At 41.6% G+C, this 72089-nt stretch overlaps 1 long non-coding RNA gene across 1 annotated transcript; it reads right to left on the bottom strand.

Annotated features, from left to right (window-relative positions):
* Positions 1 to 16941: 16941 nt before the first annotated feature.
* LOC143646114 (uncharacterized) lies at positions 16942 to 70081 on the bottom strand. Its single transcript, XR_013157294.1, has 4 exons — positions 70046 to 70081; positions 69315 to 69433; positions 64885 to 64989; positions 16942 to 17043 (listed from the first exon to the last, which is right to left on the bottom strand). It is a non-coding gene; the product is annotated as an uncharacterized LOC143646114 (long non-coding RNA).
* Between the last annotated feature and the right edge of the window lie 2008 nt (positions 70082 to 72089).

Here is a 72089-nt window from a genome sequence, read left to right as displayed (position 1 = left end):
AGAGATTTGAAAGTGGAGGGGAGCAAGGACCCTTATTTAGCTGGTTTGACTGGTGTGCTGGCAAGCAAGGACATGGACATGACTAGGTTTTGCCTCAGGAATGTTTCAGATGCTGCTGCTGGACTCATGGGTATGGTAGGGAGATTGTACAGTGTTGGCAGCTGACTGGGTATCCCACCATCACTCATTTTGAAGGTAAGTAGCTCAGCACTGCAGAGTGGAAGAACAATAATCCCTGCAAAGAGGTGTTCTAGGGGTGGGCTTTCAAGACCCCACATTTCTAACTGCAGTAGAGGCAGTGGCTTCCTTTGGGTCCCGGTTTGGCATCTTGTTCTGGAAGTTATTCCTAAAGGCCCAGTTCACTCTTTTAACACTTATGACCATTTGATAGGTATCAAATTCCCTGTTATAACTCTTGCTCTGCTTAAAATAGCTAGTGTGTTTTCTGTTTCCTGCAAATGGACTGCGATGCCTATGACAGCCTTTTAACTGTAGAAAATGTGATTGATCCATTGGTTGGCTCATTAGCAGATTTTCTACTTTTTGCTTCTACATGCAGCTGAAGTTTGTCATGGTCATTTGACATGTTCATTCAAGAGAACTAAGAAAGGGAGGAACTCATGAAGATAAATTTTATGTAAATGACTAAATTTGAAAGCAACCAAACTAGAGAGAATGACAAGCCTAATGCTGAGCCCATATTTGGAGTATTTCCTTGAGTCTCACGGTTGTTGATTCCTTTCATCTTGAAGGCTTCTCCATACTGTCCTTTTTATTCCCGAACATCCGCATCTTTTATTTTAAGCCTGTGAATTTGGAATTTTCTGTTGCATAAATGTTTCTACATAAACCCTTCATTGTTCAATCTGAACACAGGAAAATGCCCTTATGCCAAAGTCATGCCATTTAATTTCAGGGCAGCATACGTTTTATTTGACCAATTTTACTTGTGTCACTTGCCAATTTAAAAAGGAATGGAAAATAATTCCAGGACTAAGTAACAATGTTATGGGATATACTCAAAAGTATGAAATTTTAGATTTAGATGGGACCTTGGCCATCATCTGAAATTCATCTTTCTGCCCATTTTAAGCATAAGTAAACTGAGAACCAGCGAGATGAACAGAGAAATGCTCCCAAGCTTACATGGGAACTGTCAGTGGAGCTGAGCTCAGAACATGGAACTCCAATTTCAGATGCTTCATGGACTAAGAAAAGGCTTCAGGTTGATCTATCTGTTTATTGTATATGGAAGCATGTAAATATCTTAAGGGAAAGAAGCAATTTTTTTTTCCTATTTTTACTACCTGCACATCTATTAATTGAGATGATTTTCTAAACAGAATATAGCATTTTTTCTCATTAGGAAGTGACACTTTGGGATTCTTTTTAAGCAGGACTGCTACATTGCTGAAATCACATTTAATACATAAACACTTGCTAAATATTTAATATGAGTGATTAATTTTTAATCATAGATATTTTGACTAATATTAATTATATCATTATTAATTTAAAAGGCATTATAGACATCTAGGCTAGTTTAAGAGACGTCAAATGTCATTACAGAAAGTCAGGGGCAAATTGACTTCATTCCTTTGGACTGTGTTTCAAATGAACCAGAAGGCCCATGAAGCTGCGTTATCCAGGGAAAGTAGGCATTCCAAGGGAGTGACCACAGAAGCCAGAGCCATCATGGTTCAATTGGCTTGGTTGAATTTTTAGAAAATGAGAGTTTAATGAATTCCAGATGGGAAGATTATTAGTGCTGTGATGTTTTAAATCCTCTTTGCAGCACATGTATAAAAAGCAACACATACAATTAAGATTTCAGTAAAAGCTTTTTGATAATAATGTATTTCCAAATTTGGAATGTTCAGGGATAGTAGTGTCAGTAGGATAAACTTAGGAAGGAGAGTCTGAATCCCACCTGCCAGTAGGGCTGGCAATTTTGGATTCCCACTCTTTTCCATGAATGCACAATTCCATCTGTTATGTTCAGTCTTGGATAAGGTGCTATGGGATATTCTGAAGGATGGGGCCCTGTTTTCAAGGAGTTTACAGTCCTTTTGGGGGTGACTAGTCTAATGTGCTTGACTGAGGTAAAGGATAATTATGTAATAACATATGCAATGGTTATAAGATTTTATGAGTGATGATTTTATCAAAAGGAAGAAAGCACAGTATGGGCCAGTGGTTCTCATGTCTCAGTGTCTGGAAATATTTTTGGATGTCACAACTGGGAGGGGGGCCTGCTATTGTTACTTGTGGATACAGCTAAATATCCTACAATGTATGGGGAAGCCTCACATAACAAAGAATTATTCTGCCCCAGATACCCATAATGCTAAATTTGAGAAGCCCTGATATAAGCTGAAGCATGAAATTAGGCTTTACAGAGGAAGTGAGATTAAATCCAATTTTCATATTTCCTCAATGTTTACTTAGTGCCTACTATTCTCCAGTACCTGTTATGCTCTGGGGATACAGTAAGGAATGAATCATTGAAATTCTGTGGTCATGGGGCTTAAACAGATCAGTGGAGAACACATAACAGGGAGACTTAACTTAGACTAAAGGTCAAGAAGGTCTTCCCAAAGGGGAGTGTTCTTTAAAATGCAACTCGAAGGATATGTGGGAACTGATCATGTCAGTATGAGATGAATAGGTGTGTACTGGTATTGGGGTACAGGGAGGGGGCATTGCTTGAGGCAGAGGCAACAGCTTGTGCAGAGGCTGGTAGGTGAGAGAGAGGGTGGCAAGTAAGGGTTTCTGTGAGGCTGGAGATGCAGGATGCAGTGAAAAGAATGGAACAAGAGATGAGACCGTCTCTATCTGGGAGTGCCTTGATCCATATCAGGGATTTGGATTCATCCTAAAGATAATGGAACACATTTAAGATTTTCAAAGTTTTAAAGCAATGAAGTAAGAGGATTAGATTTAGGTTTTGGAAAGTTCACTGTGGCTGCAGTGTGGAGATGGGAGTGGGAGAGAGTGAGGAGTGTTAGTCAAGTGGCATGTGAGGGAGGATGGTGGATCACAGGATGATGTCATGGGTTGGATTGTGTTCCCCAAAAAGATGTGCTTAAGTTCTAACCTCAGGTCCCTGAATATGTCCTTATTTGGAAATAACATAGTTTTATGTTGCTGTTGTTTTGAACTTTTTGTTTTGAAATAATTTTAAATTTGCTGGACAGTTGCGAAAATAATATAAAACCAATGCAAAGAACTCCAATATACCCCCTACCTAGATACCCAGATTTACTAACTTTTAACATTTTACCAAATTATATCATGTTTTCTTTCTTTCTTTCTTTCTTTCCTTCCTTCCTTCTTTCTTTCTTTCTTTCTTTCTTTCTTTCTTTCTTTCTTTCTTTCTTTCTTTCTTTCTTTCTTTCTTTCTTTCTTTCTTTCTTTCTTTCTTTCTTTCTTTCTTTCTCTATCTATCTAATCTATCTATCTCTGTCATCTGTATCTATCTATCTTCATCATCATCATCACCATCATCTCTATATCTATCTCTCTGTCTACCTGACTGTATATCTGTCACAATCTATTTCCTAAATTGAGAGAATTGCATATATCATGCTCCTTTAACTTGTAATACTTCATATATATTTCCTAAGAACAAGTGTATTCACTTATGCAGCCACATTAAATACAGTTAACAAGTTCAAGAAATTTAACATTGATAGAAAGCTTGTAGTCTATTAGTCCACGTTCCATCTTTTCCAATTATTCTAATGATGTCCTTTTGGACATATACTCCTCCGTTGTTAGATACAGTCCAGGATCATGTGTTGCCTTTAGCTTTTCCCCCTTTATTAGAGAAGTTATGGATTTATGGAACAATCATGTATACAGTACAGGACTCTCATATACCACCCTCCACCAACACCTTGCATTAGTGTGGAGCATAAGCCACAGTCAATGACAGCACATTTTTATAATTGTACAATAATTTAAGTCCATAGTTTAACCTACAGTTCACTGTTGGTGCAGTGCAGTTCTATGGATTTTTATAAAAACTTTCATTTTGTTCTGATATATATAACCCAACACTTCCCCCTTTGAATTATGTTCAGACATATGTTTCAGTGGTATTAATGACATTCACAATGCTGGGCTACCATCACCACTGTTCATTACCAAAACATTTCCATCATTCCAAACAGATAGATGGAAAGATAGGTAGAAAGGAAGGAAGGAAGGAAGGAAGAAAAAAAAACAACATAACAGAAGTTAAGCTTAACTTTCCATTCTCTGTCACCATCCCATCCCCTGGTAACCTGTATTCTTTGTTCTGACTCTATGTGTGATGGTGAGGTTCTGGTATCAACTTGCCCAGTTGTCTGGTGACTCAAGCACTGACCTGACCATTGCTTCAAGGATATTTCATGGCTGGATGATAAATTGGAAGGCTGGCATATTAAATCATCAGCCAGTTGATTGCATTTGTGGATGATCACATCTGTGATAAGCTAAGGCATGTCTCCCAACAATGAGATAATCCAATCAGCTAAAGACTTTTCAAGGAAGAAGAGAGAGACTTTTTTTCCATCTGCCCAATTTATTTAATATTTGTTCCCCCTATTATTTGTTTATTTTTTCTTTTTCTGTCATTAGCTACTAGCCAAGGACTGGATCCCACAGAGGCCTGACACGAAGGTGAGGGATGGGTGCCAGTAGCTGCCGTGTGAGGAGAGCAATTTACAGTTCTTTACTGTAATTTATCAGCCTCTTCCTCTCGCTTTTCCCTGGATGCTATACAGTGTTCTTCTGGCCTCTGAAGTTTTAAAATAGCTGTTTTAGACTGTTCCTGACTGTTTAATTGTTGTTTTAGTGAAAAACTGAGTCCTGGAGCTCCCTACTCTGCCATCTTCTCTGGAAGTTTGTGGTCATTTGTTACAGCAGCCTTAGGAATCTATGACAGATGGTGACAATGGGAGTGTCAAAATTAGATAGATATGAGAGCAATTGAGGGTATAGAAAAAAAGGTGCTTGATGGAAGTAAGAGGGAGGAATTAAGGATGATATCCACATTTCTGAGTGGAAGAACTAGGTATGTAGGATGACATTTCTTGGGGCAGGGAACACTAAGATGGGGTGTACTCTCCTTTGGTAGTAGTTAGAATAATATTGAATTCAATTTTGGACACATAGACTTTGAACTTCCTGAGTTGCTCAACTAGATAAGCTGATGGGCCCAGAGAGAGCTGAGCTGGAAGTCATCATTCAAGACTCGTGGAATTGATGAGACTGTAGAGTGAGGACATTAGGAGGGGGACCTGAGAAACAGGAACATGTAAGGACAGGGGGCAGATGAGAGCTTACAAAGGATCTCCAAGGTGGGGTTGGGGCCAGAGCTGTGGGAGCAAAACCAGAAGAACATGGACCTAAGAAATTAAGACAGTAATCTGGAAGACGAGTAAGTAATGCACACTGCCACCCTGCCAACTGTAATTCAAGGTAATGATTCAAAACTGCCCATGGCTTTGGGGACCTGGCAGTCATTCGTGGCCTTGAAAGAGCAGTCCACATGGAACACTGCAGATGGAAGATAACTTGGAGGGACAAGAGACGAGGGCTGCATAGAGCCTCTACAGAAATGGGTGGCAAATTAACTGCAGTGAGGGTTATAGTCAAGCAATTGTCATAGTACAGACATCTCAGAATTGTTGCAAACTAGTATAGTTTGCAACTATATACAGACTAGTACAGTTCCGCAGAGCTCATCTGATAAGTATGTTTCCCAAATAAAAAGGAAGGATACTTTATTTGTTCATTTTGTCTTAAAAAAAAAACATAAAGGAATATATTTGGGATGTTTGGTGGCCAAAGAATGTCCCATCCTTAGAAGGATAGTGATTTATTTGGTACAGTGGGTAACCAAATGAGAGACTAAGAGAATGTCACAATCACTTGAGGCTGGCTTCAAGTGAGACTTCTTAATTGTCATTCCTATGAAATGTGGATACTTATACTGGTCACATAATACATAGCACTTCTGTGAAAAATTATTAACTGAAGGGAGTAAATGTACTGAAAAGATGAAGCTTTCTATATATTTTAGATGATGTGTAAGTTCTTACCTAGCAAGACACTTCCATTAGCACAAAAAATAATGGCCTTTTCAGCAAGATGGCTGTCACAAAGAAAAAATGTAGACAGTCAAATGATTTACTTCCCTATCCATATTTGAGTTTATTCATGGGCGATTCACCTTGTGAACTAATAATTTTCTGGGCTAAGAAAAACTGGCAGGCGGTTTCCTTTTAAGAAATGCATTTTTTCAACAGTGTGTTTCTTTTGACCTAAAAAAAAAAAAAATCATCTAAGTCTATGGCTTTGATCTCAAGGCAAAGGCTTCTCTGAATTGCTTTAACCTTTTACAAAAAGTGACCTGTTGGGATAAATGTTCTCATGCTGAGACTTGAGAAGGTCTCTAATATCTATGGCAACGCTGGTAGAGCAGGAAGCAGAACACGGTCTTGAAGTGGTTTAAGAAAAATTCAAGATTCCAGACTGAAGAAAGGAACATTTTTAGATGGGGTAGTTGTAAGAGCCATACACTAATGATTAAAAAAAAGAGAAAGTAATAAAAAGACAAAGTTGACTCTCATGGCAGGTGTGGATGACACTAGAATGGAGAACCAAATTGGGAACTCAGCTAAGAAGGATGGTTCTTGTGGACTGTCTTACTCTTTTGGACAACCAAGGGTCAGTATCACGGAGGCCATTTAGGGCAGGGAGATGTGTGCTGTGCAGGACTGAGAATAGGTGTTGGTGGGTAGGAGGCCTCTGGATTTTAGGTTGGAGGCATGAGTAGTCCTCCTACACCCACCCCTCTTTGGGTCCTAATGGTGATGCTCAGGGAGCCCTGCTCCCCTCAGCAGGCAACCCAGCCTTCTCTCCACCCCGGTCCCCATCTGCATTCCTCAGTTTCTTCTTCACTGCTCCTGTTCCTCATACTTCCTCTCCCCCTGTCTGTCTCCTGAGTGGATTTGGGTTTGGCAGCTCATTCTCTGGACCCCAACTTGGACTCACATTTGTGTTTCATTCTCATTTGGCCTCTTCTTGGCTGGGGAAATGTACCTGTACCTCCTGCAGTCCTGTGTCTGACCATGAAAGTGTTTTAGATTTCTCTGATTGCTTCTCACATGTCAGCACCCTGGTGCAGCATTCATTATAAAGCCATGTTTTATTCCTTACAGGTGGCGTGTATATTCTGGAAGGAATTGTCATCAATGCCAAAATGTCTGGAATCCTATTGAGAATGAAGTTCTGTGAGGATTCAGGTATGTGGGTGAGGATGGTGAGCAGGGAGAAGGCGTTTTGGGGGCTGGAGAAGTTCCAGAGCTGCTTGCTTCACATGATAGAGACTGTATCTGCTCCCCATCCCCCTGTGCTCATCCACACTTCACAGGTTGTCCTGCAGTCAGAGCGGCCGTGTGACTGGCCAGGGATATGTGCCTGGCCCTTAAAGCCATCCCCTGAGACCCTCAGGTCCTCTGATTCCTGCTCTGGCCACCTTGCTGGACACATGTTCCAGAAAGGTGTATGTAGCTATAAAACAGGGGCACTGCCAACCCACACTGGACTCTGTGAGTAACAAATAGCCTTTATGATGGTATGCCACTGAGAGTCTGGGTTTTCCTGTTGCGGCATCAAGCATTCCTTAGCTGTAACTAAGCTCATTTTTCTCAAGGTCTTTTTCAGAGCCATCTAAGTAGTGGAAGGGCATTTTCCATCTCATTGACTGATAGGCATAGTCAACTCTGTACTGTTGCTTAGGATTTGGGACCCGGAAACTTGCACACTTGACTAAGAGGTCTTCATCTGTGCCTTTCCAATTCATGGGCTTCTGAGCTGCTGAAGCATCGATGCTCTTGGGCCATGCTGGGTACTGCACAGAGGTTGAACAGGAAAGTGATCTCTCTCCCCAATGAGCTTTACATTATATTTTCGTGTGTGTGTGTGTGTGTGTGCGTGTGTGTGTGTGTGTGTGGTCTGGGAATTGAACCCGGGTCTCCTGCATGGAAGGTGAACATTATACCACTGAATCACCCATGCATCCCCCATGAGCTTTTGATCTCAGGGTTCCAGCAGGCAGTGACTGGCATTTCTCAGGCCAATGTTCTTTGGTGAAGCACATTGGCTGACTCTCTGGGGCCCTCATTTGGTTATGTGTGTCATTTGCCTATTTCATAAAAATGCTATTGTCTCAAGTTTTCCAGACAGCTATGACATATACCACACAATGGGTTTATTTAAACAATAGGAATTTATTGTCTCTTGGTGTGGTGGATTGAAATGTGTACCCACTATTTGGACATATTATCAGTCTTGGTCTGAATTCTAGTGGATGTGGACCTTGCTGGGAAAGTCACAGATGTTGTGCTCAGGGGCTGTCTCCCAGCCCTTGCCTACCCCCCCTCCTTTTCTAGTGTGCAGTGATGTTTCAATCTGAATATATTCCACAACCTGGGGAAACTGTTGGGTCTAATGAAAATACCTGACTGGACCTTAAACCTGGAAACTGGAAACAAGCATCCCTGGATGCTTATTAGGGCAGAAACTCTCAGTGGTAGGGCCCCTCCCCTTGGGGTGGATAAGTACCAACCCCTCACACAGCACAGTTTGGTCTTTCCTCTGCCACGTGAAGAGCAATGTGTGGAGCTGCCATCCACTGACCCTGATCTGATGATCGTTGGTCTTTCTGGGATCCCAACAACAATGAGATCCCTTCCTCTGTTCTTTTGGACCCTTTGTACTGTGTAAGTAATAAAGTAATCATTTCTGAAAGTTTGGTATGCCTATGGCACACCACATAGGGCCTCACTACACAGACCCATTACAAATAAGATCTCATGCATTGCATAGCCATCCCTTTTCAGTTTGTGGTGTATTGGGATGACTAAAGGAAAGTACCTGAAACAGTTGAACTGTGTTCCAGTAGCCTTGATTCTTGAAGGAAATTGTATAATGATATAACTTTTACAATGTGACTGTGTGATTGTGAAAACCTTATGGCTTGTGCTCCTTTTATCCAGGATATGAACGAATGAGTAAAAAAATAAACAAATAAATAATGGGGGGGGCAGGGGCATAAAAATTGGATAGATTGCAAAACTTGTGGTCAATGAGAGGGAGGGGCAAGGAGAATGGAATGTATGGTTTTTTCTTTTAAGTCTGCTTCTGGTGTGTTGCAGTGCTCTAAAAATGATAATCGTGATGAATACACACTATGTGATGATATTTTGAGCATTGACTGTATACTTTGTGTGTATAAAGTCTGTATAGTGTGTCTCAATTAAAAGAAAAAGATGTGGCCCAACTAAATCAGGTTGGTCTTTAATCTGGATTACTAGGAATCCTTTATAAGCAGAGTGAAAGTCAGACAGAGAGAGAAACCATGGGCAGCCAGAGGCTGGAAGTCAACAGAATCCAGAACAGAAACAAGAAGACACAACCATGTGCATTGCTGTGCATTGTCATGTGATGGAAAGGCCAAGGACCTAGGATCACCAATAGCCAGCCTCAGAACACCACAGTCTTCTGGGAGAGAGCATTGCCTTGATGATGTCTTGATTTAGGACTTCTAACCTCAAAACCATGGGCCAATAAATTCCTGTTGTTTAAGCCGACCCATTTATGGTATTTGTTTAGCACCTAGGAAATGAATAGACATGGTTTCAGAGGCTAAAAGGCTTGCTTCCTCCTGTGGTCTGTAATATTCTGGTGCTGGCTTGCTTCAGTCTTTGGGATTCCTTGGCTTGTACCTACAGCTCTCATCACATGGTGGTGTTCTCTCCTTTCCCACCTCTCGGACTTCTGGGTTTATCCTCTATGAGGCCTCCAGTTATCTAGATTAAGACCCATCCTCATTCATTTGAGTCACATCTTATCTAAAAGTAACATCTTCAAGAGTTTCTATTTACAATGGGTTCATACCCAAGGGACATGGATTAAGAGTAATAACATGTATGTATTTGGGTGCATAGTTCTACCAATCACATCTCTGTTTATACATGTCTCTGTGTATGTCCAAGTATAATGGGGGTGTGGGGAGCAGGGAGTCTGTAACAAAGTACCACAGTTTAAACAACAGAGACAACAGAAATTTGTTCTCCCATGGTTTTGGAGGCTAGAAGTCCTAAATCTGCAGGGGAGAAATTTTCTTTTCTTGTTCTTAGCTTCTGGTGGTTTGCTGGTGATCCTTGGCACCAAGCTCTGCCTCTGTCTTCATGTAGGTTCTCCCCTATCTCTGTCTGTTTGTGTGCCAAACTTCCCTCATCTTAGAACACCAGTCATACTGTACTAGGATCCACCCTAATCCAGCTTGGCCTCATCTAAACTAATTACATTGTCAAAGATCTTATTTCCAAATAAAGTCACACTCGTGGGATTTGAGATTAGGATTTGAATGTGTCTTTTTGGGGAACACAATTCGATCTGTAACAGTCCAAGGCAAGTTCCTCAATATGAAGAGCCCACCCAGAGGACTTTATTAAAACAAATGTTTTTAAAGCCCAGGTTAACCTGACTACCCATGTCACCCCTCCCCCAATCTGGGGACTCAAAAATCTGAATTCAGTGACTCCTGTTTTCCTCTAATGGGGTTTGGGATTATATTCAGCCTGTAGGGGAGCAAAGCAGCTTCTTATTTGGGGTCAGCTGTTTAATGAGCAGGGAGAGTCAAGGAGAACCAGCTCCTTTTAAAAATTTTTCTTGTCCTGTCCATCTCTTCATCATATGACCTTGAATATGGATCTCTTAGTGTGGGTTGGTTTCTACTGAGTCCGTTGGAGTGGCTTATACTTGGGAGAACTTGTTAGCCTGAGTGGCTACCACAAAGCTGAGGAAACTTGCCTTGTATCTTGCCCTTTAAAGCACAGAGGCACAGGAACAGAAAAGTTTCCTGTTGCAGACTCCATTAATCCAATTTCATTGTAGACAGTAGTAGCCACTAAAGAAGTTTGATGTGAGTGAGGGCTTGCTCCTACCTCACAATTTGGCTCCCTGGTCTTTTGACAGCAACTTTCATACCAGCCTTGGCTACACACAAGATATCTATAAAGAAGCATTAATTTGCCAGCAGATTCCAAAGTGTTCGTCAACTTAATGAAGTCCCAGTTCCCTGTCCTTTAGGAGCTCCTGAATACCAACTAGCAGAAGGAGCCTTGAGGCAGCAGAAGTAGAGACTATTGCTCTGACAGCTGGCATCAGGCAAACAAAATCCTCTGAGTTCAAGGCTGGACACAGGTGGTTTAGGGCTTTTTTCCCCACATATCTTCTCCAAGGGAAAGGATCCATGTCTTACTGGATTCTTTAACCTCTTCCTGCAAGGGTGGTACAATTTCCTAAATATTTTAGCCAACCCATATATCTCAATTGCCTTAATGTCACCACTGAGAGCCTATTTCTAAGCAGCCATCATAATTAATAGGTCAACAATTACACTAAGAGTATTTTTGATATTCCATCAGCCTTTTTTGATGACAACAGAGGCACCTACAATGGCCATCCCTAGGATCTGGACTTCCTAATTAAAACATTGGTGGTCCACCTTGAGCTCTGCTCTCTGGACTGGAATGCCAGTAGCACACATCATAGTTCACTGTATATCCAGGGTATTTTAAAGTGAAGTCCAGATGTGGAAATGGATGATAACAACATGGGTGAGTGGAGCCCATCCTTCTGATTCCTTTGCTGCTATAGGTGACAGCAATAACCATAGTAGCTGCTGAAGTGTGGAGCTTGTCACTGTTCCAAGTGCCTTTTGTTTATTATTTAATTTAATACTCACAATAACAGAGGGTAGAGGGTCTTATCTCCATCTGAGAAGTCAGTAGCTAGTAAACACAAAGATTTCTGACACAAGCACCTGGGCTCAGAACTTATCTGCTCTGCACCAGATTGGACCCAAAGTCGATAGCAGTTCAGCCAGTGAGAGCTGTGTCCAGGGTGGCACAATGGGCCATGGAATCCCTTGTTGTGGTAGAGAATGGACCTTGTTGGACACTCCAGGTCTGAACTATAGGAGGCCAGGGTAGAATGTCTTGGCACAGGTGCCTCGTTTTCCCAAGTGTCTGGAGAGGATCTACCCAGGTAGGTAGATGAAGTTTGGATTTAGAGCCTCTCATGGCTGCCAAAAATATTGTCCAGGCTTACCCACCACAAATCTCTCCCCAGATGAGTCCTTGGCCTAATTGGCCATCTAGGAGCTGTGGGTGGGATACTGCCCTGAGCAAGGGGAGCTCCATTCACTTATATCTGTGGAGGTCTCCCTGGCCTGCCCTGACCACAAGGCTTGGTATGGTATGTTGCCTTAGGGGCTTTCCTCCTTCTTGAGTCTCTTATGAATGCTAGATAGTCCTCATTTTTATGGGATTCACGTTCTTCTGCAAATAACAGTCATTTGTATGTATGTAGCTTATAAACGAATTTGATGAACTTTAGTTCATTGAAAATTTTCTTATTGAATTCAATGATTATGAGACTAATAGCAATTATGGAGTGATGGTATTTGTTGCGGCAGTGTTGGATGGTGACTGGGCACCCAGGCTCTGCAGCCAGATAGTTTAAATTCTGACTTGGCCACTTCCTGGCTGTGTGTCTATTGGGCAAATTATTTAACTTCTCTGTGCTTCAGTTTCTTGATCATAGAACTGGGATACAATAGTACTTGCTTCACGGGGTTATTGGAGGATTAGCTGGGTTAATCCACGTAAGTACTTGCTCCCGAGTCAACTCAGTTGGATGCAGTTATTGTGCGATTTAAATAATAATCTTCTACCCTGGAGTTCTGTTTGCTAATCACAAGATTCATTAGTTTGACACCACAGGCCAAATGTGATAAATGTTCCTAAACTTCTGGATGATTTGAGGAAGGTGGATAGTCGGGAAGAACCCATTGGAAGTGGCAGACACAGGTACCTCCATGAAAAGCCTTTAGCCATGAATTTTTAAGCCATTCGTGGCTTAGTTCTCATGATATTTATTTGAGTTTTACTTTGCCATTGTAAAAGTTTTACTTTTACCATTCGTCAAGTTTTGGATATCTAACTTATTTGAGGTGGTTCATTTTAAGCAAAACACTGAAAGTAAGAACAAAATCAAGGGGAACCAGAACACTTTGAAGGCTTTTCTTACCTTGTAGCCATTTTCTGCCTTTAAAAGCACCAAATTGACATTTACAAGAGCTTGTAGAAAAACCTAACAGAAAACGGAAACCAAGATCACAGTCATTCCCTTAAATATTTTATATTGTATTCACAGGTGCATTTTTCAAAGATCATTTCCTGGATATCTTCAGGGGTATATTCCTTGGGAGTAAAATAAATATGTTTAGTTGATGTTCATATCAATTTATTTAGAGCTATAAATAACATAAAAATGCCTCCTGTCATTTGTACTGGAAAATAGAAGGATCATAGGAATATTTTAGGAGGACAGGGAGAAGTATTAAAACTACTGTTCAGATTGCACTGAGGCTGTCTAGTTCTTTAGGCTGTTGGTTGATCCTATGTGAATTATGACCTGGAATGGACCTCCATGGTTAAAACCCAGGCCTGAGAAGAGACATGATTTCCCAGTCACATAGTTCATTAAGGAGAGCTAAGTGACAGAATCCACATTTTCTCGTTTTCCCACCTGTGCATGTCATACAACCTCTCCAGCTGATCATGTGGATTACCGACATCCAGATCACTCTGAGTACTTCCCCAACGCAAAAAAAGAACCTCTAAAAGGGAAGATACACAATCATTCTAATTGGAGCTTATAATATATGTGCAGTGCTCTCAGAAGAAATGCAAGAGGAACTGATTTGCCGCAGTGTCCCAGCAATGACTCTATTAATGCAATGAATCTATTATATTCACTGCATTGTCACGATGGAGGTGGGAGGTATGACAGAAATGTATTCTATTGAGGTCTTTAAAGTCTATCTGTGGTTGGGGAAGGATGGAATATGCAAGGAAAGATAACACAAAAGGAAAAAGTTGCAACTTAAGGACAAGTGAGGACAGATCCTGGAAGAGTACTGGAAGCTCAGAGAAGAGGCTCCGAAGCCTGGGTTGGTCAGGGAAGGCTGTGAGGAGGAAAAGAGGCCAGAAAAAGTCCATAAAAGGTGGAAAGATTTCACTGGGGTGTGGCAAGGGGCAGGGTAAAGGAAATCACTTTCCAAAGACAGTAATGGAATGACTGGATCCAGTGGACCTGGGAGATCTAGTGGGAGGCAGAGGGGAAAAGAAAGTTGGGAGGCGGGCTAGACTCAAGCTTGATTTAAATTCAGGCTTAAAGACAATAGATGCATTAGATGATTTTTAAAATAAGTCAAATAAAATATGAAATAACTTAGGAGAATACAATCTTTGAAAGACCTCTTTTGTAAATCCTTTTAAAAACGAAGCGATCCTTTCCATCATATAAATTCTATGTAAATAACTTTCAAATTCAATTATTTTTTACCTTTAAATTTATATATTGCTTGTTTTCCTGAATTAGGTGATATAAACTCAGTTTACTTAATCCCATCACTAAAATAATGCCATCATGAAAGAGAAGAAATGTATAGGGAGAAGAAAGAGCAGTGCTGCCATGCATTTCTTTTATTTTGAACTTTGTCTTAGAACTGTAAACTTTTTATTTATTCTTTTCACTTATATGATAGTATATTTGGGTCCAAATCACTTCAGAAATTTGCGAAATATTTTATTTGGAATCACTTGTTGTGAAGAAAAATAGAGGAATGATAATTTATGAGCTTGAGTCCCCAGATGGCTGCTGCATAGATGGCTTGCCAGCTGCTGCCCACTATTCCTGCTCAAGGGATTCCTCACATTAGAATCAGAGCCTACACTCTGCTTTAGACTCCTTTTGAACACAGTGCTCTTGGACAGTCAGTTCCAATTGGAGGCTATTGTCTCCTTGCCGTGAGTAAAGAGGGGAAGGTCATCACAAGCATCTGGAAGACTCATCCCAGCACAGGTTGCTGTCCCCCCTGAGCCTTGCTGATTTAGTAGGTCTGGGATGGGGCCTAAGAATTTGCTACTGATATTGCTGCTCTGGGGACCACACTTTGAGAACCACCATCTTGAATTTTCAAACAATCATCAACAGATAGCAGCTCAATTTTCCATTTTAATGAACGTTAGATGGGTGAAGAGAACACTTTAAAGTCTCCTTACGCTTTCTCCCACTTGCTTGTTTTCTGTATTTTTAAAAAAGGTTATTTTGCTTTAGATTCCTTAAGTAGAATGCTTTACCATCCCACAACCTTAAGTTAGGAAAATGTTATAGTTCAGGGTCTCTCATTTATTGACCCCTCTTAATGATCATAGTATGTTAGCTGAAAGTTGATGCTTTAGGATATGAAATGAGAGGTTTCGGAACATGAAAAGAGCTGCTGGGGTTGGCAGAATAAACCAAAGAAGAGCCACGTGCTAGAAGTTTACAACACGTCCCAATGCCCACATTAAGTCTCAGGTGAGTACCATAAGTGCTGATGGTGAGGTGGCTGGTCACTGGGAGTTGAGGTTGTGGTTGTAAGAATGGCAGAGGGGAAACTTGAGCTTAGCTACTACTCAAGCCATCTGCAGGAAACCTACAGAGATTGAATTATGCCCCCCAGAAAAACACATGTTCTTCATCTTAATCCATTCATGTGGGTCTGAACCAATTGTAAATAGGACCATTTGAAGATAATCTTTTTTGGGGGGAGTAGGGGTAAGGGGAGGACGGTGCATGGTCTGAGACTCGAACCCAGGCCTCCTGCATGGAAGGCGAGCATTCTACTCTACCACTGAACCACCCATGCACCCTTGAGAGGGATCTTAATCCTATTATGGGTGCTTTATAAAGAGAAAGCCCCTGGGAGCTGCAGGAAGCAGGCAGTCAACAGAACCTGGAAGAGAAAGGAGAAGACAGTGCCACGTGGTGGGAAAGCCAAGGAATTTTTGGCCACTACTAAGCCTGGAAGGAAGAAAGCCTTCCCGCTTCTGAAACCAGGAGCCAATCAATTCCTACTGTTGAGCCAATCTGTTGTGTAGTATTTGCTGTAATATCAGGGAAAAGAAGACAGGGTTTCAGGGGAGCCACCCAGGTGCCGTGACATGGAACCCGCCTCCCCCTCATTGGCTCAGGTGACTCAGCCGCAGAACGTATGTGGGGACATGATCACATCGAGAGGACATTCTCCTACATACAAAAATCCATTTCACTTCATTTCCTAACTTTGTGGGAAATTAGATCAAATGTGAAGATCAATTACGAAGTTTGAAGATGTTTCTTTTTAAAAAGAAAGACCTTGCTATAGCTGATACTGCAATTAAGGAGCGCTATTAACCCTCGACTCCAAAACAAAGACTTGTGTCTTCTGAGATGAGATGCCTGCCAAGCATCTGCCAGGGGAAATAAAAGTAGTAAATATAACAGCAAGTGCACGGTGTCTGAAGGGGACGTGACCATGTGAAGTATGGCTCTGATGCACAGCGGGCCTGCCAGCACCAGTTACATGGCTTTTATTTTGATCTGAGGAGCTCTGACTTCACATCCTATGGTGAATCTCGCTCCAAATCTGTCAAGAGTATTAACTTGTTCATTAATGTGTCACTAAAATTTAAAATGCCACCTTCCTGCTTCTTGGGTATCATGTTTGAGGTAGATTGTGAAAAGCGTGTTTCTCAGTGGAATGATATTCCTGCAGAATATGGACACTTTTAACTACTTGTGTTACTTGGATAACTAATGTTTAGTGGCCCAAAGGTCTACAATATCTCTGGTGTTGTGTAATTTCCCTTGTGCTGCTGTTTGTTTGTGGGGCTAATTTCTGAGTCAGAGATTCTATGTACCCGCCGATTGCCTTCTGTGAGTAAAGATTGCTGGGGGGAAAGTCACAGTGCTTTTATTACTTTGTTCCCCTTGTTTTCATCTTTTCCCCATTTCTCCATTTCTGCAGTTCCTATCACCTCTGGGCATCTATTGCATTCCAAACTTCAAAACCCCATGAACTGGGGGCCTTTCTGACCATGGCTTGACCTGTAATGAGAAATGGAGAGTTTGGGGCATTTAGGCTCTAGTTTTTCTTTTTCATTCTTTCTTTTCCTTTTCCCTTTTTTTAACCTCTTTCACAAGATTATTAGTTTTATTTTTCTAAATAGGCTCTTTAAAAGAATGCTATAGCAGAGATAAGACAAAGATAAGATAGAGACTTCCCACGCTTTTAAAAATCTTTCTGATGACTTGGCAAGATTTCTCTTTTTAATCTTCTTTTCGTTGCATCATTTGGAAGCATATTGAGAAAAGTACTCTTGTTTTGGTCATGGAATTGACATATTGTGGAAACAGGGCTTTTTAGAAACTGACTCATAAACATGTCGTGTGAATAAGGACTCAAGTCTTTCAGGCAAGGTCATACGAAAGACAAGACTTTAAATTCCCCCGTGGAGGTGCTGTGCTGATGCGTCGCTGTGCCTTACCTTCCTTGCCTGACTTCTGCAATGCGAGTCTGAGTGTGAACTGCCCCGAGTTAGGCCAAGTTCACAGGTGCAGGGCATAGCCCCACATCTGCTCTCACTTCAGTCACCAGCTGCAAGTTCAGGGCCGGGGGGGAGGGGGGTTCCCAGGCCACCTGCACTTTTCGCCATATGGCTACAATTTTGGGGGTTCCCACAGCCCCTTCAGGTTCAACAATTTGCTAGAACAACTCATGGGACTCAGGAAAGCTCTATTTACAATTATAGTTGTATTACAGCAAAAAGGATACAGATTGCAGAGCCAAAAGAGGCACAGGGCCAGGTCTGGGAGGGTTCCCAAATATGAAGTCTTGGGTCCTCTCCCTGCAGTCAGGACATTTCAAATTATTAATCCTGGAAGCTCACCCGAGCATCTGGGTCCAGAGTTTTTACCGGGGTGTGATTACACAGGCACGACTGGCTGAGTGGTCGAGCTCAGTCTCTAGCTCCTCACCTTGGGGTCGGGGCCGTAGCAGCTCAAAGTCCCAGCCTGCTTATCATATGGTTGGTCTTTCTGGCAGGGCCAGTCCCCGCCCTAAGACTCCCCACCTGGACTCATCCTCTTCGCCCAAACAGGAGGTGTGGGGTGATGTTGGCAGACACTTCATAAACAACAAAAACTCTACTATTGCTGGGAATCCCAGAGATTTAGAGGGTATCTCCCAGGAACCAGGAGCAAAGGTCAGCCAGATTCTTTATTATACAACAGATGTTTTATTTTAAGCTTCTTTCTCTTTTCTTTCTAATGCAATTTTATTGAGATATAGTCACACAAAATACAATCCATCCAAAGTGTATAATCAATGGCTCCAAGTACCATCACATAGTTGTGCATTCACCACCATGATCAATTTTAGAACATTTTCATTATTCCAGAAAAAAAGAGAAGAAAATGAAAACCTAAGCCATCTCATACCCGTTACTCCCCCTAGCATTGGTATGGTACATTTGTTATGTTGATGAAAGAATTTTAAGATATTACTGCTAACTATAGTCCACAGTTTGCAATAGGTGCATTTTTTCTCCATGTATCACTGTATTATATACTCCTTGTAATAGTTTTGTACATTTTTTTCTAGTTCATGGAGGAAATTTTTTATATTTGCTCTATTAATCAGTCATTGTCCATCACAAGATTTACTGAGTTACACAGTTCCATTGCCTTGCTCATTTTTATAAGAATTTTTTTTTTAGAAATGTCCATAAAAGCCGTCATTAATGCTAGTTATGCCCACTAACTTTAGTAACCACACAGTGGAAACATACTACCCTTCCTTTTTTTTGTCAGACTGTTTTAGATATAGCTTTAGTAAAATACAACCCAAAGAAACTCACACACAGTGCATAAGTTGGCTGGCTATTCTTTAACAGGGGTATTAACCATCCCTGTTGTTTCCATCCCTGGAATTGCATAATTTTAAAGGAATATGTACTGACATATGGAAAGTATAACTGTCAGTTTTAGAAAAAGAAATATTTTAAGGGAAAGAGACTTAAGTTACTAATATACTAATGATTTTGTAATGATAATTCAGTGTAGCATTCACCTTAACTCCTCCTCCCTCCTCTCACGCCTCCCTTGCTGTTAGGTATTAATTCAAGTGCTATTTAATTAATGTCTTCTGCAGACTCTGGTGTTAAGGAAGAGTGACACCCTTGTTTTACTTCAAATACTTAGGGTTCTAGGAAAGACTAAAACACCCTTTTCTTCCCCCTTCACAGGAAGCCTGGCTAGCCTTTTCCCTTCTCTTCCACCTATAAGGCCCTTTTCCTTCACTTCTTGGAGTTATTCAGCCTTTGACATCTCACATTGTTATCTCTGGTGTGTCTTTGCAGGCCCAGAAGATATTGTCAAACATTTTATTCTATAACAGGTATTATAAAAATTCAGGTGTTTTTCTTTAATTATACATTTTCAATTCTAAATCTCACTTTGGGTCCATTTTCAAAACACATGTCCTCCTCAAGCCACCTGTCACAGAGCTTTTGTCTCTGGTCCCTGAACAACCTGCTGATTGGCTGTCCTTTGGCCAGGTGTTGACACCTGGCACGACCAGCTGTGGTTGGGTTTGTGCTCAGTGGCCTGGGACCATGGTCTCTGGTGGGCTGCCTCTCCTGCAGGGATTGTGGCACCATTTAAAAAAATTTTTTTTATTGAGAAATCTTCACACACAGTCCATACATGGTGTACAATCAATGGCTCACAATCTCATCACATAGTTGTGTATTCATCACCATGATCATTTTTAGAACATTTGCATCACTTCAGAAAAAAACATAAAAAGAAAAAAGAAAAAACTCATAATATACCTTTCCTTTCATTGACTACTAGTATTGCAATCTGCCCAATTATTTACTCCATATCCCTCTATTATTTGTTTATTTTTTATCCTTGTTTTTTTACTCATCTGTCCATACCCTGGATAAAAGGAGCATCAGACGCAAGGTTTTCACAATCACATTGTAAAAGCTATATGCATTCGTCTTCCACTGTCAAGGCTACTGGACACAGCTGCATAGTTTCAGGTACTTCCCCCCATTCACTCTAATACACATAAACTAAAAAGGGATATTTATATAATGCTTAAGAATAACCTCTAGGATAACCCGTTGGCTCTGTTTGAAACCTCTCAGTCTCATTTCTCTCTTCCTTGTTTTGGTCAAGAAGGCTTTCTCCACCCCATGATGCCAGGTTCCAGCTCATCCCAGGAGTCCTGTCCTACAGTGCCAGGGAAATTTACACCCTGGAAGTCATGTTCCACATACAGGGGAGAGGGCAGTGAGTTCACCTGCGAAGTTGGCTTAGAGAGAGAGGCCACATCTGAGCAAGGAAAGAGGTTCTCTGGCGGGGGGGGGGGGGGGTGGTGACTCTTAGGCATAATTGAAAGTAGGCTTGGCTTCGCCTTTGCAGGAATAAGTTTCATAGGGGCAAACTCCAAGATAGAGGGCTCAGCCTATTGAATTTGTTGTCCCCACTGCTTGCAAGAATATCAGAAATTCCCCCGATGGGGAAGTTGAATATTTCCTCCTTTTCTCACCTTCCCCCAAAGGGACTTTGCAAATAATTTTTTATTCTCTGTCTAAATTACTCTGGCCTCATTTTTAAAAAAATGTTTTTTTGTTGGGAAATATAATGTGGCCCCATTATTTATTAGCCTGCTGGAGCCTGAGCCAAGGTGTTCATGGCGGAGGGCTATGGATTGTGCTTTCAAGGTCATTTCTTCCCTAACGTCTTTCTACAAAGGAAACAGATTCAGAGACTTTTCCCTGAACCTGCAATTCAAAAGTATGTGTAGGTGGGGAGAGGTGCAACCCATCTCTTAAAGGCTAATATGCTCCAGGAGGGAGGAGACAAATAAGGATGCGTTTCAGTTCTGGAAAATAAGCAGTGATGATTTAGGCTCTGCAGTTGACAAGAGCTGGAAGCTAGCAAAGGATGTGAAGCTGATGCCCTTCTCAACACTATTCTTTTATTTTTTTTTTTTGCAAAATAATCAAAAGAAACCAGGCTGGGCAAGAATTCTGGATTCTTATAAATCTGGATAGATGGGCAGACAGGACACAGGTATGTAATAGTAAAGAACTTCTAGAAGGGAAATTGCCAGCCTCCTGGCCTGTAGATGAAAGGCATTTGAAACTTTTAGGGATAGAAATTAGAGTTGAGGAGCATGTTCCCCAGTTTTTATTGGTGCCCCAAACTTCTATTTGTGTTTGCTAGCTTCTCTGTAGAACCCTTGTTTACGGAGAATGATTTTTTACATTCATATCTGGTTTGTTCTTTAAATCATTACTTCAGGTTAGAGCTTGGCCAGCTTTAAAGAGATTTGTTTGATACATTGTCATATTTCAGTTCTCGTTCATATGTGGCACCTTGTGACTGCTGAGATATTTTATTAGAATAGCAACACCTATGGTTTTTCTGACAGCTCATTCATATTTAAGTCACTTCCTGAAATTTTCCTTGGCATAAGCCTCTTATTGGTCATTGTAATGCACAGTTTAAATGTAAATCTTAACATTTTTAGCTGTTCATTCTCCTGTAATATGTTTAGGGTAATTGGGGGCAGACTATCCTCTAACTGCTTTAGGCAAATTAAGAGAATATCTCAGAACCAGCCATAGGTGAGCACAGAAGTTACCAGACAGAGTTAACAAGCTGTCCTCATCATATGTGCTCCTTCCTCCTATTTGAATTGTGCTGCTGGTGGCGCCGGCGTTGGCAGCAGAAAGAAATATGATGTTCAGCTAATGGCTTGAGAAGGGGGAGGGAAGGACGCAGGGTCACCTGTGGCATATCCTATTTTGAGCTGAGCCAAAGGAGATTAATGCTGTCACTTGCTTGATTAGCGCTGCCACTTGCTTGGCTCTCAACTTCCAAACGTATTAATTCTGAGAGAACAGCTTGCATCAGAGTTGTCTCGTCCATGTTCGCAACTCTTATAAAATCCCACAGCTACAGCCTGACTGTAAAGGGAGGCTGAGCTCCTGCAGAGCCCCGCGTGGCTTTCATTTGCTTTTATGACAAGGGCTTTCAAAATAATACTAAATTGCTTAAGCTTGAGCCTGGAAGGTAATTGGTGCTTTGTGTCTCAAGTTAGAGCTCTTTTCTTGCAAAGAGTTCTAGAGTGAGCCTCTTAAATCCATTCAGATGTGTTTGTGCATTTATTCATGTGGATGTCAGGAAATTTCCTTTAAAGATAACCTTCCTAAGCACATCATGGTGATGTGACTTGGCAATGTGTTCCTACCACCGAAAGGCTTCAGTGTTCAAATTTTTAAAATGTACTGTGTTGCTTGGCTCAGAATGACCTAGGTTCAGGTGTTTTTGCAGGTTAAATCATGGGTTTCGCCAGATACAGTGAAAGCATTTTACATACCATTTGCAAATAGATTGAAAGCAGTTCTGTATCTAAAATTTATTTTTCTTAGTTCTGTGGACTCAATTTCCTCCTTGTGGGAAGTTGAGAGCTAGTAGGTACATGAGCTTTAGAGCAGATACATGTGGGTTCCAATACCAGTTCTGGGAAAACTTTGTGGGTGAATTGGAGTAAGTTATAAGTCCTGTCATTGAATAATGGCATATAAATTTTAAAAACCTTTTGATATATAAGGCCAACATTTCCTTTAGAAAGGTTATGCCAATTTTACACTTCCAGTGATGCTTTTTCTGAAATTCATCAGAAATTATCATTTAAATGCTCTACCCACCATATAGGAAAGTTGTTTTGTTGTTTTAATGTGTGGTTTTTTGACTACTGGTGATGTTAAACACATTTTTCCATATGCCTATTGGCTTTTTAATATTTGTGTGTGTGTGTGTTTAAGAGCTGTCTATTAATGTGCTTTGTAAGTTATCTTGCTTACTCTTTCTCAACACAATGAAATGATAATACAAATGATAAACAAATCTTACATTTGGGAGTTATAACATTCTGGCTATTGCTCTTTCAAAAAATTATTTTTTGCTAGATCCAAAATATGTTTATAGACCTGGAATGTCTCTAGGAACCTCACATTATTGAAACATACCCTTTTGCACACAGGTTCTTTGTTCTCCTTTTCCTCTTTGTCATAGATAGTTTCATGGATGATTTTCTCTTTCCTTTCATATTTGGCCATCTCAAGAAACCCTTCAATAGTTCTCACTGAAACCACACTTTCCCAGCCTTTTAGCCCATTAGAATGGTCCAGGAAACAATTCTTGTTGTCTTCCAAGATCTGGAAACCCCATCTCCCAAGTAGCATTTGACCCCACCAGGGTCAGACTTCGTATTGCCCTCATGGGAACATACAGAGAGTTGTTCCTTTGGGCCCAAACCATATGTCATGGAAGTTAAGAAGCATTCATTTCTTTGATCATTCAATAAATATTAACTGGGAGACTATCATGTCCAAAGTCCCATTCTAGGTGCTGAGGATACAGCAGTGAACAAAGCAAGTAAAATTCCCTGCCCTCCTGGACCTCCTCACTTAGTGTGGGAGATACACAGCAAACAGGACTCAAAATTTCTGGTATGTAAGAAGATGTGTGCTACAGAGTGTAGGAGTTAAAAGGTTGATGTTTAACCTAAAGCTTGCAGACACAAGGCTATGAGGAAATGCAGACTTGAGCTTTCAGGATCTGGAACTTCAACAGAAGCTGAGATATGCAGATAAAGCACAATGAGGTGTGGAAGAGACTTGCTTAAGGGAAATTAACATCCTAGCATTAGAAGTATTTACTTCCTGGAACTTGTTTTTGCATTGTATAGCTTTTGCATGCAAACAACCTTTATCACCTTTCTTGCTAGTATATAATTTTGTACTTGGCTGAAAATAAACTTGTCTGAAGACTGATGTCTTCGGATCCCCTGATCCCTTTCTTTCTCTCATTTTTCTTTAACATTCCTTAGGGTCATAGCTGCGGCCAACAACAGAAAAGGGTGATAGAGGTTGTGTTGGGTAGGGCAAGGGTGAGGATGAAAGCTGTGGCTGCATGTGCCATGGTCAGGGAAGGCCTGGTTAAGAAGATGAGACCTGGAGGAGGCCAGAATGAGGGAGATGAGGGAGTCAGCCACAGGTATATCTGGGGAAAGGATATTTGGGGAAGAGAGAACTGCAAGTGCAAAAGCTCTGAGGTAGAAGCAAATGGGGGACACCCAACGAAGATTAAGGAATGAACAATGAGAAGAAAGATCTGTGAGGCTAGAGCACTAGCAGGGAATAGACCAAGGGGGTCTTTGCTGGCCATAGGAAGGCCTTTGGCCTTTACTCCAGGTGAGATGGGACTGCATTGGTGGATGAGAAGAGGGATGGTATGATTTCACTTGGCTTTTAAAGGGATAACTCAGGTTGCTGTGTGGAGAACAGATATCTGGGGAAGGAAAGAGGAAAAGGGTGGAGGTAGCAGGTAGCAGAAGGCTTTGGCATTAAACCAGGCAAGAAGATGGAGGCTCAGAGCAGGTTGGACCTGAGGGTATGGAGAGAAGGGACTGAACTCTGCCAGCTTGTACCTAGAAGGTTTGCTGGTGGATCAAATGAGGGATGTGAGAAAGGGAGAAGAGTCAATTATCAACCCAAGGGTTCTGGCTTCAGAGACTGGAAGAATGAGGTTGCCAATTACAGAGAGAGGAAATCTGTGGGAGAACTAGATCTTGGGGAGATGAAGAGTTGGCTTTGAATGTTGTGGGAGATGCCTATTTAACAGCTATCCGTTGGGCACCTGAGGTCAAGCACTGACCTTCTCAGGCCTGGGATGTATGTGGGGCAGAAACTGGCTGGAGGGAAGAACAAAGCTGGCCCAGGTGCTGAATAGTCTTCCTCAGTGAGCTATGTAAGAAATTATTCTCTGTGTGCCACAAGGGGACAAAGATTGGAAAACACTGCCCTAAGGTAACCCACCTTTGCTTTTTTTTTTTTTTCCTGCATGGGGAATTGAACATGGATCTCTGTCATGGCAGGTGAGAACTCTGCCTGCTGAGCCACTGTGGCCTGCCCCCACCTTTGCTTTTGCTCATGATTTTGCAGCTTATATAAGACCAGAGACAAAAGGATTTTTTTCAGAGTATTAATTACCCACAGAGTAACTTCTAATCTGGCTCTAGCAATAAGCCTAATATAGTTACACTTTAAAACACTTTAAAATTCACCATCTTCTTCCATTCCTTTTCTTTCATCTTGTCACTTCTCTGTACATTTTCCTTTTCTTCAATATCCTACCATAAAATGTAATTAATTTGGAGATGAAACTGTTAGAGATAGACAATTTCTCTGAGTCACAAATTCTCCTATAGTATTGTATACATCAATAGAAATGGACCTAAAAACCCCAGTTTCTAGAATAAGCATTCAAGGGTCAAGTTACAACCTGAAGAATCGGCTGAGGACAGCATTTCCAGGAACTCACCTACATTTAAAATTTTTGGAATTTTCCCATTTCTGTTAATTTAATCCACTATCTTTTCAAAACTCCAGATATGTCGCATATAAAAGCAGAGAGAACTGCATAGCGTATCAAATATAAAATTACTACATAGCAATTCTTTAGCATTTATCAATAAACTTCACTGTAGTTTGGGTATAGATTCACCTTTTTTAGCATGCCCATGTGCCCAGTTTGTGTTTCCTGGTGCTAGTACTTATAGCCCAACCCTGAATTGATAAAATATGAAAGAAGACCTAAGTTTAGTGATTTTCTTGCTTAACCTAATAAAGACAATTCACAAGGGTGCTTTAAAAATCCAGCTGTCTTGAGTACTTTATCCTGCTGGACCGTGGGAAGAAATGTTATGGCTTGGAAAAGCCCAAGAGCTGAACCAGAGACCCATGTATTGCTTAGGAACAAATGATTTCCCACATTCCAAAGATAAGATCCTGCAAGTCCAAATTAACCCCTTATGTACAGAATTAAACATTAACTTCAACAGTGAATGATTGGTTGACATATTCATCTATTAGAATCTTCCCAGAGGATTCCATATGACCAACTCATCTCGCCAGGTACATTATTTTTCTATAACCAAGTTTATAGCAGTTTGAATTTGATGGTTATAACATAATTTTTTGTGTGTCTTTATTATTGATTTCTTAATTGCATAGTGGTTTGTACAATCCAAATCCTTTGAAATGTGTTGAATCTTGCTTTATGGCCCAATATAGTGTTGACTTTTATAAATGTTTTACATATGATTGAGAAGAATTTGTGTTTTCCATTCTTAGGGTGCAATATTATTTATAGGTACCTTAAATATCTTATTGATTAGAGTATCCAAATCTGTTACAGCCTTGATAATTATAATATAAACATATATTAAATAACATATACAGCAACATATATAATATAACACAATAATACAATTCTAAAATATGTATGTATTTATCCATTAGATCTATCAATTGTTGAAAGGGGTGATTATTGAGTAGAATTTTTCTCCTCATAGTTATGTTTTACTTTTCTTTAAATATTTTGAATCTATTTTATTAGTTGTACATAAGTTTCAAATTGTTATGACTTCCTGGTAAATTAAAACTTTAAATATTTTATTTAAACTCCATGTTTATTTTGTTTTAACTCCATGTATATAAATATTGTTTGCCTTAAAGTTTTACACCTATTATATAAATTCATTAAAATGTGTGTATTTACATCTTTCTATATCTGTATAATTATCTCTATCTGTGCTGGTTTGAAGCTGTTATTTATCCCAGAAAATCTGCATTCTTTATCTTAATTCAATCTTGTGGGGGCAGACCTATTGTTTGGGTGAGATCTTTTTGATTAAGTTGTTTCCATGGAGATGTGACCCACCCCAGTTGTGGGTAGGACCCACCCAGTTTTCAATAGGTTGTTTCCATGGGAATATGACCCCACTCATTCAATGTGGGTCTTAATCTGCTTTCTGGGGTCCTTTAAGAGGGAACCATTTTGGAAAAATCTTCAGAGCCAGCACAGAGAGAGATGTCTGGAGATGCAGAAAGAAAATGTCCCTTGGGGAAGCTGTTTGAAATCAGAAACTGGGAGAGAAAGCCAGCAGATATCACCATATGCCTTCCCATGTGACAGAGAAACCCCAATGCCATCAGCCTTAAGAGTGAGGTATCTTTTCCTGGAAACCTTAGTTTGGACATTTTTATGCTTTAGAAATGTAAACTTGTAACTTAATAAATCCCTTTTATAAAAGTCAGTCCAGGCCATTGTGATGGTGGCTCAGTGACAGAATGCTCACCTGCCATGCCTGACACCTGGGTTCAATTCCTGGTGCCTGCCCATGTTAAAAAAAAAAAGAGTCAATCCATTTGTGGTATATTGCATTCCAGCAGCATTAGAGAACTAAAACAGATTTTGGTACCAGAGAAGTGGGGTATGCAGATTGCAAATACCAAACATGTTGGGATGACTTTTTAATGGATAAGGTGAAGGCTCTGGAAGAATGGTGATATTCTTGATAGAAAAGGCCTGAATTGCTTTGAACAGACTGTTGGTAGAAATATGGACTCTAAAGATACCCCTGATGAGGCCTTAGTGATGAACATGTCATTGCAAACTGGAAGAAAGGCAACCCTTGTTTTAAAGTGGCAGAGAATTTGGCAAAATTAATTGCTGGTGTTGGATGGAGGACAGAATTTGAGAGTGATGAACTTGGATATTTAGTAGAAGAGATTTCCAGACTAAATGTGGAAAATGCAGCCTGGCTTCTCCTCGCAGCTTATAGTAAAATGTGACAGGAAAGAGATAAACTGAGATCTGAACTCTTGGGTACAAAGAAAGCAGAAATTGATGGTCTTTAGAAAGCATGGCCTTTTCTTCAGAGTTAAGGTATCTTTCCCTGATGCCTTATGTACTGTTATGCTAAAGCTGCCAGAATGCAATATATAAGAAATAGAATGGCTTTTATAAAGGAAACAAGTTTACAGATCTAAGGCTAGTAAATTGTCCAACTAAGGCATCCAGGAAAAGATACTTTGACTCAAGAAAGGCAAATTTCTGTCACATAGGAAGGCATGGGGTTGGCATCTGCTGGTCCTTGGTCCTGATTCTATTGCTTCCAGCTTCTGATGCTGGTGGTTTCCTCTCTAAGCATTTGCAGACCTTTACTTTAGCTCTTCTAAGACACAACCCTGGGTTCTGGCTTGCTTAGTGTCTCATAGAAAGGACATGGCAATGTCCACTGAGTTCTGCCTGTGTCTAAGCATCTGCTCTATCAGCACTGCAAGTATCTCCAAACATCTGTGTCTCTGTCAGCTCTGAAGCAACTGTTTTCCCTTTCAAAGGATTCTAAGCACCAAATGTTTTCCCTTTCAAAGGATTATAGTAAACTGATCAAGACCCACCTTGAATGGGTGGGTTCATATCTCCAACTAATCAAAAGGCCACACCCACAACTGGGTGTGTCACATCTCCACAAAAGCAATCCAATCAGTTTCCCACCCTAAACAATAGGTCTGGCCCCTCAAGATTGGATTAGGGTTCAAGCATGGCTTTTCTGGGGTATATAATAGTTTGAAACTGGCATACCTTAATTTGGACATTTTTATGGCCTTAGAACTGTAAATCTGTAACTTAATAAATCACTTTTATAAAAGCCAACCCATTTCTGATATATTTCATTCTGGTAGCTTTAGCAAGCTAAAACACTATTTATTTCTAATCATAAATTTTTTTTCTATAAATAAACTTTGTCCTTGTTATTTGCCCCTCTTTTTATTTCTTTTTTTCTCATTCCATTTTTCCTTACTGCTAATTTAGAAGTTCTACACTCTTTTAGTGTCTAGAACAGATGTAGATAATCCTGACTGTTTAGGTACTTTATATTCTAATGCAAAAATATGTTAAATAAATGTTGGTATATACTTACATTTCATTCAAAATAAATTTCTATGTGAAGCCAAAATATGTAGGAAAGAGTGGCCCAGAATATATATTTTAAAGATATTGACATTTGAAGCTGGCTCAGGATTAAGAGTAGAACATTGTTAATGGGACGGTAAAATGGTATAGTCATATGGAAATCAGTGTGGCAGTTCCTCAGAAAGCTGAACATAGAATTACATATGACCTAGTAATCCCACTTCTTGGTATGCACCCCAAAGTATAGAAAGTGGTGACTGGAACAGATATTTATGCACCAATGTTAATAACAGCATTATTCATGGTAGCCAAAAGATGGAAACAATCGAAGTGTCCATTAACAGATGAATGGATACACAAAATATGGTATATACATACAAGGGAATATCATTCAGTTGTAAAAAGGAATATAATTCTGATACAAATAATGACATGCGTAAATCCTGAAGACATCATGTTGACTGAAATCAGCTAGACACAAAAATTTAATATGGTTCTATCTTGCTTATAGGAACTATCTAGAACATGCAAGTTCATAGAGACAGATAGTAGATTACAGGTTACCAGGGACTGGGGGATGAGGTGAAGCAGATGCTATTGCTTATGGGGTGCAGAATTTCTATTTGATGTGATGAAAAATTGGAGTAATGGATACTGGTGATGGGAACACAGTATTCTAAATAATTAACACTACTGAATTGTACACTTAAAAGTGGTTAAAACTGGAAATTTTGAATTGTATATATGTTGCTACAATAAAAAGTCAAAAATTAAACATTTAAGGATGTACATGCAAAGTGCTGTGCTATAGACTCACTTGAGATAAATCCTTTCTCTGAGCAATGTTTGCAAAGAGGTGGGAGTGAGATGAGATGGGATTAGGAAATTTGTGGAACTTGGGTCTTCTTCAACTAGGGGTGAAAGTTGTTTGTCCATCATCTAAATCATTTCAAGCTGAAGACAAGGAGGCTCTGTTTTGCAGAAGTGGATGACCTATTTTGAATAAAGGACCATTGATCTGTAAACTTATCCATGTCTGTCCTTTTGTATTTTCTGCTAATTTATTTGCCCTTATTATTACTTTTAAAAATTAATATCCTTTAAGAAATATCAAACTTGAATCTTCTGGATCGAGGATAAAAGACAATCTTCATGCTGGACAGGTTGGTGTGTCCCTGGAGAGCAGAAGTGGTCTCCAGAGTGACCATCTCTTAGCTGGAAAACTCAAGCAGTTTGTGCAACCCATACAAAGACAGTGAGCAGAAATTTTGAGGGTGAAAGAGTTGTAGACAATTGTGATTTTTTTTGGCCTTCACAACCCAGAATGTTTCTTTACACAATGCTCTTTAGCTCACATGATGCTGCATTTGTCTTCTTAAAAGCCCAGGCAACTGAAGGCAATATAGACATGTCCATGTGTGTTTACATTTGTTGATTTTGCATATTGGTTCAACAAATCTGAGCCTTTCTGGGAGAGTTAATATAATTCAAATTCCTTTCCCTTAGCCTGTCTTGATTGTGTAATTTGGTAAAGAAAATATGACTACTAGAAGGATAGGATAATTTATGTTATCAGAAATCTGGTTATTACCAAGACATTCCTGAAATTATACTGTTACTGCCTTTCAATATTAATTTCATTTCCTGCAAGAATGAGCTAAAGAGTTCCAGTGATTCTAAAGCAGATGGAGGAGAAGCTAAGTTCTCAAGAAAATTGCTAGAAGGTGAAATATGCAATTTGACAGCATTCATATATTATATTGTTATAAATACTTCAGACTGTTTAACATTAAACTGTAGGATGTGTTGTGACAGAGTACAGTAGTTTTGAAGACATGACAAATGATTAATGTAGTACTTAGTGGGATAGTTTCTAAGAAATGAATTAGATTTCTTAGATATTGAAGTGGTTTAAGCTCTGTATTAACTATTTCGGTTCACTAGGTAGCATTTATTACATTGAAGAAGTAATAGAATAAGATTCATTATTGTTAGGTGAACGAATTCAAATTCTTGATAAGTTAATTTGATTGGGATGGTTTCAAATTGCCAAATTAGTAGGTATGTATAATGAACGCAAATTGGGGCAGCTGCCCAACTCATAATAATCTATTAGTAGCTGCTTGTGTATACCTTAATCATTCTTGATGGAAGACTGTTCCCTCATCCCTTTATGAGGTTTGTATGGGTCCTAAATAATGTCAATGCCCTGCCAACAGTGATGGGTTTAATGGCAGGCACTTGACCTAAACTAGAGTCTTAGTAACTCACCTTCCTAACTAAGGGGGTGGCATTTAACTAAGGTTAAACTCATTTTGGCTTGCTTAGGCTTTCCCATTTTTAAAACTAAAAGTCCTAAGTCATGGGAACCTTCTAAGTCCCAGCCAAACTGGAGTTGTTGGTCACCCTACATTTAACCTAAGCTTGACAATTAGAGTTCTTCCCTGGGAGATTTAGACTGGAAATGAGAGCAGTCTTTAATTTTCTGGTCACAAAACTGTGAAGATAGAAATCCAGAGCAGCTGGCAGCTCTACTTCTGATTTCAAGACTGAGATCATGAATTTAATCACAGAAAGAAATGAAAACCCAGTATCTGAAGGCATGTGAGTCCCTGATCCCATCTTTCCCTGCCCTTAGTAAAGACAACATGCTTATGTGAGTCAATGAGCTTTCCACTTTGCCCAAACAATTTTAATTGGGTTTCTGTCTATTGCAACCAAGGAATCCAAATACAGTATTTTTGCCACCAGACAAGCTCAGGAGTTACTCTCATTTATCTTTTTAGGTATATTTTTCCAAGTTTTATAAAAATTACAAAATGAAGAGTAGAAAAATTTTTAATTGCAATGAGAATTTATGTTGGGAGGGACATTAGAAGACATGAAGGCTCACCTTGCATATAAGACAGAATTCTTTTCTACAAAATGCCCCCAACAATTTGGTATAATGTACTTTTCTCTTCTAGTTATCAAGTCCACTCTCATCATAACTTATAAAACAATCATAAATCTAGTGCCTGATAAGGGACTTGGTACCTAGATGCATATGCTACTGTTTATTGACTTTCTGTTAATGGATGTATGTATAAAAATGAACTTAGTCCATTACAATGACCCTATTTATCGTAATTTTCCATTTAGATATTGGAAGGGAATCTTACACAAGTATAGAATCATCCTATTAAGGGTCAAGGATATATCTTATAACTACAAAATATCATATATATCGAGTTACAGATCAAATAGAAAATTTTGGCCATTTATATCTCAGAATCTTCCTCTTAGATGTTTAAGAAAATGACTTTACCTTAACATATGATCATGTCGGGTGCATAGTAATCATGTCCAAAATTCCTCTTTAGAAGCATAACATCTTCTGTTCTAACTTGTACTTTGCTGCTTTGGAAAAGAACTGTTTATTCACTTAGTCAACAGCATGTTCTAAGTGCCTCCCCTTTGTGTCTAAGTTAGAGGAGTTAGGAGGCTTCAGTTACCTTAGTGTGTATAGGAGATGGAAGGTCTATCATCAGGATTTTGCAGTTGCAAATAGTGGAAAATGTTACCCTAACTGGCCTATACTAAAACTGGATGTTTTATAGTTTACTTTATTAAAAAAGTCGACTGGGCTCCAGGGCTTGCACACTGTTGTCATGACCTAGTTGCTCTTTCTCCAGTTATCAACTTTCCTACCCCAGGCAAGTTCTTTCTCAAGCATGCCTCTCACCCATTCCACAGTGGGAAGATGGCTGCCATAGCCTGGCCCTCACATGGTCTCAGATCTAGGAGGAGGTACATAAGGGAAGAGAAAGTGTCTCTCCATTAGGAATCCCAGCTGAAGCCTTGGTTTTCTCCTTGGTCCTGATTGGCTGTGTGAATTTCCATTCCCCAAATCAGTTCCTGTGTCTTGGGGGTTGCCTTAGGCCTGGGTCACATTCTCCATCCTGAGGCTAAGGTGAAATCCCCAGAGAGAGTGAGAGCAGAGGAGTGGCTGGCAAATAGGGAAGAAATTAATAAATGTCCTCCAATTCCTGCTTTCCTTCCTTCTTGTTTGTAGGGGGTGAGGATATGATGGGCTGGAAATATTGCAGATGGACAAAACTGGGAGCAAGAAAGCAGGTAGTGAGCACAAAGTTGGAGGGAAAGACAAATAGAAATTACATTAAGGAAGACTTGGCCATATGCACAAATGGGATACAGATGACTGCCTCTCGAATATGCCTCCTCCCCTACATAAGAAATAGGACATGTGATGATAGGAATATATTTCAGGCCTGGCCATTAAACATGCCACCAGGAGGGTTCTCTGTTTCATTCTGTAATTATTATTATTATTATTTTTTAACTTCTTGGATGCTTCCTAGTTCTAGATATTTATGAAGAGCCACATGAGAACTCAGGATGTGGACATGTGTGCCCAGAGGCATTGAAATCACCCGAAATTTGCTGAAAACCCTTATCTTAAGCCCTAGCTGCCTTAGACTTACTGTTGGGGATAAGTCGTGTCCCTCACAAAAGGTATGTTGAGGTCCCAACCCCTGATCCTATGGGTGTGAACCCATTTGCAAATAGGACCCTAGAAGATGTTATTCGGTAAGGTGTACCCAAACCGAATGATGGTGGACCTTAATCCAGCATGGTGAAGCTGGGAGTCAAAAGAAAGGAGTAGATGCTGCCATGTGCACTGCCATGTGACAGAAAAATCAAGGACCAAGGATCACCAGCAACAAGCTCCAGAACACCACAGTTTTTGGAAAGAAAGCATTGCTTTGCTAATACCTCCATTTCAGATTTCTCCTAGCCTCCAAATTGTGAGCCAGTAAAATCCTGTTGTTAAGCCAACCCACTGAGTGGCAGTTGTTTTCATAGGTAAGAAACTAAAACACCTATTGAATTAGATTCTTGGAAGAGGAGTTAAGAATATTTTTTAACAAGTTCCCAGGAGATTCTGAAGAGCAGGAAACACTGAGAATCACAGCTCCTTCGTCTGGAGATCTCCTCTTCTTTGTGGCCTGGCTTACACCCACTCAGCATTCAAGATCTACCTCATGGATCACTATCTTTCTGCTTTCAGGACATTTGATTAGCTACCTGCTCTGCAAGTCCATGGTGTTTTGGTCACATTTGTATATTCACACTTTTCATCTTGTATTATACTGATATATTTATCATTTTCCTCACCAGGTGTCAAGGTACTTGTGGGTAGGAATCATATCTTACAAGCAGTGGATTACGTGATAGTGCAAACCAGGAGGAATTCAGAAAAGGCAGGAATGGTGAAGGCTGGGTCTGTCATCTCCAAGGAGGTAACATCTGTGTACCAGGGGGTTATCGGGATGGATCATAGGACACAGGTAGAAAATATTAGAAGATATAGTTTTACCTGTTTTTTAATATCAGCTTTTTTTTTCTGTATCTGGGTATGCATGAGGTACCTAATAAAGAGTATGACAGTTCATCTATATAATTAAAAATATATATAAGTATAATTAATAAAAAATATAAATATAATTATAAATAAAATCGATTTATATATAAATATAATTTATGAGTAGTCATATATTGAAAGTTCAGTTTTCAAAACATTTTAAAGGAATTTAAGCAGAACACTTGAAGACTATTGATTTAGATCAGCATTTCCAATCTTCTGTAAAAGGACCCCACCTGAATGGAACATATTTCATGATGTGACCCTCTAAGTATGGGTCTGTGGGTATCAATGGAGAGAAACGTTTGAGGAAGTGGTATTTACTCAGGTTCCCTACCATGATTTTTGATATTTTCAATTGGATTCTAATCATTAGAAATGCTGGCCTCATTGTCAACTCCCAAAATTGATTTCAACCCCTGCATTAATGGGCCATGTTTCTCACAGCGTGAAAACTACATGTGTTGGAGAGGGCTTAGGACAGCACTTCTCAGTGGAAAGGGGACCAGGTAAGAGAGTGGACATTTGTGGGAGGACAGTGAGAAGACAAGAGTGACTAGCCCAGACAATGCATGTTAGAAATAAAGCTCAGTGAGCCTGGACTCAATCATGTGGAACTTTAAAAGTCAGGGAAAGATATTTTTGGCAAGGTGGAAGGCAATAATTCATCAGCACTATTAACTCATATCAAGTCTTACCTTAGTGAGTGACCTGAAATATTAGCACTAATTCTTGCAGTGCTGAATCTGTTGGTCTAGATTAACTTGGGCTCTGAGCACATGCTGTATGGACATGTGCCTGCCTTTTTCTAAGGGTGAATGTCGGGGATGAATAGGATTCCACCAGACACTCTGGGGTAATGACTCTCCAGAATCATCTTCCACCAAACAGGTTCAAGCCCTTAGATCTTGCCTAGGAGGGCTTGTGGTTTCGGTTTATTTCAGACCTTGAAGTTTTCTATTCTACCCTGGGAGTTAGTGGCAACTGAATTGTGACAAAATTAGTGTCAAGGCATGACCTATTTCTGCTTCCCTTATCTCCTGTTCTTTGTCTTTCCTTGTGATGGTACTGACAGTGTTGAACTTATCAGAAAAGAACAAAGGATAAGAAATCCCCCCCACCCATGGTGCTCCAGAAAGACATTTAACTGCAAAGAACTACCTTTCCCATAAGACTTAAGTAAGACTCACAGACGCCCCCTTGTTCACCTGGGACAAGGCCAGACAGACCCTCCCATCTTCCCCTCACTCATAGTCAGCTGCATTGCTTGTCCACACTGATTAATCAGAACAAAATGCTTGTCGGCCAAACTTGGGTTAAGCTTCTTTCCTCCTTCAAAGCCAGGACTTTGCCCACCCTAATGCTGAGCCAGCAGAGGGCCCATCCTTAAGGGCTCCTCCCCCAAAATAAGATAACATAGTCTCTGATCTGCTATCAGTCACACCACCCTTTCATCCCACTTCCCTGCATTTGGTTCTTTCTAGTCTTGCATAAAAGAAAAACTGAAAAACTCTTTCTGCCTAACTTTGGAGATGCTTGCAGACCTTGTGATCAGGGCATTTTCCCTATTGCAATAGCCCTCTCCCTCTTTTGCAATGATCCTTTCACCTCATCCAATAACTCCTTCTAATAAAGTCTTTCCTTACTAAGTCTGGATTTGTGTTTTGACTTAATAGCAGAAAATGGTAGAGGAAGAGCAAACTCCTTAAATGCCACCCACCGGCTTGCTCAACTCAATCACTCTGCATTTGGCTGCCATTTTATTTAATGGAAAATACCTGGGTGCTGGGACTTTTCTCCAGAGGCAGTAATATAAAAATAGCATTCCATTTTGGATTTAAACAGGGCTGTACCTTTTAAGGAGACTTAAAATCATTTTGTAGTAATAATTCTTGCATGGCAAACCATGTGTAATCTTGAGACTTTCCAAAATGAAAGACTCAATGTTTAAAATTGGATGCTATCAATAACTAGCCCCTCAAGGCTGGCAAGGGGGTGCACTGAACGGGCTCTTAATATTCTAGTTTTCATTAACCAGCCAGGGTGGCAGGAATTTATTAAATTGCAAATTGGAAACTTTTGGTTAAAAGTGCTAGCTATGATTCAATTAATATATTCATTTTTAATAGTGGGGCCTCAGGCTATGAAAAGGCACCAAGTCAGAAATGTGTGTTTGAATTTCATCTGGGTCCTAGCTCCTGCTTTTCGAGTATTACCCTGGAATATTATCGTCAAGCCTGGGCAGGGCCCTTCCATTCACCTTTGATAATTTCTCACAGGAAGGCAGTATGAGTTTGCTCTTTTTGTGGTCTGAAGGATTTCCACCATCCCTAGAATGCAGAGCTTCTTGTTGCTTGACCTTCTGATTAACCCGAGGAGATATAAAGTGTAGGGTATATTGATTGGCTTTGACGTTAGAGAAATAAGACAAAGGTGCTTTCTGCTGATGGCTGAAACTAATTATAACACAGGACCACTGGGCATTCAGCTTCTTAATAAGGCAATGCCCTAAAGTCTCTTAGGAAATAAAAATAGAATCTAAGAACAAAGGGATAATAAAACACAGAGAGAAGCTCCTCTATGCCCTTATGCTTGACTTCTGCAAGTTGAGAATTCTACTGAAAAATTGACTTATTCCTTTATAATTGTCTTCTTTAGGTGAAACAGGAACTTGCTAGATGACTATGTTCCCACTGAAGCTGATTTGGAAGTAGAACCCATGTTTCTAAGCATCCCCCCAAAATCTGATTTGACCATACGTTCACAAGAAATGGATATTTGGCTTCAGATTTTCTAGAAAGAGGGCAAAGATAATTCACAACACTTGCTGCACAGCAGAAGCGGAATCAAATTCTCATTGGACAACTTTATTCTTGATGCTATTCTTCTTTACATTCTTCTCCCAACACACCCTCTAAAGTTCCCCTCTATTTTCTAGACCAGTTTTTACTCTGGCTGGCAACTTGCATGCACACTCAGCAAAACCTAAGCTGAGCAGCTGAGTGGCAGCCATATGTTCATTACTCCCAAGCACACCCCTTGTGAATTGGTTCATCTCCTTGGTTGACTGAACTGTGTCCCAAATTATGTCCCTCTTCGTGTTCCCTCTTGGTTGGGTTTCACATTCCAACAACATAGACTGGGCTTAAAAACACAATAGCCTGGTTATTTCCCACGAACTCTTGCCTTTTAGGGTCTGTCTTGCTTCAAAGTTCCCTCTTGTTCCCAAAGTTCCCAGTCTCACCAACTGGGTCCCTGTTTTGGTCCCCTGGCCTCCATTTGTGCCACAGTAATATACCTATTAACCCAAGTCTTCCAAGGCTGATGGTCTGCCTTGTTCTTGGAAGGTCATTCTAGATTCTTAAACATCTCCCTGATAGTTGGAGTCCTGCTACCAATTGCTCCACCTTTCTGATTTGGAATGATTTAAACTTGGATCTACTAATATTGCCTTCTTTAGATCACTTGTGTGGTAGACAGAATAATGGTCCTTGTTCTGGTTTGCAAGCTGCTGGAATGCAATATACCAGAAACAGAATGGCTTTTAAAAAGGGAATTTAACACATTGTTAGTTTACAGTTCTAAGGCTGTGAATTTTCCAAATTAAAACAAGTCTATATAAATGTCCCATCTAAGGCATCCAGGGAAAGATACTTTGGTTCAAGAAGGCCAATGATGTTCAACATTTCTCTCTCAGCTGAAAGGGCACATGGTGAATATGGTGGCATCTGCTGGCTCTCTCTCCAGGCCTCTTGCTTCATGAAGCTCCCCAGGAGGGGTTTTCCTTCTTCATCTCTAAAGTTCATCTCCAAAGTTTGCTGGCTGGTGGACTCTGTGGTTCTCTCGTCCTTCTGTCTTGGTTCTGCAGATCTCTCCTTGTTCTTAAAAGGAACTTTCTCCAAAATGTCTCCTCTTTTATAGGATTCCAATAAACTAATCAGGACCTACATAGGATGGGTGGAGACATGTTTTCATCTAATCAAGTTTAATGCCCACAATTGATTGAGTCATATCTCCATGGAGATAACTCAATCAAGTTTTCAACCTATAGTACTGAATAGGGATTAGAAGAAACTGCTGCTCTCACAAGATTGATTAGGATAAAAACATGGTTTTTCTAGGATACATAAATCCCTTCAAATTGGCACAGTCCCCAAAAATGTCTGCATTCTAATCCTCAGAATTTAGGGAAATGTTAGGTTACATGGCAAAGGGGAATTATTGTTGATAATCAACAGATAGGGAGATTATCCTAGATTATCTGGGTACATTCAGTGTAATCATAAGTATCCTTAAAAGTGGAAGGGAAGGCAGAACAGGATAGTGGAATGATGTGATAGGAGAAGGACTAAACCTGCCATTGTTTCTGGGTTTTGAAATGGAGGAAGAGGTCATAAACCAAGGAATGCAGATAGCCTCTTGAAGCTGGAAAAGTCAAGGATATGGATTCTCTTCTAAAACTTCCAGAAGGGGACATAGCCCTGCTGACACCCTGTATTCGCCCAGTGAGCCATTTGTGTCCGCGACTTCTCGCTCAGCGTCAAGCCCCCGGCCGGCGGGTGAGACAATGAGGAGAGACAGAGAGACGCAGACAAATCCGCGCTGGTGAGAAACACAGATCCAAGACACGTAGCAGTTGTAAGCACAGACCTTTACTGGAGTTAAGCTTGCATTCTCTGTTACAGGTTCCGCGCGGGACAAGATACCCCGCGGGGGAACAACCTCTATGCGGCCGTCAGGTACGGCTCCCTGTGGGTCGTCTCCACCCACCCTGTCCGGGTAACCTCTTATATACTGTGCCCAAACCCAATAGGTTAGTGCCACGTATACAGAGGTGATTGGAAGATAGGGTTGGTGGGCGTGTGCGTCATTTGCGGAAGCAGGATGTGAGCGCCATCTTGGCTCACTCGATGGGCGGGGGGAACTCTAGAGCAGGCTGCAGCGTGTCCACTAGGCCAAACCCGGAAAGCGGCTCTCTACATCTCCCCCTTTTTGTTTTTATAAGAGGCATGGTCCGTAGACCGTATTCTTGTACCCAGTGTCTCTATTGATGATGGTGCTCCCGTGGGCCTGAGTGGCTCACAACATAGTTTGGTGCTTTGGGGAGTCTGGACTAGGCTCGCGTCATCACACGACGGAGCCTCTGGCACCGACCAGAATGCTCACCTCATATAGAGACCGGAGAGTCCGTGAACTGGATACCACGTGACTCCTCCCTGCAGTGCTTCGCCTCGCAACTGGGTCAAGCGGGGATTATGAGAGCGACAGCCAGGGCATAGGAAACGCTGCGGAGGCCTCGGTGCAATGGCTAGAGCCAAGCCCAGTCTGGCCAGGACTGCGGCCGCAGCTCCACCGTCGAGGCGGCTAGGCGCGCAAAATTAACAGCCTCTGGTGCCTAGCTAAACACGGGTAGTGGCCAGGGAGCCTGCAACAAACCTTGCTGACAAGAGCTTTGCCCCAGGTGATTCAGACGGGCTATCTATCGAGGAGGGACGCACACCCACATTTGACTGGGAAGACATAGCTAACATGGTAGAAACACGTAGTTGCTGCTGTGTCTGGAACAAGCGTTCTAACAAACATTTAACAGTGACTAATCCCACTAATAGTCCCACCGCTACGAGAATCCAAGTAGTCAAATTGGGCCAAGAGAACCATGAGGTGACTCGGTTCCACAGACTTTGTACAGTCTCGCCCAGTTTGGAAAGGTCGAAGGCAACGGGGGTTATTAAAACTGGTCCCCCTTTTAAACAATCGAAGGGTGACCGGCGTTTTTGTTGCTATCTCGTCAGTCGCCGCCGTCATCAGCAGAGTTGGAGACCGGATCTGGTGGCTCTGGTTGGAGGCTTATCAATTTTCTGGGCAACAGTTCCTTGGCGTCCTCGGGCGACGTCACGGTTCTCACCAGTCTTTCCGGAACCCACACTGGTTGACGTCCTGGTTCCTAGGGAAAAACACAAACAGAGCCTCTGGCCCAGCTGAGCACTGGGTCAGGGCCTTGCCATTGTCCTGACAGGACATCCTTCCATCGGACCAGACCTCTATGTGGAGGAACATTTTATAATGCCTACTGTCTCTAAAACTTTTACAGAATTTACGACGTACAAGGAATCAGAAACAATATTCAGGGGGCCAGGGAATTCTTTCAGGACTGTAATAATGACTTGCAATTCGACCCACTGAGGTTTTTGTGGTTGGAAGAGCACTGTTTTGGGAGTGTCCCCTTCCATATAGTATGCTCCTGAACCGGAGCTGGAGCTGTCCGTGTACACGGTGGGGGCGCCCACTAGTGGCTTAGGCGAAGTTACTTTAGGAAAGATTACTGGGTGTCGAGTAACAAACTGCAAAAGGGGGGCTTTTGGGAATTGATTGTTAATGCTTCCTAGAAATGTACACCGGAGGATGGCCCATTGATCTATGCACCCAGTGAGTATCTCAAGTTGCTGGGAAGAGTAAGGTACTCTGAGGTTTTCAGGTTGCTGGCCGAAATGTTGTATGGCCCTTTTAATTGATTCTAAGGCCAGATCTGCAACAGCTGTAGGATAGTGCTCTAGGACCTTTTTTGGGGAAACTCCAGGGTGAACCCAGAGTAATGGTTCTTGCTGCCATAGCACTGCCGTGGGCTGTAACTCTGTCGGCAGCACGCAGGCTTCAAAAGGCTCACTGGGGTTTATTCTTTTCAGAGTAGCGCTGCTGAGCGCCTGCTCCACTCGGGCGGGGGGCACGGCCGTAACTGCCCCTCCCCTGACCAGCCTGCTGGGGGTTCCGGGTCTCACAAAGGAGGACTAACGTAATTACTCGAAGCGGCCACTGGAGGGAGCCCGTGGTGAGGGTTTTTGGCGAGATCACCAAAACCATTCACCGGAAGCCGCCGCGTCCCTGCAGCAGGCGCTGGCGGGGCGGAAGGCTGCGTGGGTGAGACAGGGGGCCTCCCCCAATCGATCAGCGGAGGCGCATCTGCACCCTCGGTCTCATCACCATCTGACTCTGAGTCAGAGGTGTCTGAACTATCGCTTGACTCTGGCGGCTTGCCTTTACGGGAGCCGTCCGCAGACGAAACTGACTGAGTTTCTTGGAGCGCGTGCCGTGCCTACAGCAGGGCGGAAGACGGACTTAGGCCTGTAGCATTCTCCGCCTCAGGGCAAGCACGGACGGTTTCCCAGATAGGGACCAGGATCGGGTCCATACAAAGGCCCGTCCGGCGCGCCCGTTCTATGTCATTACCAAGTTTTAACCAAGAAAGCAGACTAAGGCTCCCGGAGTGGGCGAACCAAGGTGCAAAAGCAGCAACATCGTCTAAGAACCGCAGGAGGGAACTCTTCCTAACCGAGATACCCCACTGCTTCAAAAGGGTCTTTAAAGGAGCTAACAAAGGTGAACTTCCTGACTGCCCCATGCTTGCAGTCGGCACTGTACTTTAATCAATCGGGGAGCTCTCCCGATTCACTGGGGCTACCTGAACGCCCACAGCCCTTAACTCTCACGTAATAAGAAGTACTCACCTTCTCGCGGTGATCAAGCGCGGGAAGTCCGCTGCGAACTCAAGAAGCACGTCCTCACCAGCTCGGGGAAAGGCAGCAGAAGGGTTCCCCGTACGGGCCACCACTTGTCCGCGACTTCTCGCTCAGCGTCAAGCCCCCGGCCGGCGGGTGAGACAATGAGGAGAGACAGAGAGACGCAGACAAATCCGCGCTGGTGAGAAACACAGATCCAAGACACGTAGCAGTTGTAAGCACAGACCTTTACTGGAGTTAAGCTTGCATTCTCTGTTACAGGTTCCGCGCGGGACAAGATACCCCGCGGGGGAACAACCTCTATGCGGCCGTCAGGTACGGCTCCCTGTGGGTCGTCTCCACCCACCCTGTCCGGGTAACCTCTTATATACTGTGCCCAAACCCAATAGGTTAGTGCCACGTATACAGAGGTGATTGGAAGATAGGGTTGGTGGGCGTGTGCGTCATTTGCGGAAGCAGGATGTGAGCGCCATCTTGGCTCACTCGATGGGCGGGGGGAACTCTAGAGCAGGCTGCAGCGTGTCCACTAGGCCAAACCCGGAAAGCGGCTCTCTACAATTTGTCCCCCAGAACTGTAAGATAATACATTTGTGTTGTTTTAAGCCACCAAGTTTGTAGTAATTTGTCATTGCATCCATAGGAAACCACTACACTTGTCTTCACCATCCACCAGTCCCATTACTTAGCATGTTCTGGACCTTCTCACATATACCACCTGCTTAGATCACTACCTTCTACTTATGACTATGCTCACATTTAATGAGCATTCAACCAAACTCCCTGCCACATTCAGGTACTTTGCCTGAGCTAGCTCACAATCTCATTTAACCTGCTTTGGGCTGATACTATGCTTCCCCTTGATGTGGGCTGGCCTGAGCTAATCTCAGTAAGCATGGCTAGGCCCTGGTGTTTCAAGATGGGTAACAATGGGGAGCACGTACCATCCTTCCTTCAGTCCTCAGGACCTGCCTTGGCTTGCAGGAAGTCTCTGGCTAGGGCTGTGCAGTAGAAGGACTTGCATCATCATAGGCAGCTCAGTACAGGCACCTGTTCAGGTGTGTCTTGATCTACTGATTACTGAGCTTGAGGTTTCCATCCCAAGGCATTTTTTCAGATGTCACTTTCAGGGGGTGAGTATAAATAAATATTATTACCAAATACATGTGGATGAAATCTGCTAAACTCTGTAATTCCAGCTAAATTTGGGTTAACTATAGATGGGAATCGTAGGGCTCCTGAGTGTCTTGGGATCACCTAGTCTACAGTCAGTTTCAATGGAATTGTTTCAAATATGTTGCCATTTCTCAACTCCTTAATGTTTCTCAGAAGTTTCTCCATGTGACATATTTGGGCAAGCCAAGTTATATGCACCCAAACCTGGACCAAATCATGTTCTGCCTAGGAGGTAAAAAAAAAAAAAAAGGGAGGGGGCCTCTTGTTCCAGGCAACTAAGTTTAGCATAACCCCTACTGTGTTAACCATGCTCCATCTCACTGTGTATGCTGGATAAGTCCCTAACCCTAGTCAACAAGGCCCCGAGTGCTGTGTTTCTGCTGTACCTAAGCAATCACCTAAGGCTTCTTTTGGGGGAGCATGCTGACTTTATACTTCCAGGGCCAGGTGTATAGAGAAGTCAACAATCCATTTAGGGTCTCAGCAATGACCCCTCTATTTAGGGACTTTTAACTGTTTGCTTTTTAGGGCTTGTCCTAAATTGTAAGAACATTCCCTTAACTCAACACAAAATTCTGTTGCTACAACTTACACTCCTTTATTCTAGCTCAGTGGGAGCTAATATTTGCTGAAGTTTCTCTTTGTTATTTTTAGTGTATTTATTCATTCATCAGTTCACTCATTTATTCATCCTCTTAGCTGAACCTCATAGAACATGTATGTGTGACAGGCTGTGCCCTGGTAGTTAGGGATACCAAGGTGGATCAGGACAAGAACACTTGTGCTGGAGTTGCTTATAACCTAGTGGGGAGCTAGACAAAGAAGCTCTTCTAATACCTAATAATAATAGTGTAGGCTAATGTTCTAAATAAGGAAGGGACTTACATATAGGAGGTAAACATTGATATTGCTGGGGCTGTTGTCTTGCCCCCTGCCCCAGGAATCAGCAATTAGGAGGTTAAACCTGGGTATGGTGGTTGTCTTCAGGACCCTGCTCCAGAGCTCTGGCCAGAATTGCTTAATTGGTGCTTAGATGCTTAATTCTTTGAGTATCATCCTGGTTATGTTTGGTATCCCTAGTAGAGTAGGATGATTATTTGGGCAGGTGACAACTGTTGGCATATTAATGGATGAGTAGATAGATGGTAGCCTGGTGAAAATGATGTAGAGAGTGGGAGGTAAAGACAGCTCTCCCAGACTCAAGGGAAAGTCCAAGCAAATGCACAGAGGTGGGAAACACTGTGGCAAATGCAGAGAACTGCTGCAGTAGGGCAGGGGTGTCCAAGGGACAGTGGGAAACTGGAGTGGAATGAGATGGGGCTGGAGGAATATGGGGAACAGGTAATGGAGGGTTGGGCCTCACCTTCAGGCTTTTGGAGTCTTAGCAATGGAGCATGACTTTTCCTTTTATGTTTTATTTCTGGTGTCCACATGAGGGCTGGATTTCAGAAAGACAAGATCTAAGCAAGGAGACCAGTGCTGAGGCTATGATGATGGTGAGGCTCCAGACAAGGATGGTGAGGGCTTCAGTGTGGATGGAAGCAGACTGGCTGGAGAGGAAGGCAAATTTGGGGAATATTTTGGAGAAAAAATCAGCAGGGTTTGGTATTGGGAATGGGAGGTGAAAGAGACGGAAGGAGTCTAACTGCACTACTGCTAGATTTTAGATGGCTGTGGGCAGACCATCTAAACAAAATAGAGAACATCAGTGAGGACAGAGTTTGGGAGAAGGTGATGAGTTCAGTTTTGGGGTGTGTAGACTCTGAAATACCTGTGGAATATCCAGGTGGAGATATGCAGAATGTGTATGAGATGGAACTCAGGATAGAAGTTTTGGCGTCATTGTATACGGTTGGTAGATGAGAGTGGATAAGACTATTCAGTGAGAGTGTATACACCAGAAAAGTAGTTGACTGAAGATGTACCCTTGAGGAATACCACAATTAAGGAGATGTGGACCAGGCAGAGTACATTAAGAAGACTTAAAAGGAGTGTTTAAAGAGGTAAGCAGAGAACCATAAGCTGGTCCAGCTACTGGGAAAAGGGAGTAGAAAATTTCGGAGGAGCTCCCCAGTGTCAAGTGCAGCAGAGAGACCAGGACAACTGCTTGATTCTAAGGCATCCATGCTATCAGGCTTTTGTGGACTTGAAATAAAGAGACCCCTGTCATTTCCCCTGCCATGGCTGATGTGATAGTGTGCTTATTTCAGCAATGACAATTATAATGGACAACACAGTGGACATGACTAGATGTGACTGGGCTGTGAATAAGATACTCTAAATTCTGGTTGTGGCATGTGAATTTCAAGATAATTTCTCCATTTGGTAGGGCAATACCCTGAATTGATCTAATTTTCCCTTGCAAACTTCTTTCCGCTCTAGTGCTCCTAATTATCACAATTATAATGTTGTTTGAGGGTAAAAATGGACTGAAAATAAAATTGCAAGAAAGTAGGTTAAAAGGATGTGCCGTTTAAGGCAGAAAAGTGGGGACACAATTTCATGTCACTGTCTGAGATAAATCATTGGGCTGCACAAGTCACCGATCTGGCTGTGATGATGTCTGGTGTAAATGTCCAAGGCAGTAGTTTAGTGTGATCTGGGTTGATTGGTCATGGTTTGTTCTTCCAGTCCCAAATTAATTGGCAAAGTCTCAAATGCTTTTGTATGTTCAACTGTCTTAAAATTTTATTTCCATAATCTTAAGTTCATGGTACTCTTTCTTCCCCAATTCTAGAGGCAGATTTCTAAAACAGGATTTCTAAATCCTATTAACTCTGAGAAGTGGCTCCAAATGTCAAAGTCACCCTGAAAACCTTTTTGGTTGGCCTCAGGGCTGAGTTTGACTTACCTGGAACTTCATTGAGAAGATGAAGTGTATTTATTGGGATAGTCTCCATTTTGCTGCAGTAAGAAACGTTTCCAGTATCTCCAAGACATGAGTTGATTTCTCACTAATTCCTCATAGCCAATACCATGGGGTGATGGCTGTCCCCACACCATCCCAAGAGACCTAGGCTGACAGAGCCTCCCCCATCTTTTTAAGTAGCCACACATGGCTTTTTAAGTAGCCATAGCAATGGAAGAGAGACAGGGCACTTTACTGCCTCAGGTCAACCCATTGACCAGAAATTCGGCCATAGCCTCACCCAAATGTAAGAAGGCTGAGAAGGGCAATATTTCATTGGTCAGGATGGAAAGGGGATGGGCTAGTCATGTCTATAAGAGACTGATGTAGAGAGCATCGGTGATCTGGGCACTTCAGCATCTCTTAGTGTTTACAGAACCGTCACCCAATGACAGGAATATCGATCTCTACAGTGTCGGTGGTTTGCCAAAATCCTGCCTGGGAACTATTTTGGATATACAGTAAATGTTTCATAGCCACGTTTGGAATAGCAAATGAGCTCATGCCTCCTACTCTGGAAACTTTCTCTAGAGACACCTTTAATTTAAATTTTTTTTTTTTAAATTGAGGGACCTTATATTCTGAACTAGCTGATTGAGCAAGGAGTGGCAACCCTATTGGCTGATCATTAACCGATCATATTCTTTTTCTCATAATTATGATAGGATGGCACAGAGGCTGTGGTTGGGTGGTTCAAATGTTTAGGAGTCTCCAGGTGCTGTAATGGGACTATGTCTGCAGCCCCTGCAGTAGAGGTGACCTTCAGGTGGGGACTGCTCATACACACCCCCAAAATACAAGAAATGAGACTCGCAATTCTCCCAATTTTAATTTATTTCTCTATCATGGCAGCCATTTGCAAAATACAGCTAACCGGGGGTTCCAAGATTCTTGTTCTCAAAACACATATCCCAAACCAGAAATCTGGAAGCTTCCTCCCAGATCCACGTGTTGACCACCAAAATGATCATGCTTAATGACTCATGCTTGCTTTCTCAGTTAGGCAGCACCCACGGGGCGCCATGATTTGCATTTCTCCTCTTCTCTGGGTTTTGAGTGGCGGGGGGGTGGGGGGGTGGGGGGGGGATGGATTGGATGCAGGGAGCCAGCAAGGCTCTTTGCGAGGCTGGGTCAAAGCCCAGGCAAGGGAAGAGACTCAGCGACCTGGACTTACAATGACCTGGATGATGACCTGGGGCAGATGCCGTGCACAGGGTTTTAGCCATTCTCCCTTTCTGGGCCCGCCCAAAGAAGTGCTTCCCCCGTGGCATGTACCCACTCTCCGCAGCCCTGGGCGGAGGATGCTGGTATTAAGATTTGAGGGGTTGGAGCATCTTCATGCTCCACGTAATAGAAATGAAGTTCATGTGGGGCTCAAGAGGCTTTCAGGAGCACTGAGATGAGGAGGAAAAGATGCCTGTCTGCAGTAAGGAGCTGGAGAAAGGAGCATGGAGTGGAAGGCTGAGAAAGAGAGGGGGAAAATAAGCTCTCCTGGTCCTCAGTCATGTTCTGGTGCCAATTGTGGTTCCAGAAAATTGCTGCACCTCCTATCTGTGAACACTCTTGAATGACCCGTAACTAGGAAGAAATAGCAGGAAATACGTTCTTGCAACCAGAATTATACCTCCACCATGGAGTAGCACGCTCATTTATTCATTTATTCATCCCACAGGGGTTTGCTACACCCTGGGCTGAAAGTCAGACAAGAGGTGGCCATTGCCCTGGAGGAACCTATCACTGTGTACTGGGAAAAGTATCCAAAAAAACAGGTCATTACAGTCCAGTGGGGGAATCGAATGGTCTCAGCAAATGCAAGATTTTTCGGTGATGGAGGCTTTTGGTGGCATCTGGGGATGAGTAGGAGCTCATAGTTGGGGGAGGCTTGTAGGGAGTAGAGTGAGTGTTCCAGATACAGGGCAAGTTCCTTGTGGTCATTCTGAGCTCTGTGGCTGACAGTCTCCACTGCAGAAACGTCTTGCTCCATTACCTACGATTCCATTAACATAACAAAGGTCAGTTTTCACGCTGAAGCCCAGGGACTGCTCACTCCTGGCCTTATTATTAACCATTTTTCAATTAAATGCATTCTCCAGATCATACCAGATGGCCATACCATTTAGGACCTTTCAAAGCCATTAGTGGTGAATCACTAAGCATTTCTTTCCAAAAGGCTGGATTTTAGAAGGACTCTGTAAAGAACACAAATGGAAGTGGTTTTCCCCTGCTAAAATTATGGCACACTCCTTCCATCTGTGTGTGCTAGAAATGTGCTTCAGATATTGCCACATACTTAGGCTCCGTTAGTGTAGGGTTGGTCAGGTTTTTTTTTTTCCCCCAATACTCAGATTTGCCCCAAATTTCATGCTGTTCCTTAGGCCAAAATGCCACGAATCCTTCCAACCTAAGATCTTCATTGCCTTAGTCTCAGGCCCTGGAAGACTTTCTTTGTTGCCGGTCCATTCATGGTACTGATAATTATAAACAGCCAAATTATTGATGGCAGTTGACAATTCCTCTCCAAGGACCCACAAAAGAATGTACTGGAGCCGGGTCCCAAACCCAGTTCTCCAGCTTCCTCCTTGGTCGTCTTTCAGTTATTTCTTCTTGTTCTCTTGATTTCTTCATTAATAAGAAAGACCTGAGTTTTTTTTTAAAAACAAACTTTTTTTTTAACAGAAAGAATCTATTAGTGAGAATTAAGTTTGTATTAATTGTGATGCCAGTTCACCAAAATATTTTGCTTTTCTTAAAAATCAGTGACTATTCAGGCCACCCAAACCATTTATGGTGGAAACGTGTAGCCTTTCTTCAATAGCTTATGTGACACTGGGGAGCTGTGTGATAGTCTGAGCTTCAGTTTTCTCACTTGTGCAATTGGGGGATTAAACTTCATTATTTAAAAAGTTACTTCCCACTCCAAAAGTCTATGATTCTTGACAATGTGGGAGAGGGAATTGAGGGGCTTACACAGCTACTAAAAAGCAGACCCCTAACCTCAGAACTGTTAAGTCCAGGGTCCTCTCAACTTCCTGAAGTGTTAAATAGTTTAACTTTATGTGTAAATGCCTCTCTAAGGCACTGTTTTCATTGTTATTCAAAACACAACTAAAATCAATGTTTGTCAGGTACAAAGGGCAAATGAGAAAAATGATTTTCTCAAAGTCCCTGGACTATCAGTACAAGTTCTGACTGAGTTATATTTAGAATACTCACAGGTTCCAGTTGCCACCTGGACGTCTCTTTTGCTGTCATTTTTTTAAGTTTTATTTTTTCTGGCGACCTTCATATTCACAATAGATAAGTTTCTAATATTTTAATCTTACCGGGACAACAATTTAAATGAGCCTATTTGCTAACCTGTATGTTAACCCACTTATTCCTGGTAAGGAAGCCAAAATGTCTTTGTTGGGAATTCTGAGTAAATGAACACCTCAATTACTCAGAATTTGCTACTGTTAGAGCCAGCAGGTGAAGGGGGTGGGGTGGAAGTGGAGGTGGGGACAGTACCGGGTGGAGTTGGAGATTGCTGGCTGGAAGGGGTCGGGAGAAATTGGAGGAGGGCTGGGCAGGTAATTAGGAGCACAAAGAGGAATCTGAATCTGACTCTAAAAATTTGGATTTCTTTAAGCACGAAGCCATAACAATTTGGGGTTTGTGACTGAGGAGTGGGATGAAGATAAAGTTCAATTGTATTTACTTTTACAATCAGAGCATAGACTCAAAGGGTAAAGGAGATTTCAGGGGCAAAGTGTGGCCCTGTGCTTAGAAGCCCCCTGCTCTGACCACCTTCCAGTCAGGTTCCTTCTTAGGGGAGGAGTCTGAGAGCAAAAAGGTAGTACCCACCTTAAGTCCCTATTCCACTTTCTAGACCTCTTTCTGGGTATACTACCAACAAGGCCCTGGAATTCCTGCCCAAACAGTCTCAATCCCACTTGCAAATCTGAGCAGCTGTTTGCCTTGGATTCGTCCTTTGGGGGGGGTGCCCTTCCCACTGGCACAGGCCCAAGATGTGACCGCGGTTTGATTGTTATGGAATTAAGGGGTAGTTGGAGCTTGGATGTCAGTGCAGGGGTGTTACAAACAAAAGCTGTGGATTCTTTTGCCTGACACATTTAATAACCAGTTCCTAAGGCAGCGGTTTTCAAAGAGAGAAGTGTTTTTTATTAGGTGCGTAGTAGGAGAGAAGATGGCCTAGTGGTTCAAAATCTGTCTCCCTGAACTGCAGCGATTCTGGTAGTTTTATTAGAGAAAAAGATGGGCAGGGTTTAGATAATGAGCACAGTGGCACCAGATGATGTATTAGAGGTGATCTAATCACTGAGCATGCGCAGATTGATTACATATTAGTCACAGACTGTATGTACGAAAATGGCACAATAAAGTACAGTTGACTTTTGGTTAAAGTCTAAGCTGCTGCACATGTCAGGAGGGCCGACTTTGATTATCAAGATAATTTTGGACTTGGGTTGGGTTACCAAGATTGGTCCAATCTCGGTTATTAAGATAATTTTGGACTTGGGTTGTGTTAGTTCTGGGTTGACTGAAGACCCTTCATTAATAAACATTAGAGGCTGTCTTTAGTGGTTATAAGACGCTAAAGTTGAAAAACTGGATAACTGGGTACTAATGAAAGTTAGTCACAGGGTTTTTACAATCACAGGGCAGAGAATAAAGGCTATACAATCATTATCAGAGATCAAGGTAACTGGATTACAGTTTAGATATTTCAGGTATTTCACTCTGTCTACTTCAATATACCTGAAAGTCAAAAGGAATATCTATATTATGATTCAGCAATCAAAATCATCCCTTAAATCCTGATTTCTCAGTTACAGGGGTATAAATAAACAGGCACCAGGCACATAAGGAATATTGAGAAATTAAAGAATTTTTAAACTTGAACTTGGCCTTCCAAGTCATTCAGAAGTATATTTGACAAAGTAGGAGAATAGAAGTTAACTTAATTAAAAGTGTATTAGCTTGATGAATAACTTGTTCATCTTTAGACAAAAAGTGCAGGCCCTCCTTGAACTCTAGCCCAGGACCCTGCAAATGAGAGGGGTGGGCCTGATATTCAACCTACTTAAAAGGGTAAAACATCATCAATTCATTCTTTCACTTTCTAAATACCTGTTTTCATGCAAATAATTGATGTGTTAAATGCCCGGGTTGTCAGCTGTCATGGTTAGGGATATGTGTCAACTTGGCCAAGTTGTGGTGTCTGTTCATCTGATTGGGCAAGTGCTGGCCTGTCTGTTGCAATGAGGACATTTCATAGGATTAGGTCATGATCATGTCAGCTGCATCCACAGCTGATTCCATTTGTAATTAGCCAAAAGGGAGTGTCTTCTGCAATTAGTGATGCTAAATCTAATCATGGGAAGCCTTTTAACGAGGACTCAGAGGAGACAGGTACCATTCCTACTTTGGCTGGTGAGCCTCTCCTGTGGAGTTCATCCAGGACATCCATCGGAGTTGTCGGCTTCGCAGCCTGCCCTGTGGATTTTGGACTCTGCGTTCCTGCGGTCACATGAGACACTTTTATATTTGCAAGTGTTCCCTGTTGATTCTGTTTCTCTAGAGAACCCTAACACATCTTGGTACCAGGGGTGGTTCTTAAGAAACAGAATCTTAAAAATGGGTTTTTATGAATGGTTTTCTACTCTGACTGGACTCAGAAACACTAAGGACTCTGATGCCCATAATCAGAATGACACTCCCAATCCATGGACTGAGTTGGCAAAGGAGATAGTCAAAATATCATCATTCGATTCTCCTAAGGCTTCGCTTGTACGAAGCCAGACTCTGGGGGATAATGTTTTTGACACCTTTACAGAGTTTTGTAGAAATAAGAGTTATAGAGATGTTGGTTGGCTGTTGTTAGACACACTGTCTACATTAAGGGGTGAAAGGGATGGGCTTAAGGCTTCAAACAAGAAGCTTAAGCGCCGTCTGAAAGATGTAGAGGTTTCTATGAGTATCCTGAAGGAAAATCTTATTTCCTGTAGCCGTAGACTTGAGATCTCTGAAAATCAGACTCAGAATCTTATTGTTAGAGTAGCAACTTTACAACGTAAACTGAAATCTCAGTCTTGCATGGTGTCTGCCGTTAAAGTGAGGGCATTGATTGGAAAGGAGTGGGACCCTGAAAAATGGGATGGTGACATATGGATTGATAATGATGTTGGGGGTGTGGTTGAAACCCTAGACCATGCTGAGCCTTCTCTAGATAACCTTGTAATAGTCTGCCCTGAGGACATAGCCGCCCCACCTCCAGCCTGCCTTGAGGAATTGGCCACCCAACCTCCTCCTGAAGGGATTAGCCCTAGAGTGATTAATCCTGTTTTACCAGATGAAACTGCAAATGAAGGCCCTGAAGCAAATGGCTTGGAAGATATTTCTAATTCTTTTCATGACCCACCCCCACCACCCCTCATTTCTTCTAGACCTATAACTAGACTAAAGTCCCAACAGGCCCCTAAAGGTGAGGTACAAAGTATCACACACGAGGAGGTACGTTATACTTCAAAAGAACTGTGTGAGTTTTCCATTTTATATAGACAGAAATCAGGGGAATATGTGTGGCAATAGATTTTAAGAGTGTGGGATAATGGTGGGAGGAATGTAAGGCTGGATCAGGCTGAATTTATTGATATGGGCCCACTAAGCAGAGATTCTGCATTCAATGTTATAGCTTGAGCAGTTAGAAAAGGTGTTAACAGCTTGTTTGGGTGGTTGGTTGAAACATGGATCAAAAGGTGGTCAACATTGCCTGAGGCTGAAATGCCAGAACTGCCCTGGTATAATGTAGATGAGGGGATCCAGAGGCTTAGAGAGATTGGGATGTTAGAGTGGATTTATCATGCAAAGCCTGCTCTTACACCCCAGGAATGTCCAGAGGATGCACCTTATACCAACAGTGAGAAATAAATTTGTGAGACTAGCACCATCATCCCTAAAGAGCTCTGTAGTTGCACTTCTCTGTAGGTCAGATATTACTGTAGGAACTGCTGTCACTGAGCTGGAATCCTTAAACACAATGGGGATGACAAGATCCTGAGTTGGCAGAAGCCAGGTGGCAGCACTTAATCACCAAAGGCAGGGTAGACGCGGCTATTATAATAGACAACAAACTCAAAGGAGGCATCAAAATTATATGACACGCAGAGATTTGTGGCATTGGCTAGTAAATCATGGGGTACCTAGAAATACAATAGAAGGGCAGTCTACTAAATTTTTGTTGGAACTGTATAAACAAAAGAGTTCTAGGTCAAGGGAACAGAAGTCTAACCTGAATTACAAAAACACAGAGTCACGGCCCCTTAACCAATTTCCAGATTTGAAACAGTTTACAGACCCTGAGCCCCTTGAATGAAGGGGAGTCCAGGTCCCTATGGGGGAGAAACCTGTTACACTGCCACAAATTTATACCATTAATCTTCCTCTAAGTCTTCCCCGAGGAGACTGATGGCCTTTTACCAGGGTAACTGTGCATTGGGGAAAAGGAAATGATCAGATATTTCAGGGATTATTAGACACTGGTTCAGAAGTGACATTAATTCCAGGGGACCCAAAATGTCACTCTGGACCACCAGTCAGAGTGGGGGCTTATGGGGGCCAGGTGATCAATGGAGTTTTAGCTCAGGTCTGTCTCACAGTGGGTCCAATGGGCCCCCGGACCCATCCTGTAGCTATTTCCCCAATTCCAGAATGTATAATTGGCATAGACATACTGAGCAACTGGCAGAATCCCCACGTTGGTTCTCTAAGTTGTGCAGTGAGGGCTATTATGGTGGGAAAGGCCAAGTGGAAGCTACTAGAACTGCCCCTACCAAGCAAAATAGTAAATCAGAAGCAATACCGTATTCCTGGAGGGATTGCAGAGATAACTGCCACTCTTAAGGACTTGAAAGATGCAGGGGTGATGATTCCCCATTCAACTCTCCTATTTGGCCTGTGCAGAAAACAGATGGGTCCTGGAGAATGACAGTGGATTATCGTAAACTCAACCAGGTGGTAACTCCAATTGCAGCTGCTGTTCCAGATGTAGTATCATTGCTTGAGCAAACTAATACATCTCCTGGTACCTGGTATGCAGCTATCGATCTGGCAAATGCTTTTTTCTCAATAGCTATTAGTAAGGACCACCAGAAACAGTTTGCTTTCAGCTGGCAAGGTCAGCAATATACTTTCACTGTCCTACCTCAGGGGTATATCAACTTTCCAGCCCTATGTCATAATCTTGTTCACAGAGACCTTGATCATTTCTGCCTCCCACAAGACATCACACTGGTCCATTATATTGATGATATCATGTTGATTGGACCTAGTGAGCAAGAAGTAGCAACTACTCTAGATTTACTGGTAAGGCATTTGCGTGTCAGAGGATGGGAGATAAATCCAACAAAAATACAGGGGCCTTCCACCTCAGTAAAATTTCTAGGTGTCCAGTGGTGTGGAGCATGTTGAGATATCCCTTCAAAGGTGAAGAATAAGTTGCTGCATCTGGCCCCTCCCACAACCAAAAAAGAGGCACAATGCCTAGTTGGTCTTTTTGGATTTTGGTGACAACATATTCCTGATTTGGGTGTGCTACTCCAGCCCATTTATCGAATGACCAGAAAAGCTGCTAATTTTGAGTGGAGACCTGAACAAGAGGAGGCTCTGCGACAAGCCCAGGCTGCTGTACAAGCTGCTCTGCCACTTGGGCCGTATGATCCAGCAGATCCAATGGTGTTGGAAGTGTCAGTGGCAAATAGAGATGCTGTCTGGAGCCTTTGGCAGGCCCCTATAGGAGAATCACAATGCAGACCCTTAGGATTTTGGAGCAAAGCCTTACCATCTGCTGCAGATAACTACTCTCCTTTTGAGAAACAGCTTTTGGCCTGCTACTGGGCCTTAGTAGAGACTGGACGCTTAACCATGGGCCACCAAGTTACCATGAGACCTGAGTTGCCTATCATGAGTTGGGTGTTGTCTGACCCACCAAGCCATAAAGTTGGGCATGCACAGCAGCACTCTATTGTAAAATGGAAATGGTATATATGAGATAGAGCCAGAGCAGGTCCTGAAGGCATAAGTAAGTACATGAAGAAGTGGCTCAAATGCCCATGGTTTCCACTCCTGCTGCCACATTACCTTCTCTTTCCCAGACCAGAGCTATGGCCTCTTGGGGAGTTCCTTACAGTGAATTGACTGAGGAAGAGAAAACTCGGGCCTAGTTTATAGATGGTTCAGCATGATATGCAGGTACCACCCGAAAGTGGACAGCTGCAGCATTACAACCCCTTTCTGGGGTGTCCTCGAAGGACAGTGGTGAGGGGAAATCCTCCCAGTGTGCAGAACTTCGAGCAGTGCACCTGGTTGTTCACTTTGCTTGGAAGGAAAACTGGCCAGAGGTACATTTGTGTACTGACTCATGGGCTATTGCTAATGGTTTGGCTGGATGGTCAGGGACTTGGAAAGACCATAATTGGAAAATTGGTGACAAAGATGTCTGGGGAAGAAGTATGTGGATAGACCTTTCTGAGTGGGCTAAAAACATGAAGATATTTGTGTCCCATGTGAATGCACACCAGAGGGTGACTTCAGCAGAGGAAGATTTTAATAATCAAGTGGATAAGATGACCCGTTCTGTGGATACCAGTCAACCTCTTTCCCCAGCAACTCCTGTCATTGCCCAATGGGCTCATGAACAAAGTGGTCATGGTGGTAGGGATGGAGATTATGCATGGGCTCAGCAACATGGACTTCCACTCACCAAGGCTGACCTGGCTACAGCCACTGCGGAGCGCCCAATCTGCCAGCAGCAGAAACCCACACTCAGCCCCCGATATGGCATCATTCTCTGAGGTGACCAGCCAGCTACATGGTGGCAGGTTGATTACATTGGACCACTCCCTTCATGGAAGGGGCAGCAATTTGTTCTAACTGGAATAGACACATACTCTGGATATGGGTTTGCTTTCCCTGCACGCAATGCTTCTCCCAAAACTACCATCCATGGGCTTACAGAATGCCTTATTCATCATCATGGTATTCCACATAGCATTGCTTCGGATCAAGGAACACACTTCACGGCAAATGAAGTGCGGGAATGGGCACATGCTCATGGAATTCTCTGGTCTTCCCCATCATCTAGAAGCAGCTGAATTGATAGAATGGTGGAATGGTCTTTTGAAAACTCAATTATGGTGTCAACTAGGTGGCAAAAACTTGAAAGGCTGGGGTAATGTTCTCCAGGAAGCTGTGTATGCTCTGAATCAGCGTCCTCTGTATGGTGCTGTTTCTCCCATAGCCAGGATCCATGGGTCCAGGAGCCAAGGGGTGGAAATGGGTGTGGTACCACTCACTATTACCCCTAGTGATCCACTAGGAAAATTTTTGCTTCCTGTCCCTGCTACCCTGAGTTCTGCTGGTCTATAGGTTTTAGTTTCAAAATGGGGTGTGCTTCCTCCAGGAGAAACAACAGTGATACCACTGAACTGGAAGTTAAGATTGCCACCTGGTCACTTTGGGCTACTTATGCCTCTGGATCAATAAGCCAAGAAGGGGATTACATTATTGTCTGGGATAACTGACCCTGACTATCAGAAGGAAGTAGGACTGCAACTACATAATGGAGGTAAAGAAGAGTTTTCTTGGAATATAGGAGATTCCCTAGGGCATCTATTAGTACTACCATGCCCTGCGATTAAAATCAATGGAAAACTGCAACAACACAATCCAGGCAGGACTACCAATGGCTCTGAAACTTCAGAAATGAAGGTTTGGGTCACCCCACCAGGAAAAGAACCACGGCCAGCTGAAGTGCTTGCTGAGGGTAAAGGGAACATGGAATGGGTAGTGGAAGAAGGTAGTGATATATATGAACTTCAACCACGTGATCAGTTATAGAAATGAGGACTGTAATGCTGTTTTGTTCATGTTATACTATTTAAGTTGTAAGATATCAAGTTTAAGAATGAATGTTGCTCAAGGATTTGCACCCTATTCTGGAGAGATTTAATGTGTTTCCAGTTATATGCAGGACAGTTGAGTATTGTCAGGTAAAAGAAAAAAAATTGTGTGCTTATTTGTTTTCATTTGGAAATTAAGTGTGGTTTAAGGTGATATACATATAGGTGCCAAGTTGACAAGGGGTGGACTGTCATGGTTAGGGACATGTGTCAACTTGGCCAAGTTGTGGTACCTGTTTATCTGATTGGGCAAACACTGGTCTGTCTGTTGCAATGAGGACATTTCATAGGATTAAGTTATGATCACGTCAGCTGCATCCACAGCTGCTTCCATTTGTAATTAGCCAAAGGGGAGTGTCTTCTGCAATTAGTGATGCTAAATCTAATCATGGGAAGCTTTTTAAGGAGGACTCAGAGGAGACAGGTTCCATTCCTGCTTTGGCTGGTGAGCCTCTCCTGTGGAGTTCATCCAGGACATCCATCGGAGTTGTCGGCTTCGCAGCCTGCCCTGTGGATTTTGGACTCTGCGTTCCTGCGGTCACATGAGACACTTTTATATTTGCAAGTGTTCCCTGTTGATTCTGTTTCTCTAGAGAACCCTAACTAATACATCAGCTATTCACTAAATTTGACTCTTGAAGCTCTCTCTATCAATGTATATTTTATCAGTCTGTATAGTTTCTACCCAGCCTTGAAAGTAAATAACCCAGATGTGATAGATTCTCTTGGGCATCCTCTATCTTTCCCTTGCCCTGCCTGTGAGATCCTGCAGAAATCAGTACTTTTTACACCAGGCCAGCTTCTCTATCAACCCCTGCTTCCCAGCCCCCTACAAAAAATCCGAATGTCACCATAAGGTCATGGGACTTTTCCTAAAATTTTAGGAAGGGGAATAAAGATAACAGCTGGCCCTGACAATGGATTAGGCCTTGTTCTAAATACTTGTATTTCAGGGCCAGCTAAAGAATTTGCAGAGCCCAGGGCAAAATGAAATTACTGGGTCCCTTGTTCAAAAACTATTAATTTCAAGATGATGATAGCAAAGCATCAAACCAAGTGTGGGGCCCTTTGACCGTGGGTTTTAATATTAATACATTAATCCTCGTGGCAACATTCTGAGGTATTACTCTCCCCCCTTTACAAATGGGAATGCTGAGATACAGAAAGGATAAGTGATGAGTGCAAGGTCACAGTGTTAAAACATGGCAGAGTTGAGATTTTTATCCATGTATTCTTGTTTCCAACACGGACTCACTCTACAGCAAATTTTAATACAACCCCTCAGTTAGATATCTGGATTCTCTCTCCAGTTTCTCTTCTGTTATTGCTAGTTGCCCCTATCTTCTCAGCCCCTAAAAACCGACAATAAATTGACTCCCACCCCAAGTAACTTATTGACTGCCTATTCCATTGTAATTTAAACATGCTCTCTAGGGAGTCTCCTCCTATCACATACACATGCAAACCAAGAGGCTTAATAAGGTTTTAAGCCTACAAAAATCAGTCTTGTCCTAGGAGAGATTTTACTGCTAAGAAAATCAGATTTTCCCCATATTGTTATAGCAATAAAATTACATTTCCTTTAAAACATTCCACTTCTTTTTTGCCCATTTATTCACTTTTAGAATTCTCTGCTTCAGTTAGCCTGAATGTGTGAGTTTTTATTCTAGATTGTTCCAGGTTCCAAGGAATCTCAATAAACAAGAGTCTATTCTAATCTATTTTGATTCACTTGATGCTTTGACATAGTCAATGCACAATGAAGGGATTCACTGTGCAGAAATTCCTTTGCCTGTTCATGAAAATGCACTTCCTTTCCTATGAGCTTTGCCAAGAAACGAATCTTAACGCCAAGAAACATTGTTGGGTGAATGAAAAAATGTGGTATTCCATCCTTTGGGAGGGTGCCTCAGTAACACTCTCCAAAAGTACTTGTAAACTAAGCCATATTATTAATAGAACAAATAATTGGTTAATTTTGCAACATTCCTATCAGAAAACTAGTATGATGGATATATTTTCTTTTTAATGAAGTTGGAATTTTTTGGTAAGTGATTGATTAGATATTTGACTTGACTACTTGAGGTTCCTTTCCCATGACTAATTACAGGATATAAGAGCAGCTCTTGTTATCTTCCAGATCTTCCTTCCCATATCTCCCAATTCCCTTGCTAAAGAGAATCTATAAATTGGTTTGAAAGTTGGAGGGATGGAACAAAAAGAGAAAGGGAATCTCCCAGGGAAAGTTTAAAATTAGGTAGTTCTGAATAATAAAAAGCAGCTACATTTCAAGAAGGTGTCAAATGTCCTGAACAAATCATTTTATGTTCATTAAATAGTATGCTGTAATTTCTTTTCTAAATTGAATGGGCTACAGTGAAAAATGGTATTTGGCCCACCCTAAACAATAGCATCTCTCTGAAGACCTTTATTGTGAATTGAGAATTTTAAATTAGATAAAAAAATAACAATGCATGACATTGCTTAGCAACCACTATATGTGTTAGTAAGAGAGACTCTGGATGGATAAATGTCGGGCCATTCTCAGAGAACAAATAAATTAATTACCTGGGACAAAACTGAACCTGTGCCAGTATCAGTTTATTCAAATATTTGTTCCAAGGACAGAGATTTTCATGATGATGAGGGTCCATGGTTTGAGTTACAGTTTTTGAATTGGTTACACCCTGGGTGGCTGGGAGAAGTGGCCTTGGTTTCAGAGGGTGATGAAATGACTGGGAGGTCAGGAGATGGGCAGTCTTCCTTTTGCAGGTGGGCTTGCTATGGGATCGCCTTAGCCAACTGGGCTTCTCGGTTGCCAGGTGCTTTTTGTGAATGAGTGTTGCTTTACAAGAGCAGAGGTGGGTTTTGGCTCTAGTTCTCACTGCATTCACAACCTCACTGCATTGACAACCTCCTTACATTGACAATGCAAGCATGTCTCAGAATGAATGCTACCACCCAAACACACTTTGTTTAGCAAGGAAGCACGAAACACCATGCAACCATCCTTGCACATTCAGGGTACTATTAGTTCTCTGTCCTTTGCTTGTTTGAAAGTTTGATCCCTCAACTGAGTCCTTGGCATTTAGTGGAACCCAGGACTTACTGATACCTTAGCCCTGGTGTTAGGTTGGAACCCAGGACTTACTGGCACCTTAGCCGTGGTGTTAGGTTGCTTCCTAGACTTGTACCCTGCTCATGAATGGGTGGAGGTGTCTGGATAATATTCCAGCTCACTCACATACCTTAAATACTGCTAACTTCACCAGTTAAAAAAAAATTTCTATCATCTTTTTTCCTTATTAACAACCCCTCTGGCCCAGAGTCAGAGTGTACTGGTTGAAGGTTCTGGATTGTGGGTTTCTGAAAAGGATCTTTCAGAAACTAAAGAACTGCCCCTGGAGTGTGGACTCCTGCTTGGGGTATTTACAATGTTGACTAAACACTCTTAGTCTGTAGATTATAACTGGTTTACATGAACTTGTGTATTTCAGCCAATCTAAAATGCCATCAAGTAAAAACAAATAATTATTTGATATAATGAAATATATAAGAAAGAAAAAATGCTTCCAATAAAATGATGTAATGTTCTCTTATCACTTAAAGATGTTATTTTACACTTATTGAAAAGGTTTTTTTAGATTAGATTTAAACTTTTCACCATATGGTGAGTATGTTCATATATTAAAGAAGAAAAATATAGGTGAAAAATTGATTATGGTTTTCTTAAAACTCTTCACATCCAAAATCTGACTTTTCTAAATCCTGATTAAAAATGTCAGTTTTTTTCATCCAGTATGTTAATTGTGCCACTGACATTGAAAGTGCACCATTTCTTAAACCACCTAAAAGCCATTTGTCTGGGCTCTTATCTGGCTCTGTAATTACATAGATCCAGCAGGAGAGCTTCTAGGTTATGTGGGGGACTGAAGTTTATGCATTCTGAGAAGAGGGAGGGGGCTTTCAGAAAAAACACAAAGCAGCAAATGCAAAATTAGGTTACAATAGTGATGATTCACTCAGAATGATAAAAACTCATATTACTAAAATGCTACAAATTTGCAAATTCAAATTTTGCAGCCAACGCTGTCAAATACCACAAAATTACAGAATCTAGAAAAATATCATAAACACTTTCATTAATTAAATTCTTGTCCCACTTCTATAAAGCTTTTTATCCTACATGTTTGACTGTACGCTCCTTGATTGTATTGAGCTATGTAATCTTTATCAAATTAACTTATACTATATACATTGAGTTATTGTTCAATATGAGAAACGCTTTTGTCATTAGAACACTTGCTTCTCCAGACCATTCCACTGCATCAGTTCAATTTTGCATGCCAGCTCATCTGGTGCTGCCAGATTTCATCAGGGCAAGATGTTATAGTTACACGAACAAACAACTTCAAGCGTTGGAACCTTACTCAGTTGTTTGTAGAACTCGCTGCTTGAGGTACTGCTACCTGTTTGTTCTCTAGAAACACAGAAGTTTGAATATATTCTGTATTATGTGATTTTCAAAGGTATGGTTTGCTTATAGATGTAAATATTTCCTTTCTGCATTTCTTGACAGATGAGCACCTCCAGCTGGAATTGAATTGTTGAAGACGGAATCCTTGGCTGACAATTTTAGAGTTTGGATGTCAGGCAGATGTTCACACAGACTAGGTCTTGGCTCTGTGTGTTTCCAATCTTGCTTTTCCTCCAAAGTGTTTGAAGTGCTGAGGGCCTCAGGGAATGTTTGTATTGGAGCTCTGGGGCCCTGTACCTTTTGTCATGCTGGGCCACACAGCGGGTGATTGGAAAGTCCTAGAAGTACGCCTACATTGAGGTAACCAGCAATAGCTTAGTTGAACTTCAGCTGACCTCATCACACCTGAACCACTAAATCAAACCACGTTTTTCCTATTCAACTTCCCCTTAGCCAGGTCTCCAAAATGCCTGAAGCTGTTCTACTATTATCTAGTAAGAGGAAAGAAGAGTGATGAGGCAAATCAGAGTAGAAGAATGTAGTGGTTGTTATGGGTTGAACTGTATCCCTCAAACGGTACATTGACAACTGTGCTCCTTTCAATCTACTATGTAGCTCAGAAAAACCATGTTTAAATCCTGATCCAATCTTGTAGGAGCAGCCATTTCTTTTAATCTGATTCAATATTTTGGAATATTTTGGAAAATTTTTATTAGATTATCTCCATGGAAATGTGCCATGCCCAATTGTGGGTGTGAACTTTTGATTAGATGGACATGTGACTCCACCCATTCCAGGTGGGTCTTAATTAGTTTACTGGAGTCCTTTAAAAGAGGAAACATTTTGGAGAGAGTTCAGAGCAGAGTTGATGTAGATGCTTGGAGAACCGTTGTTTTGGAGCTGACGGAGGTACATGTTTGGAGATGTTTGGAGTTCCGACAGAGAGAGCAGCTACTTAGACATAGGCTGAGCCCTGAAGATGTTGCCATGTGGCTTCTCATGAAATGCTGAGCAACCCAGAATCCAGAGTTGTGTCCAGAGGAACTAAGTAAAGGCCTACAGATGCTTAGAGAGGAAACCACTGGCATCAGAAGCTGGAGACTGGCAACAGAACTGGGGACAAGGACCAGGAGATGCCAGTCACATGCCTTCCCAGCCAACACAGATATTCTGGATGGCATCAGCCTCTCTTGAATGAAAGTAACCTCTTGTTGACACCTTAACTTGGACATTTTTATAGACTTAGAACTGTAAACTTGAAATTTATTATATTCCCTTTTTAAAAACCATTCCATTTCTGATATATTTCATTCTGGCAGCTTAACAAACTGATACAATGACCTGACCTCCCCATACCTCAAAATGTGACCATATTTGGAAATACAGCCATTGAAGATTGAAATAGTTACAATGAGGCCATTTTGGAGGAGGGTGGGCTCTAATCCAATATGACTGGTACCCTTATAAAAGGGGAGTTAAAATAGACAGACAGTAGGCAGAAGTCCATGTGAAGACAGAGGGAGAGCTTGGAGAGACGCATCCACAAGCCAAGGAGTGCCAAGGATGCCGGCAAACACCAGATGCTAGGAAGGGGCAGGAAGGAGCTTCCCTTACAGGTTTCAGAGGGAGCACGGTTGTGCCAATGCCTTGGTCTCAGACCTCAAGCCTCCAAAACTGTGAGAGAATAACTTTCTGTTGTTTGAAGCCAGCCAGTTTGGGGTACTTTATTCCAGCAACCCCAAGACCCTTAGATGGTGTTCTTCACCAATATTGGTTAACTGTCTTTCTTTTGCAAATTTGACTCAGGTCACAGCATTGAACCCACCAGTCATTGCTTAGGGTCTCATGCAAGGGAGAGGCCCTGAGGCTAGTTTTACTAGTTTCATGAAAAATCCATCTCTGAGAACTATCTTATTTTTGATCTGTACATTGGGAATGGTACAAAATAAATTTCACTACTCTCCAACTCCTCCCCACAACCATCTGACTGCTGGGAGTCAAGAGGCACACTAGTCAGTCCATAAGATTATCTTCCAAGTTGCTAACATCTCCTTTACAGCTTTTTTTTTTAACTTTCATTTTTTTTTGAGATAATTGTAGATTCACTTGTGGTTATAAGAAATAATATAGAAAGGTTTGATGCACCCTTAACCCAGTTTTGCATAGTTTATGTCTTACAAAACTATGTTACATATCACAACTAGATATTGACTGTGCTGATTTAAAAATATTATGTACTCCAGAAAAGCCATACATTAATCCTGATTCAATCTTGTGGAGACAGCCATTTCTTTTAATCCTAATTCAATACTGTAGGGCAGAAATGTTGATTAGATTATCTTCATGGATATGTGACATGCCCAATTATGGGTATAACATTTGATTAGATGGAGATGCAACTCCACCCACTTAGGTGGTTCTTGATTAGTTTTCTGGAATCCTTTAAAAGAGAAAATATTTTGGAGAGAGGCAGAAACGAGAGGTACCTCAGAAACAGAGCTGACAGAAACGTCAGAGCAGAGCCGACAGAGATGCCAATATTTGAAGAACAGAAACACACATGTTTGGAGATGCTTGAAGACCAGCAGACATCACTATGAGATATTAAGCAAGCCAGAACCTGAAGAGAGCCAAGGGAAGCCAGGAGATGAAAGCCAGCCCCACAGAAGCGAAGTGAGGAACCCCCTCAGGAACAGAGGCTAAAAGCAACGGAGCCCAGGAGTAAGGGACCAGCAGATGCCAGCCATGTGACTACCCAGCTGACAGATGTGTTCCTGACACATTGGCCTTCCTTGAATTAAGGTATCTTTTTCTGGATGCCTTAGTCTAGACATTTTTATAGGCTTAGAACTGTAAACATGGCTTTCAAACTAAAACATTGACACTGATGTAGCTAATACACAGAACTGTCTGTCATCACAAGAAGCCCTCCTGCTGCTCTTTTATAGCCACACAAGCTTGCCTCCTGCCCTCACTACCCCCTACTGACACATGCTCAGCAATCACCTCCCAACCCTTGCCTACTCACACCTGACCTCCTTTTCTACTGTGAGCAAATGTTTTACTCTGTTCCATTCTGCCACTCAGGGGAAATGGGAGGTCTACAAGAAAGCTTGACCATACCTTAAACCCTGACACCTGGAATAAGCAGCTCTAGATGCTTCCCAGGGTAGGAATTCTCAGTGGCAGGGCTCCTGTCCCCTGAGTTATAAATACTCTACCCTTGGGCAGCACAGATTTTCTCTCCCCTCTGAAGCAAAGTGGGGTATGTGGAGCTGCCACTTACTGACCCTGACCAGAGCATTGGCCTCCATGGGAGATGGGATGCATTGGATCTCTTCTCCCACTCTTTTGGACCCTTTGTGCTCTACAGATAATAAAGTGGTCATTTGCTAAACGTCTTTGTTGTGCCTGAGTCTGTATTCTTACAATTTACTGACTTGCTCCACATCTAGCCATTCCTTAATCCCTGGTAACCACTACTCTATTGTCCATTTCCATAGTTTTATCATTTTGAGGATGTAATATAAATGGAATCATATGATATTAAACCTTTTGAAGTTGGCTTTTTTTTTTGAACTTACCATAACTCTGTGGAGAGTCATCTAAGAGGTCAGCCTTCTTCTTCCCACCTCTCAGAGTCTTCTTATCTGTGTTTTATATATAATGTCAAGGCTCTTCAGTTGTACCTGGTGGGAAGAATAGAGAAAAGCACATCTACTGCATCTTTTTGGAAGCAGAAGTTCACCCTGTAGGTACTTCTGAGGTTTACCTAAATATAGGCTCTGGCTATTATATAAGGACAGCTGCCTGGCCAAAGTTAGAGAAGGTAAATGTGAAAAACGTGTATGTATATCTTACAATGAAATAGATTATGCTATATAATCTATGATGAAGTGTTACTGTAAGTTATAAGTTATACCTCAGGATAATTTCTCAATTATCCACACTTTATGATTCACTGCATTCTGTCCTCTTCATGTTTCCAGCCTGTAGATGTTAAAATCATAAACACATTAAGCTCTGCTAACATTTAACAAATCAAGTGCAGTTGGTGTCTCATTTTGGGTTTCCTGGACACAGACCCTGAGAAGCAGTCGAACATGCCAGATGCTTATTAGGGAATCTCCTGGACATCTGCCCCTGTGGAAGGGAGGGACAGGAAGCAGAGTTGGGCAGAAGAAAAGGATAAGCAATGCTGTGGCTTGATAACAGCTTTGGCTGATGACCTGGCATGCTCTGGAGTTAGAATGGCCTTTGGAATTCTTCTGGGCAGGACAGAGATGGTTAGGCAATTTGCAGCCCTTTATAGATAATGTCACTGGGGATGGATGGGCTGTCCCGGGAGGGGTGTGCATTTGTACAGACAGCTCTCTACAGCTGAGGCATCTTGAGGGATTAACCACTGAGGACCACCCAGGAGCTGGGCAAAGTCCTATGGCAAAGAGAGCTTGGGGTGGGACCTTGCAGCGTCTGCCAGAGAGTGTCATTAAATTTGCATATATTAGAGATTCATTCCCAGAAGTTCTTTTACTGCTAGGTGCACAGTCAAAAAGTTGGGCGAGACAACTATGCAATTGATTGTATTGATTGACTGAGCCATTGATTCTATACTTTGGATGGATTGTATGCTGTGTGAATATAGCTCAATAAAATTGCATTAAAAAAAAAAAAAGTTGGGCAGGGACTTAGTGGACCTTGATGTCTCAGGGAGGAGAATAGTGCTAATATCTAATTCAGTATAAAGTTTAACAATGACTCATAGGTTCTGATTTGTCTCATTTGTCCATGTGAGTTTTTTTTTTTTTTTGGTCTTTTGGTTATTTCCTCCCTCCCTTCAAAAGGGATGGTTTATCTTTATTGGGAGTTTTAAATTAATATTCAATTTATTCAAATAGAGAATTAAAAAGTCTTATTTTCCTTAAGCCTGTAAGTCTCACTTATAAACCTTATTGTTTTTAAAAATAAATCCAGTGAATTTTAACAATCCTATTCAAGGGTACTTTTATTAGTGTTCCAGTTGAACAGACAAAACTACCTTAAATAATCAGCCCCCTTTACAACTTGGTTAATTAAATTCTTTTAAACATTTTAACTGCATTTATAAATGTAATATATTTGATTTCTCCTCTGCAGTAGAGCTAATAAATTTATGAATATAGCAAATCCCAAGTCCTCTTGAACATCCCAATCTTGTTTACAAATCTAGCCAAATTCTCTTAAACCTTTTCAGCTTACAATCTTAACTCTGAAATAAATGACACATTTTAATGGAATCACAGAGCTAATCCATTGATTCTGGTAGACCAAATTATCCCAAAGCACTTAAAATACTAAATACATACAGGTTATTCCTCAGCTTCAGTATTCTAACCTGCTGCTGAGAACTGGCCCATTTGCTTGTCGGGAGCTCTTAGGTTTGAATAGGGGACAATGACGGCACAGCATGGCTCAACCCAAACTCTGCCCTCCATACAGATTTTTATTAAACACGTACTATCAAGCTGGCAAAACAGTTCACCCGGCCTGTTCTGTAAAATGGGGACAATAAAGGAACTTACTTAACAGAGTCATTGTGATAATTAAAGGAATAACCATGGATAAAGCACTTAAAACAGTGCCCAGGACACAGTCGACACAATATAAATGTTAGTTGTTGTTGTTTTTTGTCTGTGTGTAGTGTGTAGGAGAGAACTCTCCAAGAATCAAGGCAATAACCTGGCTTGGGGATATTGAAGCACACCATTTTGTCTCTCCATGATTCTATTTTCTCAACCATGGGATCAGGAAGCAGATGGATTTTTCTCCAAGGGCCCCTCAACATTTAGTTGGCATGAACAAGGAGACCAGGGTCTATTTTGTGTTGTACTGTCTGTAATCTGTGACATTTCCTCTGTGAGGAAGATACTAGAAAAGAAGCCTCAAGAGGTGACTATCAGGAAATGCCCACATGGATGGACCTTCTGCACAGATGTCCCTTGCTTGTTGAGGTCAACTAGAACTGGCACCATAGCAAGCACCAGGCTCACCCCCAGGTGTGAGGCAGGACTTGGGGCTGTAGAGAACAGCTGAGTAGAGAGTCTTGGAGGATGTGACCATGGCAGAGATGAAACAGCGGCCACACCCCAAGACAGAATTCCTAAACCTTTTTGTGCCATGGAGCCATTGGCCACCTGCGGAGGCCCCTGGACCCTTTTTCTAAATAGTGTTTTTAAATGTATAAATTAAAGTAATAAGACTATAAGGAAAACCAGTTATGTTAAAATATAGTTATTACACACACACGCACACACACACACACACACACACATACATAATATATGGACTCTTTCATTAGCAAATTAAATAGCAAGTTCTCATGGTAAGCCTAACTACTCCCTGGGTTTTGAAGCAGTGATGGGAGTCAATATTTCAAGGTATCTGTACAACCTTAATGTGGTATGAAAATCTATGTGATCTCTCTTGGTCATAAAGTTCCTCTGAGACTGTGGGCACTATTGCAGTTGGCTGCCTGCATCCAGATTTGAAGGAAATGCTAAATTTCAGTTAGAGGTTGGTGAAAATAAAAATGCACAATTCCCCCTGGCTCTCCACCCAAATTTATGGATCCTGTGACTTCTATGCCATTCAAATAATGCCCACGGTTCTGTGACCCAAAGGTTAATGTACAACATATATAAGCTCTGAGGCATGCCCAAAACTAGGGAATAAAAATTCCTAAGCAAGACCCCACAATCCTTCTCGGCTGTCATGGAGAGATTTCCTACAGTGTGGAGATTAGAAAATCCCTCTCAGAAGGGCAGAAAATCCCTCTCAGAAGAGGCACATTTTGTGATGTGAGGGATCTGGAAGCTTCATGTCCTGGCATTCTTATATAGGTAAGGGAGGGTCTAGATGCCTCATGCTTGATCTGCATTTCTTTCAGAGAAGCTGGCAGACAGGGCTGTGAATTTCCCGTGAATGTGCAGAGGGGTTCAGTGAAAAAAGTGTTGCCTTGTCACCCATTGCGTAATGGACCAGAGGGAAGATTTTCTGCAGCTGTCAATGGCACAGCCGAGATTTATGTGGGTAACCACCACAATGGTGGGAATGCTAAGTTATCACACTTATATGTGCATATAAAGAGGTCCTTCATGAGTTCTGTGGGTTCTCACAATTCAACGGTATGCTTGGGAAGAAAGTGATCTGATTTCACTTTTAATTAGAGAGGATCAGAATGGTAAATTTATGGGGCATAAAATACTCATAGTAAACTCTATATTAAGGCTAAATGAAAAAATGAGGGGCATTTGTTTTCTGATACAGGCAATGTGGCATAGACCCAGTCATCGCTGAAGTCTTGATGTGAGCAGTGAGCCTGTCCTAGGATGTCTGCATAGGGCAGTCATAGTGGGAATAATTTTATGGTCATCTCAGCACAGGATCAGTGGAAGGTGGCCAAGGGGACCAGACTTCTGAGGGGCTGTAGAATTTATGCAAAGACCTGTTATATCATGTGGGAGAGTTCACTAAATTTCTTGGTATTAAAAAAGTAACCTGAAAAAAGTTAGGTGCCATGGCTTTGGAGGATATGCAGTTACTTCCATAGAATTGTGATTTTGAATTTATTATCTATAAATTTCAAGAGATATCAGTGTGCTCAGCGACTTACATACCACATTTCAGAAGTACTCAGTTTCACATACAACTTTAATCGCGCATCTTCTTTGTTTCCTTACTAATAGTCCCTTGTTATAAAATCACTAGAATCTCAGTTTTTAAGTTCTATCTCAATATTATTTTAAAGCTGATGTTCATAGATGAGCTTGAGTTTGTAATTGGAAACTAACTGTAAAAGTTTCAGGCTATGATAGTTTCCAAGGGCCTCACTGCATTTAAGTCTGAGTTCAAATTAAATAATGACAATGGGAGGAATATAATAGAGGCTTTCTGCTTTGAAAATATAAGATGCAGGGGAAATCTGTGGGAGAAAATGGTCAAGCTGGATCATGTTTTTATGAGGCGATTCACTTACCAGGAGATACATATATTTTTCTTCCTTGAAGTGATGGAATTTAGGTTCTGATGGAATTCTGGATGAAAGACATCCCTTTAATTTCTTGTTTCATCTATCGTAGGAGTAGCTTGCTGTCACTGCAGTGGAGAAAAGCATCAAATCGCTAGAAGGTCAAGAGCCAATTGCCAAAAACCCGAAGTTACTCAGAAACTGTTCTGGGAGGCTCAAGGTAAATGTTCAAAAGATGTATTCCCTTCAAGTGTGGAGAGAATACCCATGTAAGATCAACTGAGGATAAAGAATAGTTATTGATTAATCTCCAAAGCACAGATTTTACTGAGATTGTGGCCTACAATAGGTAGAGGTAGGTGACAAGCAAACTTGAAATTTGCTTGCAATTCAAAGTATTTCTGCCTTATACACTCCTGCTATTCTCCTACTGACTCTTGTCAGTACACAAAAGGATGGTGATTTCATGAAGGCTAGTTACAGTCTACCCAAGGGTTTACAGGAGGAGGCCATAAATGTGAGCTTTATGACAACCTGTTGAAGTCCAGGCCAGGCTTGGCAGGAGACTCTGCTGCTCAAGGGAGGGGCTGACAGTGTAAGAGGGATGTTATGGATGGAAATATACCCCCCACGAAGACATGTTGAAGATCTAACCCCCAGTCCTGTGGATATGAACACATTTATTAGTTAGATGGGTCATTAGTTCAAGTGAGGTCTTAATGGCTGGAGTCCTCTCTTACCAGCAGAGGGAATTTGGACAGTAGGAGACAGGTGGTGTGAGAATGGCCATGTAACAGAGGCAGAGATTCTGCTATGGATTGTTGGCAAGCTACCACCAGAATGCTACAGACTTCAGAGAAAGCATGATCCTGCAGACCTTGATCTTGGACTTCCAGCTTCCAAAAGTGTGAAACAATAAATTCCTGTTGCTGAAGGCAGCTAAATTGTTGTATTTGTTATAGCAGCCCAGGCAAACTAAGACATGTTTGTACCCAGCAGGTGACTTCAAGTACGGTAAGAAATGGGCTTTCAGAATTCAGTTTCTCAAAGAATCATTTCGCAGGTTAGCTGCTGTATTGGTCTCAGCAGACTCTACATAAAACAAGCAAATTTAGCAGATGTCTGTGGGGCATTCCTGGGTGGCTGTGTTGTTGAAGTTGCTCATGAGAGCTTGTGGTGGTCAGTGTCATCTCTACAAAGAAACAGCTCCCTGCTTTGCATCCACAATTCCCAATGCAAGTGAAGGAAAACCCAGCTAATATTACAGGACTGTTTCCTTTTTCGTGTTCATTAGCTGCTGAAATACAGAAATTGAAGTGGAAGACTGCATTTGCTGTCTCCATTTTTGATGACCCTCATCTACAGCAGGGTTTCTCGCCTCCTACACATCCGATATTTTGTGCCAGATTGTTCTTTGTTGTGGGGAGCTTTGTACTGTGGATGATTAGGAGCATTGTGGCTTCCTTCTGCTAGATGACAGTAGCAATCTCCCTAACCCCCAATTGTAACAGCCAAAATATCTCCAGACTTGCTAAAAATACCCTAGTATTGGGCAGTAGCGATTGTGGCTCAATGGCAGAATTCTTGCCTGCCATGCCAGAGACCCAAGTTTGATTCCCAGTGCCTGCTCATGTGAAAAAAAAAAGTACCCTGGTATTGAGAACCCCTGATCTATAGCATGCAGTCTGTCTTTGGCCATGTGGAACCAAATATTACCACTAAGCTAACAAATTTTCCTAATTACAGGCAAATTTCCAAAGTTATTTCATATGCTGGTAGTATAAACCTAGACTCATATAGTTCAGTGATCTCAATTCAGCAAATATAAACATGAGAATGCTTTATTGTTTTATAAAAAACTGCCATCAACTTGTTAGTGAATCTTCTTCCCCAGTCATGGGGTGAAGGGAGTCACAATGTTGTTAGCTTATAAAATTTCATCTTTTATGTTAAATTCATCCCAGCCCAGTGATCCTTATATTAATCTCATTGTCAAAGACCTCAGGCTTATCTAAATAAATATTTGATCACATTCAAGTCTTATTGCCCTCTTCCACATAGTACAAGATAGAGAAAGGGATATGGGTTTTTCTTCTATCTCCTCTTGCTATTTCCTTCCTCATCTCCATCTGTCCATCTCCATCAGCTCCATAATCTTCATCTCTTCCATCTCCATCTACATCATTTCCATCCCCAATAGCTGCATCATGACCACCATCACCATCTCCATTTTGATTTCCATCCATCTCTTCTTATTGCCCAACAAAATAGCCTGGTCATGGTAGCATGAAGTGGGGAAGAGGATGGGTTGGGGATGGGTTTGGTGAAGAAATCCTTGGCAGCTAAATATGCAATATTTAAAATTTATTTCCAGCTTATTTACTCTTTTTATTGAAAATTAAAGCATCTACTTGCTTGTAGACAATGTACAACATCAGGAAGCGATCTATTAACCTAGATGATGTGAAAAGTTAATAATCAGGAGAAAGTTATTGCAGTGCCTTAGAAAGTTGAAAAAACATTTTTAAAAACTATACAGATAAAAGTCTTGACCCTCGATGGGATACAGACTGTGCAATAGGACTAGATACAAAAACTCAAAAATGGACAGCACAATAATACCTAATTGTAAAGTAATCATGTTAAAACACTGAATGAAGCTGCATCCGAGCTATAGGTTTTTGTTTTGTTTTGTTTTGTTTTGTTTTGTTCTTACTATTATTACTTTTATTTTTTTTCTCTATATTAACATTCTATATCTTTTTCGGTTATACTGCTAGTTCT

The sequence above is a fragment of the Tamandua tetradactyla genome, chromosome 9 (genome assembly GCF_023851605.1).
Source record: "Tamandua tetradactyla isolate mTamTet1 chromosome 9, mTamTet1.pri, whole genome shotgun sequence".
NCBI classification, from domain to species: domain Eukaryota; kingdom Metazoa; phylum Chordata; class Mammalia; order Pilosa; family Myrmecophagidae; genus Tamandua; species Tamandua tetradactyla.
This window is presented reverse-complemented; position numbering and strand designations above follow the sequence as displayed.